We start from the raw sequence: 60,948 nt of genomic DNA, 5'->3' as shown, positions 1-60,948 counted from the left end.
GACATAGTAATATTACTGCTAATTTATTATGTTATGTGGATGATGTGTAGTTTAAAGATTTTTAAATAAAATTATTCATAAATATAATATTTTTTATTTGTAATTTATTTTTTTAAAAGAGGGATCTTTATGTTTTTAATTTTAAAATATTTAATCTCCTAGTAATGACTAATAATTTATTTAAACAAGCCATGTTACCACTAATAATTTAGGATTCATTTAGATAATGAAAATATTTTATCTCATCTCATTATTATAAATTTTTTAAAATTCTGTATAAAATATAATAAATAATTTAAAATTTTTAAATCTCAAAATAATAATAATATTAAAAATATCATTAGAATAATATTTTATTTAATTTTTAATTTTCATTTCAACTTATCTCGTTTTAATTCAAAATCAAATTACGTGAAAGTCAGGCCTCGGTGTCAACTTGGGTCTATCCAGGCTACACATGGATTGCGCCTTGGTCATGCAATTATGTGAATATCGAAATGAGTAATGCTAGAGAGAAGTCATTGTAGCAGTGCACATTTTATACTCATTACATGGCTACTTTTAATTTTCTATTTTTTTTATTTTAGATTTAGGAGATGTGTAGTCTAAATGATGCCACATCATGTGTGCAAAATGGTTGCTCCTAACAGTGACTTCTATCTATATTTATTCTATTGAAATATATTTCAAATTTTTTTCAAGAATTCTAACAATGCCCTTTCATTTTCACCTAATAGCCAAAGAATAAATATAGATAGAAGTTATTATTGAGAGCATCTATTTTATACACATGATGTGGCATCATCTAGATCACACATCTCTCTAAATGAGTATTAGTAATAATTAACTAAAAGTAACCATATAATGAGTATAAAGTATGCACTGCTACAATAACTTCTCTCTAAGATTACTCTAAAACCAAGGAGCTAAATGGATATTATATTATAGAATATATCCAATGAGAAGTCCTTCATATCTGCTCCTCCGCTGAAGGAAGCTCCTAATCAATGGCTTCCCAAATGGCCATTTTCACTCGAGCCCGTACTCTCATCAAGACCACCACCACCACCACCACCGTTATCGACTCCAGCCCCTTCTTCAAGACCATCTCGACCTTCACATTCCTCTCCCAGGAGCCCCAGCTCGCCGAGGCAACTCACTCCCAGCCAGCTGCAGCCTCAACTCCTCTGCCTCCCAACCCAGCCTCCGTAAGTCCTCTCTACAATGAGAACTGGCGGAACCCGATTCCCAATTCGTCCCTGACTCAGTCACCGATCCCCCTGGGGTTTCTCCATCAATCCCCGAGCTCTCGCTTCCAGGCCCTTTTCCAAATCCACGATGTCCAGAGCTTGATGAACGTCTTTAATGATTGGATGACCTCCCAGCGCTGGGACGACATGAAGCAACTCTTCGAGTTCTGGCTTCGGGCTCTCGACAAGGCCGGCAAGCCCAACAAGCCTGATGTCAATCTCTACAACCATTATTTGAGGTCCAACTTGATGACCGACGCCACGGCCGCCGAGTTGCTCGACCTCGTCGCCCAGATGGAGGACTATGCGGTCCTTCCCAACACGGCGTCTTTCAACTTGGTCCTCAAAGCCATGTACAAGGCCAAGGAGACTGTGGCCGCCACCAAATTGCTCGAACGGTTAGCCATTTACTCTTTCTTCTTCTTATTCTTCTTCTTCATAAATGTAGGACATGTTTGGAAGCTTTCTGTAGCATGTATGCTTATTTGGATGCATATTACTTTGAAAATGCTATGGCTTGTAGTGCTATTAAGCTGATAGGATTGCTCTTGTGCTTAAAAATGGAATACTGAGTCGTTCTGCTTCTATATGAAGTTCAAGTTTTAGTTTTTCATTTCCTTTTTCATTTTTACCCAATAAACAAATTCTCGACAACTGAATAAACATGGTTTTAAATCTTGGTTTTACTCTTCGGATTACATCACTGAAAAAGACCCATACTTCTACATAAATGGATCAAATTGCGAGCTTTGCAATTTCTATAATTGAATGTTCAGCTGCAGTCAATTCTGGATTAGGCGAGAAGGAAGAAGAAGAAACCATTCGTACTTACAAAAAAAAAAAAAGAGAAGAAGAAGAAATAAGAGAAAACACGCCTAGAACTCTTAGGAAATACTTCATTACTCTGGACCCAACTCAACCATGGAAATTCCCTGCAAATTTAAAAATGTTAAGTTTTAGCTTTTAGATGGGTTTGGTAATTTTATTCCATTGCGAATGATAATGATGCATCCGCTTAATATAAGTATATGAATACATTTAAAACGCAAGAGGGGTGGTGAAATACTAGTAAAATACTTCAAATCGTGCAAGACCTCCACTGAAGTTGCATGAAGGCATCATAGTACAAGTAAACAGCAGCAACACCATTTTGCTTTGAAAAAATCTATTCATTATCCATTTTCTCATCATCCCATGATCTGGCATTAGATGATAGGTTCACTAGTGAAATATAATAAATAGTCTCCAATTATCTAATGCCATATTATGGGATGATGAGAATTAGGATGACGAGTAGCATTACTCACTTGCTTTACACATTCAACAAGTAAAGGAACTAGTCATTATATTTTATGGAACTATTGGGCAACATATTTGGTTTTTGGGAAGAATCTTCAAGCTAAAATATTGCAGTAAGATCTTTTTTCTTTACAGTTGCCTGTTTGTGCATAATATCATGAGGAAATGCTTAGGTTTTTGTAGGCGTGTATGCATTAAATTTTTAATGGAGTACTTTGCTTATTGTTATTAGGATGATGCAGACAGGGAAAGATTCCCTGCCTGATGATGAGTCATATGACTTGGTTATTGGCATGCTGTTTTCGACGGATGAAATTGATGCTGCCTTGAAATATTTAGATGTGGCTTTAAAATCTGGCTATATGTTATCAATGAAGGTGTTTACAGAATGTGTGCGGAGCTGTGTTAATAAGAGCAGGCTTGATACGTTGGTTTCAATTATTGAGAGGTGCAAGGTACATGACTGAATGGATTACTACCTCAAATATTCTCTGTGTGGAGTTTCACTTTTCTCTTAGGTATCGTTTGGATTCGAAGATGAGTTGAGATGAGTTGAGATGGGTTGTAAATAGTAGTGAGATGAGTTGTGAATAATAATGAGATTTGTGAGTTAAAGTTGATGAATAATAATGAATAGTAGTAAGATGAGTTGAGATGAGTTGAGATGACTTGCGAATACAAACCAGGCCTTAATCTTTCTAATGTGTGGCTATTTCTATTGGTGTTTCCAGACAATGGATCAGAACAAAGCTCTTTGTCCTACCTGGAACTTGTGCAACTATATTTCAGAAATTGCCATGCAAGGAGATAATAGCAAGTTAGCATACTATGCACTGGAATTTATGGCCAAATGGATTGCTCGGGGTGAGAAAGTGAGGCCAGCTGTTCTGCTTTCTGTAGATGAAGGATTAGTTTTGTCGGCACTGGGAACTGCTGCTAGAACCTACAGCTCTTCTCTCCTGGATGCATCATGGGCAATCCTACGACGCTCTTTGTGTGAAATGAAGGCCCCTAACCCGGAATCTTACCTTGGGAAGATATATGCTCTCACATCACTGGGAAATCTGCAGAGGGCTTTTGGTACTCTAAATGAATTTGAGTCAACTTATGGTAATTCCAATAAAGAAGCAGAACAAGAAATGTTCTCTCCCTTTACCTCTCTACATCCATTGGTCGTGGCATGCTCAAAAAAGGGTTTTGAGACTTTGGACTCAGTATGTCTTTCTATCTGTGAAAGTTATCAAATAGCGATCTCCAATTATATATTGCTGGTCATGGACTGTTTATTAGTTTAAATTTTATTTACTAGCGGAATCCGGTTTCTATAAATCTAAATTTTTGTACCATTCTGAAGCTTATGCAAATTAAAGAACAAACCAATATGGTTGTTTTCTTTTCATCTAAAACCCTAGCAACACTAATGAGTCAAAAAAAAAAAAAAATGTACATATCCTCTCAACTTCCCTTCCTCTATATGCTTGTATGTTCGTTGTTATTTGCTTACATGAAATGAAACAAACTTTTTCTTGCCAAATATTTTTCACATGAGAAGAACATAAAGTGCTTGTATGCATAGCATCTTAATTATAGTCTTTCTCAGATATTTTCAGGTGTTCTGCTAGGTATGCATTGGTTCTAGTAAGGGGGTGTAAACAGGATGAACTTTGTGCTTCTCAGGCTTGGCTCAACTGGATTTCTAGCAGGCTTGAGCTTGGCTTGTGGAAAAATTTCAAAGCTCTAGCTCTGCTTGGCTCAACTTGATTAGGATAAGGTAGCCCAAGTAGAGCTTAAGCTCAAAATACTAATTTATGCTGCAGGGGGCATAAATTACTAATTGTGTTTCTGTAACATCAATTATGGACTTTCTCTTATATGCATCTTGTGTACTTGGACTATGCCTCTTTCTAAGTTTTAATAATTGTTTTTTACTTGTAAAAAAATCAGTTGTGGACAAAAAAAGGATGTAAATTAATATAGCTTCAAATTGTTATTTACAGTGGTTTAAGTTTGTTTTGCCTTGACTCTAATTCATTTTTCAATTTGTCAATATAATGCACATTCAAATTGTTATCTAGGATCATGCCATTGCACGCCAGGATTGATGCATCATCAGAATAGAATAGATCTCGTGTGCTTCCCCACTGGTGTTTATAGAATGCACATGTGGTTCATATTGACTAGGTATTAGGAGCTGAATCTTCTAGTTTGCTTAACTTATTCATTTGCAGCTTCTTTTTTATCTGTATTATTATATTCCACAGGTATATTTTCAACTGGAGAATTTGAGCCGTGGACATCCTCCCTACAAGTCTGTTGCTGCTTTAAATTGCATAATTTTAGGTTGTGCAAATATATGGGACCTTGATCGTGCCTACCAAACTTTTGAGGCAATCGGTTCTTCTTTTGGATTGACCCCTGATATTCATTCATACAACACTCTGATGTATGCATTTGGGAGACTCAAGAAGGTTGGATATTTGGAGGACTATGCCTCTCTCTCTCTCTCTCTCTCTCTCTCTCTCTCTCTCTCTCTCTCATACACACGCACAAATACCCGCTTTGCAACTGGTGCATCATACTCTTAACACTCCCCTCTTCATCTGCCTCCACCTAGTTTTGAGTCCATGGGTGAGGACATAGTAGCTAGTTGATCCAGGAGAAATTTGATGAGCATTTATGGTACTCATGCTATTCACTTCGGGTATTGGGGCTGATTAAGGGACTGGCCTAAACTTATATGTCCTTGGGGTCCATGTTTATGCACATCCATTGTAGATGGGCAACACACACATACAAGAACAAACTCCTTGCTGAGTAAATTTTCTAGTTCTTTTGCAGACATTCGAAGCCTCTAGAGTTTTTGAGCACTTGGTAAGTTTGGGTGTTCAACCAAATGCAATGTCATATTCATTGCTTGTTGATGCTCATCTCATCAACCGAGATCCAAAGGCTGCTCTCTCTGGGATCGACGAGATGGTACTGCATTTTTTTATTTGGTTTACGATCCAGTTTTTGTTTAAGTAATTTGGTCTGTCATCTCTGGAAAGAATTTAATGCTGTGTAATGAACCTATTGGGCAGGTAACTGCTGGATTTGTACCATCAAAAGAAATGCTTAAAAAGGTTAGAAGGAGATGTATTCGTGAGATGGACTATGAGAGTGATGACCAAGTGGATTCCCTGGCTAGAAAGTTCAAGATTCGAATGGGTACAGAGAATCGCAGGGACATGCTGTTCAATCTTGAGTACAACACCAATTTTTCCAGATAGGTAAATGGACGCAATTTGGGAGTACATACACTAAAGAATGGAAAGTAGTTATTCTTGTTTCCCAAACCAGTTCTGCTGACAAAGCTGGGTTGTTTATCATTTAGGCATTTCTTAAATATATGGTTTAAAGTGAGGCATAGAAATCAGATGGTCTGATATTGTGACAAGTTCGACTGTTCAGAAGATCATATCTGATACTGAAATTGTCTGGCACTTTCAATTCAGTTTTAAAGTTTGCCCTTGACCAATAATTGTCTTGAATCTATTCCATCTTGGCATAAAAGATAGTTGCTACTCGCTCTTCATCTCTAACATATGCTTGGAACATTAAATGCATATTAAACATTGGCAATGCATATGCTCATTAGTGATTATTTTCTTCTTGCAGGCCTGGCTCTCTTTGGTCCAGGAAATCTCACTCCTGAAAATTAGATCACCAGATTCACAAGTATTTTTTCTAGCTTCTCTCAGAGAGATTTCATCCTCTGTAAATTATCAGATAGGACTCAAAAATTTGAGTCCTGGCTGGATGCGTTAGAATCAGAGCCTCCTAAAGGCGTATTTATACTTCTTTCACCTTATTCCTGTATTCTCTCCATGCTTTCTGAGGAAAACTAGAGGGCAATGACTTTCTAAGCGAGAAAAGGTTGGAATCAAGAATTCTAGGGGAAACCCAGTTATTCAAGATATCTAGAGTGTAGGCTTTTCCATTTCCCTGTCAATACTCTGGCTTTTTATGTCATTGGAGTGCAATAACTGAGTGATAATAACTTGCTTGATTGTTGGGACTGACTTCTGTTATCCTATGTCCAGAAATAAAAGAGTAATGCTAGATACAGTCCTAGTCATACAAATTGTGCGCACTCCATATGAAAAAAGTGGGATTCGTAATTAAAAATAATAATTTTATCACATGGGTCTCAAATTTTTTTATTTTTATCAAAGGGAGTATGCGAGATTTATACATCCTAGAGTGCAAATATTATTTTTCATATATATATATATTTATATATAGACAGTTTTTAGCAGCCGTCTGTGTGGGAGACTACTGTATTTTGTATGTATTTTGTATGAGGTAAAGGGTTTAGGATACCCAAAAAGAATTAAACAGTTTTTCGAATTTGTGATCAAAATATAGAAAATGATATATAAAATCCACTTTCCTTCTTCGTATATTATTTTTTTTCGATTTATAAAAATCTAAAATATATAAAAGTTTCAAAAATTATATCAAAAAAGAAAAAAAAATTACAAAGTGGGCTCCCCCTTTTTGATTTTTGTCTCCTCAATAAAGCATTAATAGTAATGCCATGCCGTTAAAGCATTATTAGTTCGTCTCCTTGTCGCTCTCGTCATCATCTGGTGCGTCCCTACTATAAATTGGATGATGTTTGGTGTATTTTTCCTCCTTTTTTCGACATCATTCATGCCTCAACTCAAAGAAAGGTAACCAACGGTACAACCTTGTCCATGATTCCTTCTCCACTCGCCAAAAGGTGTTTTTCCTTTCCTTATATTCCTTACTATTAAGGTTTGGTTTTCAAATTTTAAAATAAAAATAATATTATAAATTTATATTATAATAATATTTTATTCAATTTTTAACAAAATATATAATCTCATCTCATCTGAACTGCGTAACCAAACGAGATGTGATTTGTCAAAATAAAAATAATATAAAAAAATATATTCCTGACACTTTAACTGTAAGAGTATGGTTTTATTATTTTCTAATTTGATATGACTTGTGTCTTTGAGTATTTTAAATTTAAGGCCAATGGTTCTATATGTAAATAAATGATAAAAAAAAACATTGATATGGATTGATGTTTGGTGCTCCCGCTTCGTCGGTCGAGAGTCCCACTACTTCCACGCCACGCAACATCACGATATGGGACTTACGGCGGTTGGAGTAGAGTAGTCTATCCATTATTAGTTTAGTAAAAATAAAACAAAAAAAATAAAAATAAAAATAAAAAATTTTAAAAAATAAAAATAAACGTTTTGTATAGGATAATGAGTAGTAAAATTCTATTTTAATGTAGATATTAATGTGGAAAGATAAATATTCAGTTTTTTTTTTATCATTTATTTGATAGAAAGGATCATAGGTTTCGAATTTAGCATACCCAAAAAGTGCAAAATAAAAATAACACTAGTTTTAGTTTATGCGTTATGGGCCATGAACTCAAACGTGAACTTTTGGCCCATTACGGGCCCATGCAAAGTCCATCAGCCCATTATGTCCGCCCAAGACCAACCACATTGCCAGCGCGAGTTCGTTCTCCGCATCGGAATCCCGTTGGATCAAACGCCGAAACCCTAACGAAGAAAGACCTGAACAAAATGCTTTCGTTTTCTGGTTAATCCAAAAAGTATCGGAAGCATTATCCCCTCAACAAGACCGTTGCTTTTTCTGAGTGTGCGTATATATATATATATACACATATATAAATGGACATGGACAGTGGAGGCAAAGGAAGAGACGAGGAACAAGACGGCATGTCCGTTCATTCTCCTTGCAAAGCTCCCCTTTCCTCTGCTTCTTCTCTCCCCAAGGCATTTATCTCTCTATCTCGATCGATATGTATGTATATGTATATGCGCTGCAAATTGGATGTGATTTTAATTAACTTTATCCTTAATTAGGAGGAATCACAGGTCGAGTTGGAGCTTAGATTGTTGGAAGCGCTGGAAATTTATCCCCCGGTTAAACTACAAGGCAGGTTTATCAATCCTTTCGAATTTTCAATTTTTGTATTATTTATACCCCTTTCTCTGTGTATTTTCATTTCCAGCTGAATGGTTATTTGTTTTTCAGCTCCTCCATTTAGAAACGAATTGCGCTGTGCTTGACAATGGCATAAAATAAGAACGCACATACATATATATGTATGTATGTATTTTGCATGATGTGGTTTTGAGTACAATGACGTGAATGAAAACATTCCGTGACCATCTCACATTACTTGAGATAGTTAAAGAATTCAACTGTATAACGAACTTTGCATACACTGAAATGTCCTTCGCAACTAATGCACGTTATCTGCTTGTACTTTGTGTTACTCTGATAGTGAGGATTCTGGTGGTCTCCATTGAGTTCCGAGCCAAAATCATAGTATACTTTTAATTTTTAATTTATGGCAAAAAAAAGTTTGCCGTTACTGAAAAATAAAATTTTCACGTTCAACCTTTCAGCAGCTTGAATATTTCCATGGTGATGGGTTTAACTTATAAAAAAAGTAATATTTTTTATATGTATGTGATACTTCCCTATAGAAACCAGAGAATGAGGGGTATGTATATAAGGCTTCCTAACCCCTAGGTGTTGATTCAAGTGGTAAAGGCTTTGGGCTTGGGGGTATGCTCCCCCTAGGTCCAAGGTTCAAATCCCCTTGGGTGCAAACAATCTCTAGGGGCCATTGGACTAGGGGATTTTTCCCTTGAATTACCCGAGGTGCACTTGTGGGAAACTCCTTGCCGAGAGCCTGTGCACCCCCGGGATTAGTCGGGATGCTGTTCTGGACACCCGGTGCCAATAAAATATATATATATATATATATATATATATATATAAGGCTTCCTGTGAGAAACGAGGGAATGATTGAAAAACATTGTTTTCCAGTTCAAAATTTCATCAATCTTGCTGTCTCCATGTATTGCAGATTTCTCTGATATAAATAGATTGAAGCTTGACATGTAGAAAATCAACAATTTTTTGTACGACACTGAGAATTTCATATTGTATCAAATGCTCAAGCAGTAAATTTTCCTCCTTTGCTGAGCTGCAGCTTTTGTAAATGATAATAAAGAAAAAGAGAGATCATAATTACAAGTATTGGATTCCACTTTTTTTGGAATTACATCATGAGTACCCACAAACTGTCAGTAGAGCCTGGTATATATAGTCTGATCACTTAAGTCAATTGAAGAGGAACTATAATAAGCATTACTTTCATATTGTAGAGAAAATATGTTTGTTTATCGAGCAAAACAATTATTGTAATTAAAATTTGACTATAGCATTTAGTTATTATTTTGAGATGGATGAGCACTCAACAAATTGTTCCCATGCAGGAATACATCGCCACTTTGTCCTCTATGGTTTGATGGAATTTCTTCAGAAAAGGTTTGTTCCATTGAATAAATTTCTTTTGTTCGTTTCTATCCCAAGGTTTTGGAGCATAGATTTTGGTAAACCTTCATTTTCTGGTACATTCTCTTACAATATGTACATTAATGTGACAGCTTTGACCGACGCTTTTCTTCTGATGAGGTGCTGCAGTTGCTGGATCGCTTTTACAACTTAGAAATGCTGGTATTTAAGTAGTTTAAGTGATACATATCTTTTTCTTTCCCTCTACTCGAATCAAATGCCATAGGCCCACATAGCTCATCTCTATGTGCTATAATAAATTGAGGAATCTTTCTCAATTTTTAAGTTTCTGTTCCATTCTTCTTTTTCTGTTTGAATTTCTGTAATTTCTACGATTGAATATAGGAAGATGATGAATGGGATCCCATATTGCTTGGGAGGGAAAAGTTTTTGCCTGTTATAATAATTCCAAGGGGCTCCAATTGTAACTTTGACTGGTCCTTTTTGTAGTATAGGCCCAAATGTGGCTTGGGCCTTCTTTGGAATGTTACAATTTCTAAGCCTCATGTAAATTGAAAACTGTTTCATTTGTTTAATCAAGTTTTATAGCTCACTTGTTGCATATATTAAAATTCCTTTATTTTTTGGTTTAATGGGATTTTGGGTATCTGTGAATTTGTGCATTGCAATGCCTGATGACCAAAGTGATGTTTCATAAAATAAAGTGTAGCTCAGCCGAGGGTGTACGCATACATAAGCAAAGGTTCAGAATAGTAAGATGCTAGATGAAAACATCGAAATGATAGAGTTTCACCCCGCCCCCTTTTCTTCTATCTGAAAGTGAAAAAACAAAAACCAAAGGGAGACAAGTTTGATGTGTGTTTCTGCTGCTTACGCCTTGGACATCATGCATGTTTTTTTTCCTTTTGAGAGCTGATTTATTTTGACATGCTGATCTTCCTGTGTGTGCGTTTTTCAATTTCAGAAACCAGATGACGAGGAGATGGAAATCCTGAATCACGAGGAAGATTTTTGCTTGCCCCAAAGTTTTTTCATCAAGGAAGAATCATAACTGCCAATTTTGGTATATGTACATGTTTTGTTTAAACTTGTTTGTTTAGCATATGGTGGTACATGATCGCTGTATCCTTTACCCCTCCCTTCTTTTGGGGGGCTAGATTGTGTAGTGGTTGCTTTCTCTAACTTCCATTTCCATCTCTCTCTCGTTATCTTTAGGCGCAGACTTGATGGGAGATCGATGTTGCTTTTAGAAGGTTTAATGTGATATATTCCTTTTGAGTTGCCTCTCGAAGTATGGTTTTTGTAAACTTTTCCAACATCTAAATTAGGCAAAAGAGTATATATTCCTCAAATGAAACTATAGTTGGTTTAAAATGTAGACGACTTGATTTCGTCCTTCTGATGCGTTGTGCAGTCGCATTTTGTCCTCACGAATTATCCCAAATTTCAAAATACAAATTCCTTGGTTAGTGATCCCTGATTGCGCATCTTTCCATTTTTATTTTTATTTTTTGTTTAAATTACTTTCTACAATTTAAAGAGAGAGATAATCTTTTAGACTCTTGAGCGCCACTAAATATTGCAATTTGGTAATTTGGGCCTAAAAAGAAATACAATAGGTGTATAATGCTGGATCTTCTCTAATTGTAATTCAAATCGTAAAAAGTGTCGGAGTATGAAAATGTAGAGATTTTAAATCAAAATAAAACGATAAAGAAATAAAAAACTTGGAAACCAACTGCTATCCTGACATGTGATTGGTATTGGGCCATGAGAAACAATTCCACAAGGCTCAAGCAGTCAATACCGGCGAGATCTCAAGGACTGACCTTATTGGAAGTTTCAAGTTTCATCCCGGTCCGAGCATTGACACCTCGAACACGGTGTAGAAATTTCCGACGAGAGGACCGGCGGCATTGCAAGACTCGGAATCAATTTTGTGGGTTCAAATCACATTTTCGAGTTTTTTATATTCATTATCATTCGACTAATATAAATGCTTGCTTAAAAAACAGGAGAGAATGAGTAAAAGAAGGAAGATTTTCAAAAGAAAGAAAAGCACAGAAAAATAAAAATAAAAATAAATATCCATTGCTTAAATAACACGCCTCGATGAAAAGCCAAAATAAGAGGAAAGATAAAAAAGAAAATTAATTGAAAAATAAAAAAGTCGGAGAACTGATTGATCTTTATGGCTTTGATTGTGGCCAAAAAGATCAACAAAATTTATAATATGTCCAAATTGCATAGTCCAATCCTCTTGCGAGAAAACCAAAGAAGCCGCCACCCTTACGAAGCAGAATGATTGATATATTATCCAGCTACTATGTCTCTCTCAGGTGCCTTCCACCCCGTCAATGCTGCAAAATAGTTTAAACCAGAGTTTTTTAGTAACAGCAATGGCAATCAGTATTTTGGTTAAAAGTTGTGTATATACAAGGAATCATGCAACCACTTGCCTCAGCTTCAGTAGGTTTGGACTCTTCGCCTTTGAGGTTGTCTTCACCTGCATGAGAGCATTTACAAGTTAAAATTTAAACATGAGAGAGTTTCATGCATTTTGCTAATGGGTGGGTCTATTATACCTCCATCTTCAGGCAAATCAGAGGTCCAAAGAGTGAGGTTGTCTCTCAACAACTGCATGATTAGGGTACTGTCCTTGTATGATTCCTCACTCAAGGTGTCCAGCTCTGCAATTGCCTCATCAAAAGCTTGCTTGGCCAAATGGCAGGCCCTGCAAGTTTCAGTAACAACATCGATCATGACTTAACTAGCATGTAAATCTTTCGAATTCACGGAACAGATGACCAAGGAAAAAACATGATACCTCTCAGGAGAATTCATTATCTCATAGTAGAAGACAGAGAAATTGAGAGCAAGGCCAAGACGAATTGGATGGGTTGATGGAAGATCGGTGTTTGCAGTGGCTGAAGCAGCCTAACAAACATATGGCAGGGGGGAAGATCAAGTTACCAGAAATAAAGAATAATACATGAAAGTTTATTGATTGGCCATTGGTAGAAATGTAAGTTATGTCAAATGAACATGCCTCGTATCCCTTCAATGACTCTTCAGCTGCCTCTTTTCTTTCCTGGTCAGTCTTGAACTCGGCAAGATAGCGATAATAGTCACCTTTCCTGCATTCATGCATACACATCAAACAAAAAACAATTTAACATTAAAAAAGCATAGATAATGGGAAGAATTTATAAATTACTTCATTCCATGACTCAGCCACATCTTTGACCACTGGAATAGAGGATGAATCAGAATCTACATGATTTCATGTAGACCACCACAATGGAGGAAGAAACAGTCACATATAATCTTATCACACAACTATTCTCCTGGTGGTAATCCTTTGGAAGACATTCTCTTATAATCACATCGAATAAATATATAAAGACTATCAATAAAGTAAAATGAATGAGCATAAAACTAAATAATTTCTTGAATTTCTACATGAGTTTTTTTATCAAGCAAGTGGCAAAATGAAGGAACATACCCTAAAAGTAACGTGACTCACATTTTGTAGTAAAAAACCGTGGCTTCTCCTGAAGTGGAAGAGGGAATCAGGTGCTTGTCAATGATAGCAAGAATGTCGCTGCAAATCTTGCAGAGCTCCTCCTCAACCTTCTGGCGGTAACTCTTAATAAGTTTAACGTTGTGCTCATTTCCCTTCGACTCCTCCTTTTGCTCGATGGATGACATAATGCGCCACGAAGCACGGCGAGCACCAATGACATTTTTGTATCCCACAGATAGGAGATTCCTCTCCTCCACAGTCAGCTCGAGATCAAGTTTTGCAACCTTTTTCATACACTCGACCATTTCTGTGCCATCATCCAAATATGAAATTTCAGACAGAGATCACTCCTGTAATGTAACTGGAGAACAGTTTCCAATTTTAAATATCCCTTCCAATTGAATAAGGAAATACCTTTTAATGTTCTACCTATCATGGTGATGTACATAGTACTAAATCTGGCAGTATCCAAAATTTTGACAAAGAATAAGTAGAATGAGCCAGAAGAACAAAGGCAGGTGAATTTCATTTTAAGTGTATTACATAACAGCTACCAAACATTCGAAAGGAAGCTATACACTTATTAAAAGCCACAGGATAAACCTAATTATTTCATCAAAAATATATTAAAATAAGCAGCCGCATTATGTATACAGACCTTAATTAACCCGATCTTTACTCATTTACATGTCATTATGGCCAAGTACGTGTATTGTCAACCGCATCAGATATGAAAAAAGTATTGTGATCAGAATTTATATATCTATACATATAAGGGAGTTAAATGCCCAAAATTAGTTTAGATTTTGATGGGCTTAATGTTCATGATTTCCTTGTATCTATTTCTCCTTCCTAGCTAGATATTTTCTCTTGTATAGATCCAGTGTAGTTGGCTAAACCTATTGATAATAATAAATTTTTACTTATAAAAAAAAGGTGGTTTGCTTCTTCTTTAAGCATTATTGTTCTTTTTGCCTTTCCCCCTTCCTTTCTTGTATGAAGAATGGTGGGCACTGAGAGAAAGGTATACCAGGAACCAAATACTTTTGTTGTCTTCGTCTTCCCGGATAACTGACCAAAACAATTAGTGCAAGAATAATACGGTAACAATGTCAATCAATAGTGTCGGTTTTTGGCACTGCGGAAAAACACAAGAAACTTCGACTAATGTGCCAATTTTCTCCTAACCGACCAATCTGATACGGTGACATCACCACGGATTCTATGGGGTCTCAAATCAACAAAACACGACAAAAAAAAATTTAATTCTTCCATCGACAAACCGATCTGATGAATTGCAGTAATGTAAAACAGCAGAAAACAAAACACAACACTTGGGTTCATCGCCAGCATCTCCAGACATATTTCCAAACAGTCAAGACATTCTCGCATTACTATATAGAAAAAAGAAATCCCGTTTCCACGGGCACACAGATAATTTTATACCATTAAGAAGGCGAATCATAATGCCGATGCATTACACAAATGGATCCAGAGAAACAAATAAATGAACAAGTAAAGAAATATATATATATATATATTTTTTAAATAGAAGTTGAATAGAAAGAGAGAGAGAGAGAAAAGAGAACCTTCATAACGCTCGGCCTGTTCGGCGAGCTTGGCCAAATAAACCTGGGTCTCTCTCTCCTTTTCCGTAGACATTTTTGCTCTTCTCGGAGAGAGATCAAAGCAAGATGAAAGCAAAGAAAGCAGAAAGCGAGAAGCAGCGGAGGTTTCGGCTCAGGGAAAATGAGAGTCAAGAGAAAATAACGAAATGAGAAGCTCCGACTGGGAGGGGGGAGGGGGCTTATATAGTGAGGAAGTTAAGGTAGATGTTAAAGATCGAGCAAGTTTTGGGGTAGGAAGACCGGATCCGGACCGTTAGTTGGGCGGAGGGCAGGACTCTAGGGATTTTGAAAGAGGAAGCGCGCGACTCGTGAGATTTTGTTGGGTGTGTAACTGCTGTTCGACTTCATTCTAATAAAAATTCTATTTTTAAGATTTATATATTTTAAAAGAAAAAATTTATACGTCATCCTTACGTCACACATTATATATAATTTTTTTCTTCTCTTAGAGCATTCTCATTGAATTAGTTAAAAGCTAAATCCAAAGAAAATTTAGCTATTAAGTCATAAAATGGATCACATTGGAATAACTATATTCTAAATATTTAGAATATAGCTACAGTAACATTTAAATTAATTTCCAAATTTGAAACATACTATTCATTCATCAAATCCCTTTTATATTATTTATTTCTCTCTCCCGAAGTCTCCATCACACTACGATGGCCTCGAGTTCCCTTTCCCACGGTTTTCTTCATTCCCTCGCAAAACCGAGACACCCTTCGCCTAGACCCCGAGTATTTCATCTTCGACCATAGAGATCCACCACCACACCACGTCTCGTCGGCAACAACGGCACAGCACCACTGCGCCACCGCATTTCTACTCTCGACAGAAACGACCAAAACCCTTATTTCTCTTGCCGATCTGCTTTGCCGAAGCTAAGGTAACCTCTTTCCATGTATAAGATTCGATTCTCTTAATGATCCCTACCTTTATTCCGCACCTCGTCGTCCCTCGCATTCCTCTTTTCCAAACCCTAATCTTTGATTGTGGATGGATTTAGCTGTTTGTATATTTTGAATTCTGTCTCTGTTTATGATTGAGGGGTTGGATGTAAATTTGTTTCCATGAAGATTACACATCTGTTTGTGTATTGCGAGAAAAATAAAAAATTTATAGAAATCTGTTTGTGTAAAACTTCGCTACTCTGTTTCCGTTTGTGTATACAAAGAAAAAGCAAAAATTTTTATAGAATTTTAAATGTGTATATTTCTCTACTCTGTTTTCGTGAGGATTGCACAAAATTTATACAAGACCTGTTGTAATAGAATAGCAACAATTTAAATTTCAAGTTTATATTTGAATAAACTACAACTACGATAGTTTCTCTATTTTGAAATTTGAAGTTTGTGGTATTTCTTTACGGTAAACTTGCTTGTTTGGTTGCTATTGCATTGCATAGCATGCTACCTCTAGGTTAGAAGAAGAAGAAAAGAAGAAAAAAAAAAAAAAAAAGACCAGATTCTTCCATCCATTGTGCTGATTTTAGTGTAAATGGATGGAGGAATATTTGATAGATTACACATGCAACTACTAGTTTGATAGATTATGAAAATAGAATATTTCCTTGTTGACTACCAATTGTTAGTGCATGTTGACTACTTTCAAACACTTCAAAAGGAAGTTTATAAAGAAATGAAGAATAGATCTATATCCACATCCACATCTCTCTCCACACCTTTTGGAGGAAAGTAACTCATGTTGTTGGTATCTTTTTTTGTGTGCTGATTTTAGTGTAAATGTAGAAGAAGGTAGTAGACCTTTATTGTGCTGATTTTAGTGGTTGTCTAGTCACATATGCTGAAAATATGTTACAGGGCAGCCACTATGTGACTGGACAGCCACATAGTAGATGACTCTTTTGTGCTCCTTTTGCGGATGATTGACATAGATGTATTTTGTGGAAATACAAAGTCCTACCAATGTATTTTGTAGATAAGACCTAAATGTATTTTGTTAGAATGTGAATAAGACCTGAATATATTTTGTGGGAATGTAGTTAAGACCTGAATGTATTTTGTGTTTTGTGGATGAAGCTGTATTTAATATTTGAAGTTGTACAGATAAAGAGATCTTCTATACTTTGCTCGAAATGAAGAAGTTGTACAAACATGAAAGGAAAAAAAAAACCAAAAGAATAAAAATAAAAAACCATTATTTCTTTTCTACAAACCTGAAAATTAAAAATTAAAAAATTTAAAGAAAAAAAAAATCGGACAGAAGCTCTACAAACCTAATCAAAGAGTACTGATACATCTAATAAACACAGCTTAGAAAATAGAGTAGATATGGTTGTTTGATAGAAGAAAGTTTGGTAAGAGAAGATGGTTGGATGAAAAATTTAATACATATGATTATTAGATAGAAGAAAGTTTGGTAAAAAACTATATGGTAGAATAGAATTTGGTAAAAAAAAAATATAGTTGGATGAGAAATATTGGATTGGTTTGTAAATTAAGACATTTATATAGAATTTTAGATAAGTTTAATTAGACGTTTGTGGTTATAGCATTAAATGACAATTGAAAAAATATAATTTTTTTAACCCATAATTTAATTAGAATATGATTACTAATTAATATATAATATTATGAATAATAAAATATGATAAAATAAAATATTTTCATAATTAAAAAAATTAAAATATTTTTGAAATTATTAATTACTCATGAATAAATGGCTATTACAATGTAGAGATTTCATGTGAATAGCCAAAGCCAAATTTATCTTTTATTATTTTATTATCATATAATGAAAAAATGGCTATTCCAATGTGGAGACTTATGTGAATAGAATAGCTAAAAGCTAAATTCATCTTACATTCATAAAAAAATGTACTTTAACTTTAACTAATCCAATGAGAGTGCTCTTACCAATGTATAAAAATGCTAGAGTCACTGAATGTTGGGTCCCGACAATTTTTTTTTTTTTTTTTTTTACTTAGTGATTAAAGAAGTATTTTTTAGTGATGTTGTGATTTTTTTTAAAATATGTTTAAGAATATAAAAAGAAATGAATGAAAAAAATAAAAATAAAATAAAAAATATTTTTGTTCTTATCGGGATGGCTCTTGTGCTACATCATAGTATATGGATGATAAGTAGAAAAATTCAATTAGTTTAGGAACAATAAAACTAAAAAAAAAAATTAAAAAAATGTGTTGTATGGTGTAAGGATGATGAATAATAAAATTTAATTTAAAATTATTTTTTCAGACGTATTAAAAGTGTTACTACAAGATTAATTAATAATTATTTAATTAGAAAAAAAAAAGTAATTTGATTACAAGAGATAAATAATTCGACTTGCTCAATTATCTATCATGGGCTTCATTTGCTTTTGTAGATAAAATGAGATGAGTTGAGATAAAAGTTGAAAGTTAAATAAAATATTGTTAGAATATATTTTTTTAATATTATTTTTGTTTTAAGATTTGAAAAAGTTGAATTATTTATTTTATTTTGTGTGAAAATTTAAAAAAATTGTAATAATTAGATAAAATGAGATAAAAATTTTATAAAAGGGAACGATAGCTTAATGTTTTGAATTCATAGTATGCAGAAGATATTATATTTGCTAATTCAAATTGAAGGGTGGGTTCGAAGAAGGTGTACGAGAAGAAGACAAGGATTTATTCAATTACATAATGGATGTTTGTTTTTTTTTTTTTTTTTTGTCAAATCGAATTGTTTGCTTCATTGGTATGGGAGCTAACGCAGTAAAGGGACTCGGAATTGTTGTCTTTCTTTCTTCTTTACCATTGTGCGGGGATGGGGAGATGTAGGGACTTAGGGGGTGCACAGAGACAAATCTTGTGCCCAAAGAAGTTATAGACAGTTGCTTGGCCTATGTATAAAGTTACAAAACAGTGAAAGAAATGCAAACTAATATCCAAGAGAAATTATATTTGTAACTGTAGATCGAAAAAAAAAATTAATTTTTTAACTGTAAATCCTACTCTTTTTTAAAATGAATGAATAATGTTTACACAAACCATGATTGTATGTAGTATTAATCAATCTCCAAAGAAAAGCTCTTCAACTTGAAACTCTCTCCTAGCAGAAAGTTTAAGCTTTAACTTTGATGGTGTTGTGTTTCAATATTCTAAAATGGGGGGAGAGGGTGCTATGTTGTGCAACAATAAAGGAAGGTTATAATGGCAAATGAGTAAAACATGGAAGGTCATATTGAGGCTTTGGAGTTGCAAATGATTTGTAATTTAGGGATAAATGGAATGATCCTAGAGGGACTCTCCTTGACCACCATAGAACCCATCGCTTCTAGTTCATATTTGCCTTGTTTTTTATTTCTCAGGCAGAAGTTTCAATTAGAGCTGAAAATTGATGTATTCGGTGCGGTTTCAGTCCAAAACTGATGTCGCACCGACAGTGTTTGTAGAGCTTCAGAACCGGCCAATTAGGAGGAAGAAAACTGACGTTTTTAGTGTCGGTACGGTTCGTCAATCTGTCATCAATGTCACGGTGAATGAGGAGGTGAGCGGCATGCTGTGCTGGCAGTGTGAAGAAGTTGCAATTGCAGAGGGAAGAAGAAGAAGAAGTGGGATTTATTAAAAGAACAATGCTACATACAATCCCCATTTTGGAGACTGCATTGCAAGCCTAGTTAATTCTGTCTTTAAATTTTTTTCAAAATTACAATAATATCCATATCATAATGGTACTTTTTTCCATTTACTGAAGGGCTTGCACATGCAGTCCCCATTTGGGGATTGTAAATAAAATTTTTCTTATTAAAATTACGTGAAACAACGTCGTTTTGCTTATTTAAGTGAAACGTCATTTTATATACATATAATATATATATAATCGGTCGGTTCAACGGTTTAGGTTTGGATCAGACAGAAATTGAACCGGCCAACGTCGATTTTCTTAATTTTATACCGCCGGTGGACCAATTCTCTACCTGTTTCAACTGGTTCCAAACTCCGACAACTGGTCTGCATCGACCAGTCCCATCAGTTTCCGTACAGCCCTAGTTCCAATAACATACTATAATTAGGGGTGAAAAAAACCAGCTCTAAATCAGTGGATTCGGTTTGGTTTGGTCATGTATCAGTTTTATTTTTCTTAAAACCGATTTCGATTTTTCTTTTTCTAACACCGGACTAGTTCATATATATATATATTAATTTTTTATATTATATAAAATATTTTTATATGATTTTTATATATAATATATAAAATAATTTTGTATTATATGCTAAATTACTAATTAATATAACATTAAATTTTAAAATCATATATAAATAACTATATATTATCACTTTAGTCTATAGTATTAATAGTTAGTATTAGTAGTTATACTAATACAATATCATTATATATTATAATATACCACTATATTATATCACTGTAGTCTAAAATACAATTATAATATATTGCAATATATTATCACTATATTATTATATGCTACAATATGAACCGTAAAACCGAAAATACCAATTTAGAGGTGTAGCTGGTGCGGTATCAATTTTTCAAATATCAAAACCGGTGTATACTAGCTCGATTCTAAAATATGTTCAAAATTGGACGGACACAGCTGCACCACTAACTATAATGACCAGGGTAGAAGAGAAAGTTGCTACACATATAACTCTTACATTTTGTGGCCAATCAAAATTCTTTGGACAACAATGGCGATCGTAAACTAGGAAATAAAGTATCCAAAATCAATTAATGAAGGAATAAAAAACTAAAAACAAAAACAAAAATGAAAATGAAAATAAAATGCTAAAAAATATTAAATGAATGAATTGCTACAAACACTCGACAATTGGGGGATAAAAAAGAAGAAAAAACTGATTTGCAGCTACTTTGTGTGGCAAACGTCTTTAATGTACAGCCTCCACATCTTGATCGGTGGTGGACAAGGTCGAATCCATCAGTCTCGGAGCACATCTTACATATATTTGCTATCAAAACATTTCATAGCCCTGACAATAATAACATGAGATTATTGTGAAGCTAACACACATAAAAATCATTCAAGAACCTCACTTAAAATGTGCTATAAACATTGAACACGCTCAAATAGTTGTTTTAGTTGCTTCCTCTGTTATTGTGCAATGAACTGCTTTCAACAGGGAAGTAACCAAAATAGCAATTGTGTTTCATTCAGTAGTGCAAAGGCAAAGATGGACCTTCCAAAGCCTAGACCAGTTTTAAGTCAGCCACAGCTGACGCAAACCTCACAATTTTTTTTTTTCCTGGTTTTAAATTTACTTTTCCAACTCTTGTAGGGTGTATGGCTGACTCTACAACAGGAACATCAGGTCAGTATTGACTGAATACTATATCCACCTGAACGTTTCCTAATTTCCTGGCAGATTTAAAGAATTACCAGAGCAAAGATGTGTACACGTTTACAGAGGTGAGACCTCTAGATGCTGAATCTATCATTTCTTGATGAATTGTTTCTGGCAAACAAGCAGCCGTTGGTCACTGCCGTTCTGAAGGTCAATCACCCTTGCTTCCCACCGTATTTGTGTAGCAAGCATGCGTGCCATCTCTATAGCTCCTACGTTATCAGAAAGAACAACCCATCCCTGAAAACCATTCAGAATTTCATATTACATATTATGAACTTCCATCATATAGCAGTGGATATCCAAGCAACTGGCAACTATTGCATCAGAAACACCATGGACACAACTTATAGAGAGAGCACATCATATGTACCTAGTAGCAAAGAAAAGGAATTGGAGGTTGAATGAAATTGAATTGGAGGTTGAATGAAATTAACTTAAAATATGAAGGATCCATCTTAGGCAGTTGCTTAGAGAAAGTCAGATTAGGAACAAGGAAAAAGGAGAAAAAGGGGCATAATTCAACTCCCTCCTACTTAAGTTTCTAGCATCTAAGGATTATAAGACAAAGAAAGGTGCCAAAAGCAATTTTGAATTTGCATTAAAATTTCCATAAATCCATTTTGTATGAAACTTTCCAGCCGAGAAAAGCCAGATCAGGAACATGAAAGAGGGTGGAAAGGGAGCATAACTCGTGTCTGCTTCCTCCCTATAAGAGTATAACACAAGGACAGGTCTCGAAGGCAATCTTCTAATTTGAATTTCAAAATAATTAATTCACATTCCACCACATTATCCAGCATAAGCAATAAAGAATTGAGTTGCAATACAAATACCTCAGGTCGCAACATCCGGTCCATCTCCAAGAACAAGTCTATTGCACTGCAGCTCTCTGAACTGAGATGTGAAAGGAGCCCATTTGCATGAAGCATGTCATATGTCCTGGGGTATGTTGGGAAAGGTTCACACCTGTGTACCAATATGGATTGTTACATCTATTAAGCGCAAAGGAACCTATTTCTAACAAAGTGTTATTTACTAATTTTGAAGGAAAAAAACATATTATATAGTCAATGGACCCAAGAAATGAGGCATGCTTTTTCTTTAGAAGCGAAGGTCATGAATGTTTTCCCAAACCAGAAAAGTGAAGTATATGTATACTACGTCTAAAACTTCCAGTTCAATCCCCCAAAGAGAGATGAAATTGGGAGTTTTCTTTTCTTCTGCTCTTTTGCTTATGAGCTAGTTGATTCGTAAGTTGTGATATATATCTCCAGCAGGCAAGGGGTGCATCATAGATCCAATCCAGCAAGTCTTATGTCTTAGAAGGTTTTTAATTAGAACATCACTTGACATCTCGAAGAATAAGATTTCCCACAATTATAATTTTTTATAAGCAGATTTGCCATTAGTTGTTATTAGAAAAATTAGGTAAGGGAGATTTAAGTAAAGATCAACACTAAGCCCCGGTTTAGATTGGAAACTCATCTCATCTAATCATTACAACTTTTCCAAATTTTCACATAAAATATAATAAACAATTCAACTTTTTCAAATCTAAAAACAATAATAATATTAAAAAATAATATTCTAACAATATTTTATTCAACTCGTCTAAAACCATCTCAACTCATCACTAAATCCAAACGGGCCTAAATATTCTACTTAGAAGAATAATTTTTAGAAAGAACAGAAATTAATGACTTACCAGTCATGCAAAATCCCAGTAAAGCCTTGATCAAGTATAAGAGGAAGTGTATTACGAGCTCTAATCGGTACAACATTCATCACCCATACCGATTTTTTTTCCTCCAAAAATGCAGCATTTAAACCCCCATAATGGGCATTCATGTCCATCACATTGCGTATCATGTTAAATGGGGGCAATGGGTCCTCATTGCCTGGCCTCTTTGGATGGTCTGAGAAAATTAAGGGCGTAAGCAGAGACCAGTAGTTTTTCAGAGCTGATCTCCAAACCCGTAAGTCTTCAAAGAAATTATCGGGCAGAACTCCTGCAAAGATACAAGCTGATTAATAGACTATCCAGACAACTGGAACACCAAAAAAGTAAAATTAAGAATGGTTAAAAACACTTTTCACCCTTAGATTTACCATGTATTTTACACTTTTCAACTTAAACTATTAAAATTGACACATTGCACCCTCAAGCTACCAAGAACTGACAAGTAACGCCTTTAGTCCAAGTTTCACCACTAAGATCATGATATATAGTAAAGTAGCACAATCTTGTTGGATCCTAACAGAGCTATTTGACACCTGGCTGCAGTAGGAGGGTGCAATTGTCAGTGTATCAGTTTTATTAGTTTGTGTTACAAAATGTAAAATACTTAATAGTTTAGGAGTGAAAAGTGTATTTAACCTTACAAATCATAATAAAAGAATACTTTCCATGAACTTCAAGCTCACTTGCACTCAATTGCGAACCAGCAGATCTATTCTGGATTGGAATCCAGCGTTTGCTAGAGGTCCCACTTATACACGATACAAGGGGCTGATAATATGACTGAACATCATGCCCTTCTTTACAAAGTGGTATAGCACTCTGCTTGCTACAAATAAGAACAAAATGAAGTATTAATAAAGCTGTGAGTTCAAGAGAAAAACATGGCAGGTCCAAACTACTTCAATGGAGCAAGGAAAAATCAAATCTAAAACTGTAGTTTCTTGATCTCAGAAGTCGCAAAGTATGTTATGGAAAACAGTGCATCATTTAACATATCCTAACCGAGAGGCATAACAATCAGAATCCACAGTTTTCTGCCAGATGAAAGTTTCATCTTGCTGCGCTAGAAGACTCCAACAGATTTCTTGGGTCATTTCTTCCATTGGAGTTAACACATTTCTCTTCCTTTTACCCACTGCTGTTCCATGTAGCTTGCCTGAAGGTGAGGTTAACACGAAGTAACCTCCAGGCTTGAGCACCCGGTCAACTTCAATGAGTAAAATCCCATCTGTTCAATGAAGCCATCATTAGACAGCAAAGACATGCTTTTTACAGCCGCAAACAATAATCAACCCCATAATCTATAGATCCACAATAAAAAAATAAAAAATAAAAGAACAAAAATTAGAAACTTTAAAATATCAATGATGGTGCTATGAAGCCCTGTCACTCTAGGTCAGAACTATGTATATCTATTACTCTATTTTTTTTCTGCAAAGGGTATCCAAGGCTATTTCCCCCAACTAATTCCTCAGACACGTTCAGTTCCCCCATCCCACTATTACTGCATTCAAACAATGGAGAATCCGTGACAAAAACAAAAGGGCAAGAAGATATCAAGAAAGCAATAAAAGTACAAGTGACATGAATCAAGCACCAAGAAGCTTTGCAACACTAAAAAGAAAGCATGTCATCTATAAGGGGTATGAAACCATGCCTAATCTAACTCTGAAAGTACCTTTTTTGTCCCAAACAATACCACACTGAGCACAATGAACCATGTCAAATGACAAGGACGGATATGGAAGCTGTCTTGAAATGAAGCTTCCAATTATTGCTGGAAGACCTCTCTCAAGTGCCAATTGGACCTGACTGCCAGTTGCCTCGTAAGCCGCAATACAAACAGCCATTAACTTCAGTGAGACTAAATGAGCTCCAAAGCTACCAAATCCACAACCAATATCGAGTACAGTACGCACCTGTAATTAACATCATTAAATGAAAAAATGTACCACAACTGATATTCTACTGCTCTTCACCAGAATGGAGAAAGAAAGTAGCACACAAAGAAACAAAAAGCAGACTCTATGGCATTATTACTTCAAAAAGTTAATTGTTAAACATCATGAGGACAATAAAGAATTGCATTCAACAAATTCCAGACTTCTAAAAACCCAGTGGTGTCCAAAGGGTAACAACTAGAAACATGCCTAAAAGATATAAAAAAAAATCTTACACCAGCTTGAAGAAAATCAGAGTCACTTCCTAACCCTATCATCTCAGCAATTTGGCGAGAATAATCTTTAACACCATCAAAGATCAATCCATCCTCAGAGTGAAAGGCAATTTGATTTTCTTCAAGTAACATCAACCTATCACAACAAATTGTAAATAGTATAAACAATCAACTCATAAATTGCCCACAAGCTCAAGAAAAAAACATGTAAAAAACAATATATGTGTGAAAGTAGTGAGTTAAAAAGGCTCTTGCCTATTCTTACTCTCAATAAAATTTTGTTTACCCATTTAAAAAAAAAAAAAAAAAGGCTCCGACCCTTTTGTAGTTATAGGTAATTTCACAAACTCCAACTGTTAGCTCGAACTGACAAGTACCTTTTGGTCATGCTTCCAGATGAAAGAAATTGGTCTTTGGTTATCTTCACATTTCCACTCCATATCACATCCCTACCAGCAGGCCACCTCAGGGGGCTCTTATAGTCCTTGGGAGAGCGAACCAAACACCGGTTTCGATCTCTCAGAACTTCACAATGCCGATCAAACTCCTCCCCGTCTTTAAACCCAGCTAACAAATTTGCTGAAACGTTGTAGCAAGGCACGTAATTCTCTCTTTCTTTGCCACAAAGGCCAAGCTCTCTTTGCCTACTAGCTCCAAGTGAGAGAGACCTCAACTCCAAATAATCAACCGCTGCTTGCTCTTTTAGCCTTCTATAGTTTAAATAAATGTCCGGTACGGGTGTAGGAGTTACAGAGTCGAAGGCATTAGAAGAAGATGATCCTAAAACTGCAATTAGTGCGAGCAAGCTAACAAGGCACAAGAGTAACCAGCTGACCGGTGGTCTAGGGCCAAAAATGACAGAGAGTTTATTGAACCAAAAGCTTCTCATGTCCAAATTGTGCAACCCAATCCAAGAATCAAGTTAAGAAAACCCACTAAATAAATAACTCCTCGAATCCATATATCAAAGAACGGGAAAAACCACCTATCATAACATACGAGCTTCTATACATATTATCATGAATCTGAACTATTGCCACAGACATTGAAACAACAACCCTTCACATGTCATAAATAAGGCAGCTATATCTCTTCCCACTTGATTTTACCATCGGACGCACGTAATTCTGGTAAGATACAGTGAAAACTAATAGATATCAACCATAAACAAATGTGAGATACAAAATTCAGATCCCCAAGTTTCAATGTCCACCAATGGATCAACTATCCAATTAAAAAAACACAAAAAAGAGAAAAATCTAGAAGTATTCTTCCAAATAATGCCCGATTCCAGGCTATAAACCAACTGATCACGACTGAGTAATGCCAATTCTGACAGACCAATCCTCTCAATCTACTAGATCAACCTGCAAAGAAGTGGAATAATGGGTCACTGACAGTACTGTTCTGTAGCTGAGCAAAATAACCGAATCTCATGACAGATAACATATACTCATGAGAGCCCAAAATTTTCTTTCCTTTTGCCAAGGTTCCCAACAACCAAAAAGCATAAAGTGCAAAAATATTAAAAAAAATGCATCACTTTTCCATTATCATAATCCAGTGAGCGAAACCCAGATCTTGAAAAGGACAGACATGAACACAGATCCAATCCAACCATATTCCAAACCACTATCCACCCAGATACAAACACACTGACCAATGGACATTGATCTAAAATCAGCGTGAACGAACATAACAAAATGCGGGAAGTAGGGTTTTGGGGGCGTACCCTTTCCGGTCGTTGAAGAATCAAGACACAGATTCAGAGCCAATTCCAGAGAGAGAGAGAGAGAGAGAGAGATTGGAAATTACTACAGGGATGAGTCCAAATTTATCGGATTCGAATTCTTGGGACGTGTTCTTTTTTTGTTGGGTCATTTTTTTTCATAACATTTTAGAGACGACGGAAAAATGATTACATCCATAAAGCGGGCAGATTGGACCCGTTTGGGTAAAAGTGTATCTCTTCTTATTTAATTTTAATTAATAATTTTATTATTATTTATAAATTATCTCGACTCCTTTTACATCATCTTATTGTCTAAAAGACGATTAACCCTGGATAATTTTTTTATTAGACAAAACAAACAGCGAAAATTAGATCATTTTTTTTTTAATTTCTTTTAATTTACCATTGCGTGGACAGAGACTTATGTTGAAGTTATTTTATGTTGTCTTGATTAGACTTTCACTTTCCGAATTGAAAAAAACAAAATTTATGTAATTAAGGCTATTAATAGCACGAGCCTTGTGTTTGCCAAAACAGATTTGATTAATAACGTCAATCCAAACCAAGGAAAAGCAAGTGCAGCACTTAAAGCCATCAAAGAAGCCGAAAGATTAAAGCCGGAGAAAATAGTCTTTGAAAGAGATTCAAATGTGACAATCCAAACAATCTCAAATTCTTCCTATGTTTAAAAATAAATTTTAAGCCCATCATAATGACATTAAATATCATTTAAATTCATTCAAAAAATAGACAGTAAAAAAAATTCATCGATCAAAAAATCAATGCAGGCACAGCCTAGTGCAATGGGTAGTAGCAACGCAAGTATTTGACAATATCCTTTTAATCCAAATTCCAGCATCCTTACTGTAATTCTATAGTAAAAAAGACTCACATTTATCTTTTTAATTGTTTTAATTTTCTGGACTTCCATCTATGTATTCCACTGTTTATGTTTAATATATCACTAGCAACTTGCGAAGAAAAAAAAAAAAAAAAAGCACGAATCTTGCTACTATAACGGGTCATGGGTTTATATCTATGCCAAAATATTTGATTCACAAATAGATTTTATTAAAATAAAATTTATAAATTGATGTAATTTGTGGTGATATATCAAATTTTAAAATCATTTTAATCTAATATATCATATTTAGTCACTATGAATTTATTTTTATAAATTTTTTTTATGAACTTAAGACTTCTCTATCTAATATTATAAAGGCCACCACTTCCGTTGGAGCTACCTTTAGTTATATCATCATTTTTTTTTTCTTACATATCTTTTTTAACACTTTAAATATTTAAAAAAATAAAAATCATATTATTATTAAAATATATTTTCTTAATCATTAAGTAAAAAAAATAAAAAAATTACAGCAATAACTTCAAACAATAAGAATAAGCAGTGAGAGTAACATTTTTCTATTATAAAATGTTAAGTAACCATTACTTGATTAGAAATGTTTGGTTTGTCTAACAAGTGTAAATAAATTATTTAAAAATTGACTTGATTGATGGGTTATTTTAGATTTAAAAAATCCTATTATTATAAAATAGATAATTCATTTTGTCATAATCGATTGTACTTTCTCAAATGATATATTTTAAATGATTGCTAATTTAAATGTCTGTCATATAAAATTATTTATAATACGTCATATAAACAGTGTGAGAGCATCATTTTTCTTTTTAATATAACTCCTTTTGTAATTTCAATAATTTTAAATTTTTCTTATAAATCATTTCCTCTTGTCATATATCATAAATTGAAGTGTTATAATCACAAATAAATTTTATAAAAATAAATTTATAAATTGATATAATTTTAAATGATACCTCAAATATACTTTATAATAAAAATTATTTTATAATCTAATATATTATATAAAGTTATTTTAATTTATAAATTAATATTTTTTATAATTAACACATTTAATATCGAAGAATACGGATAATGAACTAACGAGACATTGATTTTCTGAAAGATAGTTGCTTCGTTGAAAAGAAAAGAAAAAACTTAAGAAGTAAAAGAAGCCAACCTTAATTAAAGTGGTTGATTTATGAGGAGTTGCCAAATGGAAGATAGACAGCCACGCTGTCTGATGCATATCCGACACTGACCTATCGGGACACAGCTATGTTCAATTATTCCACCTGTAACTGTTGCCTTCTCCGCACGTCAAATCCCTGTTTACTGTAACCGAATTGTATTATGGCTAGTGATATATTACTCATTTCTTACTTATAATATTTTTATTTTTTTATTATTTTATTATAAATATTTTTTTAACATCCCTAATCATTAAATATATATATATATATATATAAACTTACTAGTAGTCATTTTCTTAATTATTAAGTAAAATAAAAAATAAAAAAATTAAATATAAAAAGAATAGTAAATAAGTAGTAAGAGGGTAGTAATTTTCTCATTTTTCTTGTATTATATATGGCTCACGACAAGAACAAAGGGACATTCAAGGGAATTCTATTATTTATAGTTCTTTTTTTCAATATTTTAAATTATTTTTTAACATTTTTAAAGATTAAGAAATAATTAAAAAAATATACAATTTTATCAATAATCATTTTCTTAACTATTAAGTAAAAAAATAAAATTAATAAAATTAAAATACTCGAGCAATAACTTTAAACGATAACATTGAGGGGCTAAATAGCATTTTCATTATTTATATGGGTACTATTAGGGTGCCGCCAAGCAGTGGAGGTAGTAAAGGCTAGGTGTGCCAAACTAAATCTAACTTTTTTATTTTTTTCATATATTTTTTTTAAATATCTTTAAATATTTTTAAAAAATAAAAAATATATATCAATACATTAATAATTATATCTTTAATCATTAAAATAAAATAAAATATATAAGCAGTCAAAATAAAAGAACAAAATGACTCATTCTGTTGCAATAAAAACTTAATAGTTTGGGGTGCTCAAGTAGGCCTTAGCCATATGACACTAGTTGACAAAGATCGCTCTATGTTAGAGAACTGTTACAAGATCAAACGAAAATTACAATGAAAAGAAAAGAAAAACAAATTAAAAAGGAAAAGGAATAAAGAGTTCATGGGGTTCAAAGATATAATTTGAATTCAATAAAGCCATCCGGGATAGAATAGATGAGAATGCTTTTGGTGGTGTTCCAAGCAGCCCATTTTGTAATATTGTATGCAATAAAATTGACATTAAAGTCTACCTGTCATGTCCATCTTTCACTCAGTTGCGGAGAATCTCCATCCTTTATAAACACAGGAATAATTTCTTGATGGATAATGTGACATCAATACAATAAACTGACGAGAGAAATAAAAATGCAGCATATAGCATTTTCCAAAGTGTAATACAAATCCTATGAAAAACCAGCGCATCCATATGTGTTCGTTCGTAGAAGAACTCAAAGTCTCACATAACCTAGAAAAACAAATTACTTGATTTTTGTTACTTTTCACGTCAAAAATCAATGGCAATCTTCTTAATACATAAACATGATACTCGAAATTATATTCTTCAAGCAGTTCCTAGTTCCCTGTTTAAGTAATCCACAAACATCCTCTTGGCACTATCTGCATCAGAAGGCGGCGGCGGCCCGCTTAAACTCGTCTGTCCAGTCAGTTTAATAAAAGTTCGTCGCAGCCTACGTAGTTCTGGCAACCCAACTGATCTTGAAACGTTGATGGTTGGTAATCCATAGCCAAGAGAAACCCCATTTAGAGGCCCTCCAAGTGCCTGGGATTGTGCTTCTACAATAGCATTAGTGACTTCCTGCGTTGCTCTATCCAACTCGTATAGAGAATTTGCCTCTGAAAATCGTGCATTTTGTGTTGCAATTGTTGGCTGCAGAACCTTTACATCGTGTGTTTTTGAGTCCACCTTCTTTGTCAAATATGAAACTGCATCCAATATGGCAGAAGCAGATTTCTCTATTCCATCTTTATATGGCCATAACTCAAACAAAGGGGAATCCCATCGATTTCTCTTATCCGGTTTCTCGAACCTTCTTACCAAATCTTCGAATATCACCTCATTGTAAGAAGCTTCTCCCTTTTCCATTCGTTCTTCATTCCATTTTCTACAATGGGTTTCTTCCACATCACAATATAGCACACAGTATCTTATTCCTGAAGCACGAGCCAAACACCACAACTCATACCTGTAACCCTTTATGCTATTCAAAGAATCTACAATTATAATGTTATCTTTTGAGACTGATCTATCAACTTCAGACCTAAGCACTCCTCTTAAGTTCTTCTCAGCAGTCATATTGGCATAACTCTGATTGCGATCAAGATGAAGAGAAGTTTCATCAATGATCCTAACTGTCAGCTTTGATTCTGTATCTTTGAGAGCTTCAGATAGGAATAGGGCAGCTGTGGACTTCCCACTGCACGGTTGCCCACAGATTACAACCAACGCCATTTGACAAAAAATTGAACTTTTATGCTTCTTGCCAGAGAACTATTTACTGCATGAAAATCAATGAACACATCAATAAAGATCCTTGTCTCTAATTATCTAAAATATGTATTTTCATCTACCCCTTTGTCCCCATCTAAGCGTCTTGGTTTAAAACAACAAGAATAACATGATATTTAATGACACAATGTATACTATAAGGCGTGCTTGATTTGTTCCTTGATTACTGAGTAATATGAAAATGCTTCCAACTTCTTAAAATCAGACCCTCATTCGGGGACATCAAGAAAAGAAAGCAATACACTCAATAGGGGCATATAATTCAGCCCTATGTACAGAGCCATGTGATCAAATAAGATGTGTCTTGATTGGTTCCATGATTACTGATGGTAATATGGAAAGATATACCTTGACTATTTGAAAGCAGATGCTCATTTGTGGATATAAAAAAGAAAAAAGATAAAAAAGAATGTGACACTCAATACGGGACAGAGGGTGTATTATTCTGCCCTATGAATGAAGCCATGCAATAAAAAAGTTCTGAAATTAAGAAGCCTTTAAATAAACCGTTGTGGTATTAAAAAAAAAAACTTCAAAGTAATTTGTAGAATACAGCTATAGCACATGCTGGAACAACAAAATATCAAGTTTATAGAACCAGTAGAAAATGCACACTTTGATTGTCCATTCTTACAGTCTCAAAATCGTTATAATACAAACCCATAATAACTCTTTTAAATTAGAGTGGAGGTAAACCTCGCAAGTAGCCCTTCATTCCTAAAACTCTTCATTTTAATGCACTCAAAAGACTTGCAAAATAACTTCATCGTACATAAAAAGATCCTAAGAACAAACATAGTGTAATAAAGATTTTTTTTTGTGCATTTTCTTTCGTTAAAATACTGCATGGCATTCCTGTGAAGGGTTTCTCAGTAGGTAGAAAGGACTCAAGTCCAAGTGTCTGTTCTTCACTCTATTCCACAAAGAACCACTAAGGGTTTAAATCCTACTGATTTTGAAACTACAGATTTTATAGAAAAACAACTCAATATGAACTCATGGTTTACTTTGAACCAAAGGTAAAACCCTAGAGGTTATTATGTAATGCCCACAAAAAATAAACAACTTTTATAAGACGTGAATTAGCAATTTTGAAAGGGGAAATAAAAAAAAACAAAAAAAAAAAACTAGCTACTTAATTACAAGCAGGTAGTTAAATTCATGAAGCCATTACAAGCAGATACTTAAATTTGTGAAGCCACAGCAAATACCCTCTAGGCACCAAAGGAACTGGATTCTTTATCAATTATTACTAATAAATTGCAAAAGAAATTATAAGCATGAAATATAAATATACTTCTTCGCTAAACCTCATAGAATGAGTATGGGTCAAGGCTTTATATGCAACTGAGTAAATCTGTTAAATTTTGTTGTCAATGGTTCTATCTTATTTCTCTCTTAAAACCACAAAAGATCACTATATCGATCGCAATTAATTGCAAGAAAACACACAGTATCTAGGAAACCTTCGTGTTATTATATATTGTACAAAGAACCTTATAAAAAAAAAAAAAGAGATATTATGCATAAGTAAGAAAGATTACTACTTGCTAAAAGGGAAAACAGAAGAGACATGCTCATGTTCTTGAACTCTGCTCTACCACTGCCTCTTAGCAACAAAATATTAACAAATAAGCACAACAATAACAATTCATACAGCATCTAAATAACCCAAAGGACCGAAAGTTAAAAAATTATTGAGAGAAAACCAAAAAAAGAAAAGAAAAGAATGAATTGAATAGAACTAATGGAAAGCCAAACACGGTTTGGATAAAACATGTGTAAGTTCCAATCAGCCGGACCGGTAAAATATGATTCCGGAAGAACTTAATTAAAGGAAAAAAAGTAGCCCTAATCACCCAAAGGTTACGATCTGAGATATGAAAAAGATACCTTTAAAGTGGAGACGCAAGCGAGAGAGGTAGCTCAGCGTAAAGAGGGGAGTGAGGAAGGAGATGGGAGAAACACAGAGAAGGAAGCGTTTTATCTCCTCCCCGAAAGTTGAATCGAGAGGGTCAACCTTGTAGCTCCAGGCTCCGGTGAGAAATTCGATATTTTGGCCGCCGAATTGAAAGTTGGCACAACCGGAAGAGGAAAGTGATGGATGACCCAAGGGCAAAGGTTAGTGGGAAGGCGGCGAGTGCAGAAAAGAGCACGTTTACATGGGTGCTGCACACTACAATTTTTTTAAATTTTTAAATGTTTTAAATATTTTTTAAATATTTTTTGAGTTTATTTTTTTTAAATTCATTCAATTTTTTTATTCATTATTTATATATTTAATATTTAATAAAAAAATATAATAAAAATTAAAAAATATACTGTACAGAGGTTGCGTGAATAATGTTGGATAGATTTTTTCTTTTTCTTAACCCACAGACTCCGCATCAGCGGCTGTGAAATATCGATTTTACCCTCGTTTAAAATAAAAGCCTTCCTTTACCCAGAGGCTTTTACCCACATAAAATCGACTCCTTTTATCAGAGATTCAGAAACAAATCTCCTCTTTTTTCTAGGAAAACAAACGCAAGTGAATTGACAAAATCCGCACCCACCATAAGCGGAATCCCACATAAACAAAACCCAAAATAGCCAAAAGCATTGAGCAATAAAACTTATCTGCTTCCGTCGCTATCAACAAATTTACTGGAAACCAAACACCAGATAGATAGATATATCTATATAGAGAGAGAGAGAGAGAGAGAGAGAGAGAGAGAGAGAGATTACATTGAGGGAGTGAACGAGAGGCGCCGGAGACGATGCAGAGGAAGTCATTGAAGAGTAGATCGAAATTGCCAGTGGGAGCTGTAGAGGTGACCGAAATTCCATCCACAGAAAGCCACGAATTTGGGTCTCAAAAATGTCCCAAAAAAATATTAACAGAGAAAAGAAACTGATGCATAGAAAGCACTTCGGTCTCATCTAGGTGGGGAAGAACGACAAACACTTCTGTAATAGCTAGGTAGTAAGTGTACTTCTATGTACGTATATCTAAGAACAGGCTGCCAATCATGTTAGCCATGCATTAATTCGTTTTTCGATGCATGTACGTACGCCAACTAACAATGAATAAAAATCAAGACAGGAGTACTTGTGTTGATTATCAAAAGAATCCTTGATAAACCAAAACTGTGTTTTATCCCAGTTTTAAACACAAGTTACGATTTACTAAAACTGTATTAAATTAACCCTTTTAATTTTAGAATGGGTTGTATAAAATATTATTAAAATATTATTTTTTAATAATATTATTATTTTAAAATTTAAAAAAGTTAAATTATTTATTATATATTGTGTAAAAATTTAGATAAACTATAATAATGAAATGAGATGAGTTGAAGTGAGTTTTCAATTCAATTCGGAGTTAAATGATAATGCTAGGTTGCCGTCCAGCAATGACGGTTGGGTATACCATCTAGGCAAAATCATGCTTCTTATTTTTTTAATCTTTTCTTTTCATTTTTTTTAACATTTTTAAATATTTTTAAAAAATAAAAATATATATCAATACATTAATAGTCACTTCCTTAATCAATAAGTAAAAAAAAAATTAAATACATGAACAGTCAAAATGATGGAATAAATTGAGTAGGCAAAGTAGCATTATTCTAAATTAAAAATGAGGTGAAATGTAGAGTTTGAATTCGAACTCAAAACTTCTATTATGATAACATGTACTAATAAAAATAAGTAGGTTTAAGTATTTAAATTATATTTTAACAAGCTAAATAATGCTCGATCGATTTTGATACTCGACACGATTCTTGACTTGATCTTCATGCAATATTGGTGCTCCAACATTTCCAATGACAAAAGAGGAGAGATTGACAAAACATACACGTTTGTTTTAACTTGTCGGACGTCAAAACCAAATTAAGGAAGATGCCGCCCGCCCACCAAATGGCGGGTATGTATGTTTGCATTGCTTCCAAGTTTAAGCTTGAATGAGTACGTAATATTACACGAACAAATTAAAGGAGTTTGTTTCATTTCATCAACTCTCTTTTGATCATCATCATCAACATCACGTACTTTTCTTATCATGAAGAACACTAATTATTTCTATATATAATTGGATTTGCGTAGAATTCTTCCTTACTAATGATATATAGTAGTTAATTTGTTTGATTGTTTAGATCTCTCATTTTATTATCTTTTCTGAAAGTCAATCAAAAGGACACTTTGTATATTCAATCTATCATATATATAAGTGGATAGTGATCATGATGTTTGCCAACAATATTAATTATGCGGCTCATACTTTTTGGTACTGGATCAAATTTAAATTTACTTTTTTTTTTTTTTTTATCAACAAATTTAATTTACTTAATTGTTCACATTGTTCATGTAATGGTCATAATTATTGCAGAGGTCGGCGTGGAGAGTAGTACTATTTTCTTTTTGTGAAAATTAGGTGAGGTTTGAACATAGTAGAGTTGAGATAAGATGAGTTGATATGAAATATTAAAAGTTAAATAAAATATTATTAGAATATTAATATTTTTTAATATTATTATTGTTTTAAAATTTAAAAAAATTTAATTGTTTATTATATTTTGTATAGAAATTTAATAAAATTATAATGATTAAATAAGATGAGTTGAGATTATCAACTCTCAATCCAAACGGCCTTAGTGTAATTTAAAAAGATATTTCTGTACATTTGTGAGTTAAGGCCGCAAGAAAAACACTGTTATTTTTTTATTTAATTCTTATTATTTTCAGTTATAGTAGTTCATGTTGCTTCAAAAAATTGTAGTAGTTCATCTTATCTGTCACATGATATGATTCTTTAAGAGTTATCATTTGAAATCTAGATCTAGAATGATCGAGAAATATTTAATTTCTTGGGGGCCGCAATGCGTGGGTTTTCCATGAGAGTTGTTTTTAGATTTTCTTATATTTTATTTAAAAAAAAAAGTAATATTTTTTATATAAGTATAGGACGTACAAGTTTTATACATTTCCTTTAAAATAAGTGAGACACATCATAAGAAAATATATTTTTATCAATAGATACTACTTTTCTTTAAAGGGAATGCACAAATCGATCATTTTTCAAATTATATACATTTAAATATTATTATGTAATTAACAGTGACATCGGATATAATAAAAATCATTCTGATAGCTAGTTAATCAACAGAAATCAAGAATTGAGATTGAAAAAAATATAAAATAGAGAGAAAACTTTGAGATTAGACTTTATTTATAGAAGTCGAAAACTGGTTCTGAAACCCATAAGCCAAGCTTAAATATTGTCTACAATATTTAAAAGTTATGACGAAAATATAGATGCATGCACAATATTATCCAAATTTGAGAAGTCTCACATTTATTTTGCCACATTTGTATTGACCTGTCTTTTCGAGTTAGTCTAACGCTATCAACGTAAAATTTGCCAACGACTCAGCATCTTCAGATCCGGATACTCCGCATCAAATAGTTAGAAATACCATAATTAACAAATTTTTTTTTTTATTTTTTTAGCTATAAAGAAAGAAAAAGACAGTGACAAATGAATTACAGTAGTAGTACCACCATGTATATTCATTTTCTACAAGAAAGCGAAGTATAGATGAGAGTTATTACACTGCGAGGCATATGCATTGATCGTGAGAGAAGTATGGTCTTGGGTATCAGAAAAACCCAACAGCAACGCGCGAAAAAAAGCTCATTTCTAGATGCAACTTTCGATGCGCAGAGCATGACCACTGTTCCAGAACCCTATACGTTTCCCACTCACACAAGTAGCGTTGAAAATATGAAACATAAAAGAATATATATGCAACCCCAATAACTTCTCAATCTCACAACAGAATGAAAAAAAAAAGAAGAAAAGAACATATACTCGTGAATGAAATTAAGCGAAGCAAAAGAGCAACAAAAAGCAATCCCATGGATCTATGGTTGGTGCAAAACGAAAGCGTGTGAACTGAGGACTTTGAGCTCACGACCGACACCAGCGCCCCCCAGCACCCCCGGCCCCCAAAACCAAAACCCCACCATCTTTTGTAGCCACGCCCACTTACGCCCATACATTATATATGCACCACTACTCAGCCAGCGCCACCATTGTTTTTAGCTTTTACTCAACAACCCATTTTACGTTTTCTCACTTCTCGGATTGTTGTCTCTTCCATCTCTTCCTTTCTTGTTCCTATTAATACATCCAAATTAACTAGTAGCTAGTATTATGTTCTTCATGAACATTACGATCGAGTTTAAATGTTCCATCTTTTTCTTCCTGTAAATCCAAACCAGTCTTAGTCTCAGGTCATCGATCGTTACAGAATATTAATCACTTCCCTTCTCTCTCAACTCGATTTTCCATTGGGTTGCTACGATGCTGAGGATGATAAGAGGCAGCAATATTACTTTGGTGATACTCGTGGTGGTTTGTGGGATGATCAATATCCAGACATGTCTGTCACAGATTACCAGAGGAAGCTTTCCAAAGGGTTTTGTTTTTGGGACTGCCTCTTCTGCTTTCCAGGTTGGTATTGTTCCCATTAAGTATCATTAATTCAAAAAAAAAAAAAAAAAAAAATTTATCAGATATATTATTTTCTTTCTCCTTTTCACGGTTTCACCAACATGATAACATGCAACCAGCTTGTGTTCACGGAGAAGGTAAAAAGAGTGTTAATCAATTAACCTTTATTTCTTTTGGCCGATCGAATCCGATGCCTTGTTAATGAGTGGTTTACACGTGATGCTCTGCTTTTTATTCATTCACATTTCACAAGTGTACTGCAGTCACTGTAATCGTGACAAGATAGAGAACAGATCAAAGATAAATAGTTCTGGAATTAAACGACGATTTTGTTTAATCCTATAGAAATCCTTTTGATTCTTGCATGCTCAGATCGATGCAATCTGCAAAGGAATTAATCTTTAAGATATGAGATTTTTCTTCTTCATAAACCAATACGAAGCAGTGAGTGGCGGGTATAGGCTGCAACGTCCTGCGCTGTAGGGATACCGTTAACGCCGTATTGTTTCATCTATCCTTATAATTTTTTTAAATTTTTATATAAAATATAATAAATAATTCAATTTTTTTAAATTTTAAAATAAAAATAATATTAATAAATAATATTTTAACAATATTTTTTTTTAATTTTAATCTAAAACTATCTCATCTCATTTCAGAATTCAAACCAACCATGACTCTCTCTTCACACTTTTTTTTTTTTTTTTTTTTTTTTTAATTTGTCAGACTGACGAACCAACTCGTGAACTTAATTGGTTGACATTTCAAGGTTCGGTGGAGCAAGCAGCCTTTCCTTGGTCTGGTAGCCAAACGACAAAGGTAGCCATACCGTTTAGGACAGTCATGCATGGGGTGGCTAACCGTTCCCATGAACAATGAATGATCAGTTTCAGGAGAGTTGGATTTCATAATTTGTTGGTTAATTCTAAGATCGTACGTAACATCAAACGGGGATTTTAATTCGAAGCTATATGCATGAAAAGATTGTTTTAAGCCTGGTTTGGATAGTAAGATGAGATGATCTTATCTGTGAATAATAGTGAATGAAATTATTTGAGTTAAAATATTTTATAAAATTTTGAGAAATGAAACTAAAAAAATTGAATAAAAATATTATAATTTAGTTAATATATTGTTAAAATATAATTTTTAATATTATAATATTTTTGTTTTGAGATTTGAAAAAATTGAATTATTTTTTATGTTTTGTTTAAAAGTTTGGAAAAGTTATAATGATTCAGTAACGATTAGTTGAAAAAATTGAAAATTGAAAAGTGTTTGTGTTTGTAAAGTTTGAATACTGAGATGAGATAGAATGAGATGACGTAAGATAAGATGAGATGATAGGCTCTTGCTATCCAAACCAAGCTAAGAGATTTTGCTTTGCAGTCAATCCATTGATAGATCGATGTTTTCTAAAATATGCTACATTATGATCCATATTGAAATTTGTTAATGGTGTTTCTCTTTAATGATTTTTTTTATGTAGAAAAAAAAAAAAAGATTGAAGGGACTTAAGAAAGTATATAAACATAGCAAATTATCAACCAAATTTAAGACACTTTTTTTCTCTCATGGTATGTCTCTTTTGCATTCAATGTCTCTTTATGGTTTAATTGTATGGTTATTTTTATGTTACCTAGCATTAACATTGCTTGATGGGTCCTTATACAAAGCTAGGATTGTTTGCAAAGCCAAAAAGTCAGCAAATGCATTTGGTAATTTGGACTTCATTCGATCGGTCCAGTGTTTTCTATGGATCATTGAACTTACAATTTATGCTGTCTCTGAGTTCCCATTTTTACAGTATGAAGGAGCAGTGAAAGAAGATGGGAGGGGCCCGACTGTTTGGGACACTTTTTCTCATACTTTTGGTAAGTATACTATCAATTATAATCAAGTTTTCCCCTGCCCTACCAGCTTAAAATCAACCACCACATACTGACATACATCTTGTGTGCATGCCTCTAGCTATGTATATGCCTTGGTGTTTAGTTCAGGCTTGTTATGGCTGTAGTAGTTTTGGGCCTTTGGCCACTGTACGTCATGACTAGCTCAAATTATTTTTCTTGATTTCCTAAATTGTTAGAATATTATTTATTATTATTATTTTTATTTTGGGATTTAAAAAGGTTAAATTGTTTATTGTATTTTGTGTGAAAGTTTGAAAAAATTGTAATAATTAAATGAGATGAGTTGGAAGTTTCTCTCAATCCAAACAACCCTTAATGTTTTGGCATTCAAAATTTCAATTTTTAGAAGCCAATTTGATTGATTAATTATTGTGCATGGTGCCATCATGTTAGGCTTGGGTATTAAGAATATATCACTACTATTCATTATTTTATTATTACTTTTTACCTACTTTTTATTACTATTCACTACTATTTTATATTCTATTAGTACTTTTTCATTACTTTTTCACTACTTCTATCGGACAAGACTCGAGTCTGTCAAGTGTCAAACACGTGTCTCTATGGGACACGTGTCCCACATCTAACTAGTCCTTAGATTGGAATTGGACCCAAGTCAAACCCGTTGAAGTCAACAGCTCTTAATATGTACTCATCATAATTCGTGAAAGGATTACTAGTTCAATTCATGCTTGAATATTCTCTGCTGTATTAAGTCACTACTTTATGTCCCTGTATATAAATTACAAGACGGATCTGCGTGCCAGTCAACTATGTGAAAGAATCCAGTTTCCTAAGGAAGGTTCTGATTATTGTTTTACCATGCATTCTGTAACAGGCAAAATATCTGATTTCAGTAATGCAGATGTTGCTGTGGATCAGTACCACCGTTACAATGTAAAAATATCGAATTGCTGTTTCCATGATTCTTATTTGTGAAAAGTCGTCCATTTTGTTTTGATTTTTGTATTCTTTTTTGTGCAAACAGGAAGATGTACAACTAATGAAGGACATGGGAATGGATGCCTATAGGTTTTCGATTGCTTGGTCTCGGATTTTTCCTAGTAAGTTTTCTTTAGAGTTAGTATCTATGCTCATCTAGCACAATTGCAGCAAGCTAGTAAAGCCTTCAATCAACAGTTGTAGTGCTTAAACCAAAATGATTTTGGAATATGGATAGTTCAAGGATAGATTTGCTTACTGGAAATGCAGGCCACATGTGTCAAATATGTTGGGGCGGTTTCAACGCGCTTTGTGTATTTGTTGTGTGATAGTTATTCAAGATCTTGTGTATTTTTCAATACTACTTATTAGGGGAGAATCAAAGATGAAGTTTTCACTGTTGGGTCCTTTCTATCAGATGGAAGTGGTGAAATCAATCAGGCAGGAGTTGATCATTATAATAACCTCATCAATGCTTTACTAGCCAAAGGTATGTTTACTTATCTGTAAATCAGGCTGGCATTGATCTATACCATTAACTCAAACTAAAATCCCCATTTCTAAGGGTCATGATCCTGTGTCAAGACCATTATAATGGTTGTCGATAACCGTCAGATTGTTGATGAGTACTTTGATGCATCTCTCAAAGGAATTAAACCAATACATCATTATCTGGCACATATCCTTAAGATATCACTAAGGAGCTATGCTTATATGAAGATAACATGTGCAGGCATTGAACCATATGTGACCCTCTACCATTGGGACCTTCCTCAAGCACTGGAAGACAAATACAATGGATGGTTGAACCCTCAAATCATGTAAATGACCATTATTTTGTACTTCTCTTTCCATTAGAAAATACTTCTGCAGTCAAAATAACTTGTATCATATCTGTTACAGAGAGGACTTTGCAAAATATGCCGAGACATGCTTTCAGAAATTTGGTGACAGGGTGAAACACTGGATCACATTCAATGAGCCCCATACATTTGCCACCCAAGGGTATGATGTGGGTCTTCAGGCACCGGGACGGTGCACCATTCTACTTCGTCTTTTTTGTAGGGCAGGAAACTCTGCAACCGAGCCTTACATTGTTGCTCACAATGTTATCCTCTCTCATGCAAAGGTGGCACAAATATACAGAAAAAACTACAAGGTAAGATGACAGTTACTAAATCAAATCACCTAATGATTTCTGTTTTGGGTGATGACACTGATGAGGAATATATGTCAAGGTACAGTGGAAGAAGAAACAAATAAAAAAGGAGATCTGCTTTGACTAAATCGGAAGTAGGAACTAGTTCTGTTGGAAATTGAACTTGAAACCTTAGGTGAAACCAGTGGTTGGTATTTTGGGTACATATAGCCTGTGCATGCATATTAGCATTTCTCGGCAGAACTTAAGGCTATCTACATTTAAACAACACCAGCTAATTCCTAATGTTCCAAGTCATTGTGCAGTCAAAACAGCTTGGATCCGTTGGGATATCTTTTGATGTAATTTGGTTTGAACCAGCTACAAACTCCACAGAAGACATTGCAGCAGCTCAAAGAGCCCAAGATTTTCAGCTTGGCTGGTAACGTTTACTGATCTACACACATTGTTAAGTCAAAGAAATCAAGGAATTGTCAAAATAACCGCTGCAGTCATTAGAGAATTGTGTTGTGAGATGAAAAGTAGAGTACAGTTATGCAGTTACTTACTGAAATTGTAATGTTTTAATTGCAGGTTTCTTGAGCCTATAATCTTTGGGGATTATCCAAGCTCGATGAGAAGCAGAGTAGGAAGCCGGCTGCCTGCATTTTCTAAATCTGAGGCGGCTCTTGTCAAGGGTTCCTTGGACTTTGTTGGCATTAATTACTACACTACATTCTATGCAAAAAATAATTCAACTAATCTCATTGGTGTACTACTTAACGACTCCATTGCAGACTCTGGTGTCATTACCCTGCGTAAGTAAACAGTGATCCCTTTACAACAGGATGAAAATAAGTTTACAAGCTGATGTGGCTTAATGTAATACGTCAGATCTATTTTACAAGAAAAAATGCTTTATATTCTAAGACATCATATCAAGCCACATAAGTTTATACGTTTTTTTTTTTTCATGTAAAGTCTCTTTGTAGACCTAGTATTTCTCTTATTACATCATTTAGTTTAATGTATTCGGCTTTTGTTGTGTTGGTTTGTGTTCTTGCTTTCAGCATTCAAAGATGGGAAAGCCATTGGAGGCAAGGTATTGTTATTATTATTAAACCCATCTAAAATGACAGATGAATGGATAGTTTTTAGTAGAGATGAGTGGCATAATGGAATGATTTTTCCTGGTTGAATTTCAATTTTTCCATCCCCTTTATATGACTTGCTTGAATTTGGTGAGAGTAGAAAATATAATCTGTATTTTACGGTTCAATTTGTCTAGCTACCTAACCATATACTTTCCATGATAAATTGCAGGCAAATTCCATATGGTTGTACATAGTACCTCATGGGATCAGAAGCTTAATGAATTACGTCAAGCAAAAGTATGGGAACCCTCTGGTTATTATCACTGAAAATGGTAATCCTTTAACACTTGAATCATTAGTATCTATCTATAACTCATCATTAGTGCATCACATGTAACAAAAAACACAGCTTATTTTCTTTGTCATGGTTGAACAGGGATGGATGATGGAAACAGCCCTTTTACCCCAATCAAAAATGCACTGAAGGATGAGAAAAGGATCAAATATCACACTGATCATCTAACGAACTTGCTTGCTTCAATCAAGTATGCTGTAATGCCTGTTTATACTTAAAAACAATGATGATGTGAAAACCTTCCATTTTATAACTTTCTTGTCCATCTACAAGTGGTATATTTACACACCGACTTAAGCACGACAGAATTCATTCAACTGTCTCGTATGTTGATAGGATTTGACATGGTTTGCTTTTGATGATGATGCAGGGAAGATGGATGCAATGTAAAAGGGTATTTTGTATGGTCTTTACTGGACAACTGGGAGTGGGCAGCTGGATACAGTTCAAGATTTGGTCTCTATTTTGTTGATTACAAGGACAATCTCAAGAGATATCCCAAGGACTCTGTTCAATGGTTTAAGAACTTCTTGGCAGCTTGATTTCTACTTAAAAGATGGAGAGAAAACTGAAGGAAGATGTAGAAAAGTGAAGGTGCAGCAACTTTACATTTCCAAACAAAGGCATGTGAAATGTACATGCAGCAGTCCCCTGAATGCATTTATTATTATTGTTGTTGTTGTTGTACGTTGTTATTGTTGTTTATCTGTTTTTATGGGCCAATATTTCATTAAATTAAAAAGTGAAATAAAAAAGGAGGGGTAAGGTACACATTTGTTTAGTTTATTAGAGCATTATTTTCTTTTTTAATATAAGCAAACATTTCATTAAATTAAAAATAAATACAAAAGGAGGATGTGAGGGACCTCGATACATATCATTTTACATTATATATATATATATATCATTTTACAAGAGTCTGATAGCCTTAAAGCATATAGTCCGGTTCTTCAAATGAAAAACCTGGGATCAAACCCCCACTCGCCTTATAAAAAAAGAAAAAAGAAAAAAGAGGGTTACGATACCAATTTTAGGCCTATATTCCTCACTTATAAAATTACATAAAAGATTATTTTTGGTACCATCTCATTGGGAGACAAAAGTCGCAATGGTGGTGATGCATTGGACTGCATACTTTCCTTTGCTTAATTGCCACACTAACAATCATTTTTATAATTCTTTATACATTTATTTTAAAATATAATTGTATAAACAATCATAAAAATGATTGTTTGTATCATCACTCTTCCTATAAGGGCTGAGGAGGAGGAAGAGGATTGGACTTCGGTTTTAATAATGGAAAGTGTGAAGATTTATATAAAAGATTTACAAAAATAAATTTATATAATATTTAGTTTGATGTGATATGTTAGATTTATTTTATAATAACAATATATTTTATAATTTGATACACAACATCAAACCATGTCAATTTATAAGTTTGATTTTCTAAGATGTCTACGTTGACCAAAAATTTATCTATAATTTGATTTTTTGTATTAAAAGAAATACCTGATGATCAAATTGTTATTAATGAATGATAAAGGAAATGTTGAATAAAAATAATGGGCTTTCTCGTCAATTAAGGCTTTCCTGGATTCATAATCCATAAACGCTCTCCAGGTACTGGTAAGCGTAGCTGGGAGAAGCAGCTAGGGCTGGAAGGATTTTAGCTTTCAACACCAACCCACGAAAACTAGAGCGAGAGTTGTTGCCCTGCCGTAATCGCTCAACTCCAGCCGGTAAAACGATGCAAAAATTTCTCTAATTCAACATCTTTTTGGTTTCCTATGGAACTTCAAGAAATGGAATCATTTTTTTCTCGGCATATCTGAAATGGGATTTATTGTTCCTTCGAATTCAATATACAGATTTTCTCCTTTATTTTGCTGAAAATTGCAATCTTTACGTGGGTTTATCCGATTGGTCCGAAGGCAAGGACTTGGCAACTTAAATGATGTTGATTTCAAATCAAATGATTCTTGCTTTGCTGCTGCCATATTTCAAGGGAGCTTAGTCGGGTCTTCCTTCAAGTTCGCTTATCGGTCGATTCCTTATGTTCTAATTTACAAGAATCAAAGATGGAGAGAAAATTGAAGGAAGATGGAAAAAAATTAAGTTTCAGCAACTTTACATTTCCAAACAGAGGCATGTGGAATGTACATGTTGCAGTCCCTGATGGAAAAAAAGTAAGGTGCATCAACTTTACATTTCCAAGCAAAGGCATGTAGAATGTACATGTTGTAGTCCCCTGAATGCATTATTTGTTCTCAATTCTTATATGCATTACATTTTCCTCCGAACCTCTCTCCCTCCCCCACCCATCATCTGCACGTAAGCTTCTCTCAAAGAAAAAACAAAAACCCTCTCTCTCGTTCTGTACTTTTTTTTTTCTCATTCTCTTGCTTTTTTTTTTTTTGTTGCAGAAGCCTTGGTTCTTCCTCCAACCTCGTTTGCATTTTTCTTTTGTGCTTTAAACCATAAACACCTCTGTACTTTCTCCAAATCAGCCAAATTTTTATTTACTCTTCGTTGGAATCATTCACAAAGACGGAACAAGAAGCCGGCGTTATTATTTTGTGAAGAAAAAAGTTGGAATATTTAGATTTGTGAATTTCTCGTTACGAAAAAACTAAATATAGTGGTGTGAAAATCTCCAACTTCCTAGTTCCTTAAGTTTCTCATCGGATTTGTGGGTTTATCCGCATTAGACTTTTTTGTTTGAATTTTGAGTTTTATTACGTATCTGCTAATACTATATCCGAGTTTATAGACCTAAAAGAACTCAAAGAAAGAGGGTTTTTATTTTTTCTTTGAGAGAAGCTTGTGTGCAGATGATGGGTGGGGGAGGGAGAGATTCGGAGGAAAAGATGAGGATCGGATGGACACGGGTTTAGCTGGTGTTTTTCTAGAATGTCTACTCGGCACATTACTATTGGCTAGTGCGAAAGCCACTTTTAAACCCATCTAGTCCCAAGCTTTTCTCAAAAAGAGAAAAACTTTGAATCGGATGGGTTTAAAAGAGATTTTTGCACCAACCAATAATAATGTGCCCCGTAGGCATTTTATAAAAATATCAGCTGAATCCGCGTCCACCTAATTCCCTTTTTTTCCTCTGAATCTCTCTCCCTCACCCACCCATCATCTGCATGCAAGCTTCTCTCAAAGAAAAAACAAAAACCCTCTCTCTCGTTCTATACTTTTTTTTTTCCTCTTTCTCTTGCATTTGCTTTTTTTTTTTTTTTTTTTTTTTTGTTTATTTTCTACAGAAGCCTTGGTTCTTTCTCCAATCTCGAAAATCTCTTGCGTTTGCTTTTTTCTTTTATGCTTTAAACCATAAACACTTCTATACTTTCTTCGAATCAGTCAGATTTCTATTTACATTTTGCTGGATTCATTCACGGAGCTGGAACAAGAAGCCAGCGTTATTATTTTGTGGAGAACGAAGTTGGAACATTAGATCTGTGAATTTCTCGTTACAAAAAAACAGAATATAGTGCTGTGAAAATCTCCAACTTCCGAGTTCCTTGTGTTTCTCATCGGATTTGTGGGTTTATCCGCATCAGACTTTTTTGTTTGAATTTTGAGTTTCATTACGTATCGGCTAATACTATATCTGAGTTTATAGACCTAAAAGAACTCAAAGAAATAGGGTTTTTATTTTTTTCTGAGAGAAGCTTGCGTGTAGATGATGGAGTAGGGTGGGAGAGAGAGAGATTCGGAGGAAAAGATGAGGATCGGGTGGACACGGGTTCAGTTGGTGTTTTTCTGGAATGTCTATGCGGTACATTATTATTGGCTGGTGTGAAAACCACTTTTAAACCCATGTGTTTTATAAAAACATCAGCTGAATCCTCGTCCACCTAATTCCCCTCTTTTCCTCCGAATCTCCCTCCCTCCCTCCCCCATCCATCATCTGCACGAAACTTCTCTCAAACAAAATTCCTCTCTCTCGTTCTGTATTTTTGTTCCTCTTTCTCTTGATTTGCTTTTTTTTTTTTTTTTTTTTTATTGTAGAAACCTTGGTTCTTCCTCCAACCTCGAAATTCTTTTGCGTTTGCTTTTTTCTTTTATACCTTAAACCATAAACACTTCTGTATTTTCTCCAAATCAGTCGGATTTTTATTTACTTTTCGTTGGAATCATTCACGGAGCTGAAACAAGAAGCCGTTGTTATTATTTGTGGATAACAAAGTTGGAACATTTAGATTTGTGAATTTCTTGTTACGAAAAAACTGAATATAATGGTGTGAAAATCTTCAACTTCCTAGTTCCTTATGTTTCTCGTCAAATTTGTGGGTTTATCTGTTTAGTTTGAATTTTGAGTTTCATTACATATCGGCTAATACAAAAAGAAAGATGATTTTTTTTTCTCTGAGAGAAAGTTGTTTGCAGATATTGGGGTGGGGTAGGGTGGGGTGGGGTTGAGGAGGGAGAGATTCAGAGGAAAAGATGAGGATCGAGTGGACACAAGTTCAGCTGGTGGTTTTTTGGAATGTGTACGCGGCACATTACTATTGGCTAGTGCGAAAACTATTTTTAAACACATCAAGCCCCAAGCTTTTCTCTTTTGTTTTTTCTCTAAGAGAAACTTGCGTCCAGATGATGGGGTGGAGTGGAGAGAGATTCGGAGGAAAAGATAAGGATCGGGGGGACACAAGTTCAGCTGGTGGTTTTCTCGAATGTGTACGCGTCACATTAATATTGGCTGGTGCGAAAATCACTTGTAAACCCATCCGGCCTTAAGCTTTTCTCGGAAAGAGAAAAACTTTAAGCCGGATGGGTTTAAAAGAGGTTTTTGCACCAACCAATTATATTGTGCCACGTATGCATTTTATAAAAAGATCAGTTGAATTCACATCCACCCGATTCCCCTATTTTCTTCCAAATCTCTCTCCCTCCCCCACCCATCATCTGCATGCAAGCTTCTCTCAAAGAAAAAACAAAAACCCTCTTTCTCGTTCTGTACTTTTTTTTTCCTCTTTCTCTTTCGTTTGCTTTATTTTTTATTTTATTTTATTTTTCTACAGAAGCCTTGGTTCTTCCTCCAACCTCAAAAATCTCTTGCGTTTGCTTTTTTCTTTTATACTTTAAACCATAAACACCTCTGTATTTTCTCCAAATCAATCAGATTTTTATTTAATTTTCGTTAGAATCATTCATGGAGCTGGAACAAGAAGCCGGCGTTATTATTTTGTGGAGAACGAAGTTGAAACATTTAGATATGTGAATTCCTTGTTACAAAAAAACTGAATATAGTGGTGTGAAAATCTCCAACTTTCTAGTTCCTTATGTTTCTCATCGGATTTTTGAGTTTCATTACGTATCGGCTAATACTATATTAGAGTTTATAGACCTAAAAGAACTCAAAGAAAGATGGTTTTTTTTTTTCTCTGAGAGAAGCTTGCGTGCAGATGATGGGGTGGGGAGACATTCCGAGAAAAAGATGAGGGTCGGGTGGACACGGGTTCAGCTGGTGTTTTTCTGGAATGTCTACGTGACACTTTCCTACTGGCTGGAGTGAAAACTACTTTTAAACCAACATAGCCACAAGCTTTTCTTGAAAAGAGAAAAACTTTGAGTTGGATGAGTTTAGAAAAGATTTTTGCACCAACCAATAATATTGTGCCATATAGGCATTTTATAAAAGTATCAATTTAATTCTCATCCACCTGATTCTCCTATTTTCCTTCGAATCGCTCTCCCTCCCCTACCCATAATCTGCACGCAAGCTTCTCTCAAAGAAAAAACAAAAACCATCTCTCTCGTTCTGTACTTTTTTTTCCTCTTTCTCTTGCGTTTGCTTTATTTATTTATTTATTTTATTTTCTGTTGAAGCCTTGGTTCTTCCTCCAACCTCGAAAACCACTTTTAAACCCATCCGGCCACAGACTTTTCTTGAAAAGAAAAAAACTTTTGAGTCGGATGGGTTTAGAAGATATTTTTACACCAACCAATGATATTGTGCCGCGTAGGCATTTTATAAAAACATCAGCTGAGTTCGTGTCGACCCGATTCCCCTCTTTTCCTCCAAATCTCTCTCATTCCCGCACTCATCATCTGCACGCAAGCTTCTCTCAAAGAAAAAACAAAAACCCTCTATTTCGTTCTCTACTTTTGTTTTCCTATTTCTCTTGCGTTTTTTTTTTTTTTTTTTTTCCTGGAGAAGCCTTGGTTCTTCCTCCAACCTCAAAAATCTCTTGCGTTTGCTTTTTTCTTTTATACTTTAAACCATAAACACCTCTGTATTTTCTTCAAATATGTCAAATTTTTAATTACTTTTCGCTGGAATCATTCACGGAGCTGGAACAAGAAGCCGATATTATTATTTTGTGGAGAACGAAATTGGAACATTTAGATCTGTGAATTTCTCGTTACAAAAAAACAGAATATAGTGGTGTGAAAATCTCCAACTTCCTAGTTCCTTATGTTTTTCGTCGTATTTGTGGGTTTATCCGCATCAAACATTTTTGTTTGAATTTTGAATTTCATTACGTATCGGCTAATACAAAAAGAAAGAGTGTTTTTATTTTTTCTCTGAGAGAAGCATGTGTGCAGATATTGGGGTGGGGTAGGGTGGGGTAGGGTTGAGGAATGAGAGATTCGGAGGAAAAGATGAGGATCTGGTGGACACAAGTTCAGCTGGTGGTTTTCTGGAATGTGTACGCAGCACATTACTATTGGTTAGTGCCAAAACCACTTTTAAACCCATCAAGTCCCAAGCTTTTCTCTTTTGTTTTTTCTCTAAGAGAAGCTTGCGTGCAGATGATGTGGTGGGGTGGGGTGGGGTGGGGAGCGATTCGGAGGAAAAGATAAGGATCGGGTGGACACAAGTTCAGCTGGTGGTTTTCTTGAATGTGTACGTGGCACATTACTATTGGCTGGTGCGAAAACCACTTGTAAACCCATCCGGCCCTAAGCTTTTCTCGGAAAGAGAAAAACTTTGAGCCGGATGGGTTTAAAAGAGGTTTTTGCACCAACCAATTATATTGTGCCACGTAGGTATTTTAAAAAAGGATCAATTGAATTCACATCCACCCGATTCCCCTATTTTTCTCCGAATCTCTCTCCCTCCCCCACCCATCATCTACATGCAAGATTCTCTCAAAGAAAAAACAAAAGCCCCCTCTCTCGTTCTGTACTTTTTTTTTTCCTCTTTCTCTTGCGTTTGCTTTTTTTGTTTTCTTTTTTTATGCAGAAGTCTTGGTTCTTCCTCCAACCTAAAAAATCTCTTACGTTTGCTTTTTTCTTTTATATTTTAAACCATAAACACTTCTGTATTTTCTCCAAATCAATCAGACTTTTATTTAATTTTTGCTGGAATCATTCATGGAGCTGGAACAAGAAGCTGGCGTTATTATTTTGTGGAGAACGAAGTTGGAACATTTAGATATGTGAATTCCTCGTTATAAAAAAACTGAATATAGTGGTGTGAAAATCTCTAACTTCCTAGTTCCTTATGTTTCTCCTTGGGTTTATCCGCATCAAACTTTTTTGTTTGAATTTTAAGTTTCATTACGTATCGGCTAATACTATATCTGAGTTTATAAACCTAAAAGAACTCATAGATAGATGATTTTTATTTTTTCTTTGAGAGAAGCTTGCGTGTAGATGATGGGATGGGGTGGGGTGGGTAGGGGAGGGAGAGATTCGGAGGAAAAGATGAGAATTGGTTGGACACGGGTTCAGTTGGTGCTTTTCTGGAATGTTCTACGCGACACATTACTATTGGCTGGTGTGAAAACCACTTTTAATATTGTGCCACATAGGCATTTAATAAAAATATCAACTGAATTCGCGTCCACCCGATTCCTCTATTTTCCTCCGAATCTCTCTCTCTCCCCCATCATCTGCACGATGCTTCTCTCAAACAAAAAATAAAAACCCTCTCTCTCGTTCTGTACTTTTGTTTTCCTCTTTCTCTTGCGTTTGTTTTTTTTTTTTTTTCATTTTTGTTTATTTTCTGCAGAAGCCTTGGTTCTTCCTCCAACCTCAAAAATCTCTTGCGTTTACTTTTTTCTTTTATACTTTAAACCATAAACACCTCTGTATTTTTTTAAATTAGTCCGATTTTTATTTACTTTTCACTGGAATCATTCATGGAGTTGGAACAAGAAGCCGGCGTTATTATTTTGTGGAGAACGAAGTTGGAACATTTAGATATGTGAATTTCTCGTTACAAAAAAACTGAATATATTGGTGTGAAAATCTCCAACTTCCTAGTTCCTTATGTTTCTTGTCGTATTTGTGGGTTTATCCGCATCAGACTTTTTTGTTTGAATTTTGAGTTTCATTACGTATCGGCTAATACTATATCTGAATTTATAGACCTAAAAGAACTCATAGAAAGAGGGTTTTTATTTTTTCTCTGAGAGAAGCTTGTGTGCAGAGGGTGGGGTGGGGTGGGGTGGAGTAGGGGAGGGAGAGATTCAGAGGAAAATATGAGGGTCGGGTCGACACGGGTTCAGCTAGTACTTTTCTGGAATGTCTACGCGACATATTAGTATTAGCTGGTGCGAAAACCACTTTTAAACCCTTCCGGCCCTAAGTTTTTTCTCAGAAAGAGAAAAACTTTAAGCCGGATAGGTTTAAAAGAGGTTTTTATACCAACCAATAATATTGTGCCACGTAGGCATTTTATAAAAATATTAGCTGAATTCGCGTCCACCCGATTCCCCTATTTTCCTCCGAATCTCTCTCCCTCCTCACCCATCATCTGCACAAAGCTTTTCTCAAACAAAAAACAAAAACACTCTCTCTCATTTTGTACTTTTTTTTTCCTCTTTCTCTTGCGTTTGTTTTTTTTTTTTTTTTTTTTTTTTTGTTTATTTTCTGCAGAAGCCTTGGTTCTTCCTCCAACCTCAAAGTTCTCTCGCGTTTGCTTTTTTCCTTTATACTTTAAACCATAAACACCTCTGTATTTTCTCAAAATCAATTAGATTTTTATTTAATTTTCGCTGGAATCATTCACGGAGTTGGAACAAGAAGCCGACGTTATTATTTTGTGGAGAACGAAGTTGGAACATTTAGATATGTGAATTTCTCGTTACGAAAAAACTGAATATAGTGGTGTGTAAATTTTCAACTTCCTAGTTACTTATGTTTCTCGTTGGATTTGTGGGTTTATCCGCATCAGACTTTTTTGTTTGAATTTTGAGTTTTATTACGTATTGACTAATACTATATCCGAGTTTATAGACCTAAAAGAACTCAAAAAAAGAGGGTTTTTATTTTTTCTTTGAGAGAAACTTGTGTGCAGATGATGTGGTTGGGGAGGGAGAAATTCAGCGGAAAAGATGAGACTCGGATGGAGACGGGTTTAACTGGTTTTTTTTGGAATGTCTATGTGCACATTACTATTGGCCGGTGCGAAAACCACTTTTAAACCCATCCGGCCCCAAGTTTTTCTCGAAAAGAGAAAAATTTTGAGTCGGATGAGTTTAAAAGAGATTTTTGCACCAGTCAATAGTAATGTGCCCCATAGGCATTTTATAAAAACATCAACTAAATCCGCATCTACTCGATTCCCTTATTTTCCTTTGAATCTCTCTCATTCCCCCACCCATTATCTGTACGCAAGCTTCTCTCAAAGAAAAAACAAAAACCCTCTCGTTCGTTCTATACTTTTTTTTCTTCTTTCTCTTGTGTTTGCTTTTTTTTTTTTTTTTGTTTATTTTCTGCAGAAGCCTTGGTTCTTTCTCCAACCTCGAAAATCTTTCGTGTTTGCTTTTTTCTTTTATGCTTTAAACCATAAACATCTCTATACTTTCTCCAAATCAGTCGGATATCTATTTACTTTTCGCTGTAATCATTCACGGAGCTGGAACAAGAAGCCGGTGTTATTATTTTGTGGAGAACGAAGTTGGAACATTTAGATATGTGAATTTCTCGTTACAAAAAAACAGAATATAGTGCTGTGAAAATCTCCAACTTCATAGTTCCTTATGTTTCTCATCGGATTTGTGGGTTTATCCGCATCAGACTTTTTTGATTGAATTTTGAGTTTCATTACGTATCGGCTAATACTATATCCGAGTTTATAGACCTAAAAAAATTCGAAGAAATAGAGTTTTTATTTTTTCTCTGAGATAAGCTTGCGTATAGATGATGGAGTAAGGTGGGGGAGGTAGAGATTCGGGGGAAATGATGAGGATCAGGTGGACACAGGTTCATCTGGTGTTTTTCTGGAATGTCTATGTGGCACATTACCATTGGTTGGTTTGAAAATCACTTTTAAACCCATCCGACCTCAAGCTGTTCTCTTACGAAAATGGTGTAACTGGGTACCAAAGTTTTACAGGTTTATTTAATAAACTTACCCATCGTCGTGGCCTCATTCACTTTTACAAAACCTTTCATCTCAACTCATCTAATCATTACAATTTTATCAAATTTTCACGCAAAATAAAATAAACAATTCAATTTTTTCAAATCTCAAAACAAAAATAATATTAAAAATATATATTCTAACAATATTTTATTAAATTTTTAACTTTTATCTTAACTCATCTTATCTCATATGTGAAAACAAGTGAATTCCCAGTTTTTAGGGTTAAACTAAACAAAAATCTTCCAAACCCCCGATTTCAAATCTCTCTCTCTCTCTCTCTCTCGCCGATCGCTGCCTTCCTCTTGAAATTGGATTCAGAAACCCTATCTCTCTCTTACTCGTCTTCTCACTCCATCGTCGTCATTTTCTCCTCTCTCTCTCTCTCTTGCCAAAATCCTAACCTTCTGTCACTCTTCATCTGTTGATTAAGAGCCTGTTTGTTTTCGGAGATGAGATGAGATGAGTTGAGATTAAAGTTAAAAAGTTGAATAAAATATTGTTAGAATATTTTTTTTAATATTATTTTTGTTTTGGGATTTGAAAAAGTTAAATTGTTTATTTATTTTGTATTGGAAGTTGAGAAAGTTGTAATGATTAGATGAGATGAGATGAGATAAGATAAGATGTTTTCTGAAAACAAACGAGGCCTAAAGCTCTATTCCTTGTGGTCGTTGACTTCTACAACCTAAAGTCAGTTTTTCTCCATTTCACACACTCTCTCTGTGTTGGTGCTATTATTTCGATTTGGGTTGTGAGAAAACATTGCGTTTGAAATGAGTTATACTACTTTATTGATTTGTATACCATAATGTCGATTTATTATTATATATTAGTATAAGCTAGATGAATCAAGAGGCAATTAATTTTTTTTATATTGATAGTTTCCTTCTCTGATTGATGAATCAAGATTTCTTAGATTGTTGTTACTACAACTCTCCACCTGATGAAACCAAAGTCTACTGCCAAACTCAGAGGACCATGACCAAAACGATGTCTCCAAAATCAAAATAATTCATATATTGTAATTTTTTATTTTATAACATGTTGTATAAATACAAAATAATTTAGTGAATTGCATTTTTGTTGTATGCATTTTTACATGATGAATATTGTATGTATTTTCTTTTGCATGCATCTAGTTAAAATGTAAATTAGTTTCTAACTTTAGTTATTTTTACATAAAATTTAGTTTTTCATTTTGATATATTATTATTATTATGGACAATGTTCAATGCATCAGTATTATGTTTTTTAACTTGATTTTTTGAAATATAGGCTTTTAGATTAAAAAGAAAAATATTATGCTTTTCAATGTTACTTTTTTTTTGACAAAAAATTAATAACATATAGACTTTTCTTTTAAAAAAAATTAAAGAAAGAAAGCCGAGTATAGGGTAGAACCTGGATTTTCGGGTTTTGAAAACCCAGATTCATCCGGGTCTTGGCTCAAGTCATAATCTGGGCCGTATATAGCCGGATACCCAGTCCAAAACCCGGATGAACAGTCTTAGGTAACATTACTCTAATTTGATACACGACATCAAATTATATCAATTTGTAAGTTTAATTTTCTAAAATATCTAGGACGTAGGTTGACTAAAAATTTATCTTGAATTGATGTTTTGTATTAAAAGAAAGGAAAACACTAAATTCATCGACAGTGGGTCTCGATAGGTGTTTTTATTTATTTATTGATTAAAAAAATAGTTTTTAATGATGTTGTATTTTTTTAAAAATATTTAAGAGTATAAAAAAATGTATACTGGATGATCAAATTGTTATTAATGAATGATAAAGGAAATGTTGAATAAAAATAATAGGCTTTCTTGTCAATTCAGGCCTTCCCGGATCCATAATCCATAAACCCTCTCCAGGTACTGGTAAGCGTAGCTGGGAGAAGCAACTAGGGTTGGAAGGGTTTTAGCTTTCAATACTGATCCAAGAAAACCAAAGCGAGTAGGGGTGTAAAAAAACCCGGAAACCAGTTCGGACTGGTCCGGAACCGGTTTTTTGTAATAGGAAAACCGGCCTGAATCAGTCCGGTTTTGGTTCTAGGCTTTTTTTAGGCTAGGACCAGACCAGATCCATTTAATATGTATTTTAAATTATTTATTTAAGTATTATATATAACATTTATATATATAATATATATAATAATATAAATTATAATTATATATAAGATAATATTATTATAATGTATAAAATCAAAATTTAATCTTAAATATGAAAATTTAATTGATCATATGCTTTAAACATAAAATATATATATTAATAACATTTTATCATAAATTAATTTAAAAATAAACTGAAATTATAAAACTTTAAACTAAAATTGATAAATCACATCAATATTTTTTTATCACGTAAAATCAATTTAAAATTGAAAAACAAATCCTAAATATCAAAGATTTGATATTTATAATATACCAAAGTTGTAAATAAGATCACGAAAATATTATTTATCAAAACAGAAAGAAAATCACTCAAATATAATTACCAAATTTTTATGGCCTAATAAATTATCAATATATTCTTTTGATAAGTACATAATACACTAGTAAATTACTACTTTAAGTCTATATATAAATTAGGATATAGTAATACTAATAATTTAGTATTAGTATACTAATACCATCACTATAGTCTACCAATAATGTAGTTATAATAAATTAAACTCACTACAACAAATACTAATATATAGTTATTCTAATACTAATAGTCTAATATAGACTATAGTTATACTGATACTAATATAGTTATATTAAATCAATATAATTAATACTAATATATAGCTATATTAATAGTCTAATATTAATACTATTATATAATATATTAGATTATAGTATTTGACTATTAATAATAATTTTGATAAATACGTTATTGTATTAGGAAACGGCCCCGTTTCCTCTCCAGTATCCCAAATTCCCAATTGAAAAAACCCCAAGTCCAAAACCCCCCCCCCCCCCCCCCCCCCCCCCCCCCCCCCCCCCCCCTCTTCCTCACTCTCTCACTCTGCCTCGCAGTCCTCTCACGAGGCCACGGCCCACGCCGTTGCACTGTGCACATCTCGCCGTCGACCCCTCAGCCTGAGTCCCCTTCCTCTCGCCGTCGCCCCCTCAGAAACACAGACCCGCTCTCTCGCCGTTGCACCTCCCCTCACGGCCTCACGTCTCGAGCCGTTCCCATCGCACATACAGCCCCTCGGCCCCTCTCTCAACGCTGCGCTGCCCTCTCTGTCTCTCACCGTCTCACTTTCACGAAGCCCTCCCATCTCTCACGCAGCCGGCAGCCCCTCTCTCACGTCTCTCTGTCTTCGACAGTAATTTTTCACGCTTATTTTTTTTTTTTTTTTCGTTTCACTTATTTAAGTTATTTGAAATTACTTTGAAATCTGGTATGAATCATATGAACAAGCCTTGGAACAATCTCGGATGTGTATATCTCTTAACATAATCAGACTTTATATATAGCTAGTGATCTGTAATATCTGTATATGTATGTATGTGTATATATATTTATATATATATATTTATATGTAAGTGTTAGTTGTTTTTCATGAACTTGGATGCAACTTTTTATAAATGTTTGTGTTAATCCGATGTAGTTTGCATGGTAGCCCTTCGAATTTTCAGATTGCAGGCTGCCTATATTTAGTTATAGAGGTAAGTTATTTTGCTATAACTCTTTTTACAACCCTGTTCCAAATGGAGGGTAGTTATGTAAAATTTGAATTTAAATAAATTTGAATTTGAATTTTTTAATGAAATGAAAGTATCACATTAAGTTGTAAAATAATTATATGAATATTATTCTTGTTACTTATAATATGTTAGTAGCAATGCACAACATTTTGAGGTTGCTCGGAATTAATTTCTACAAGTTCTAAGGTTCAAGTAGCAAATGTTAAACCATAAACATGAATGTTGGATTTAGTTTACTGATAGAGAGAAGATCTATGTACAGCACAGATTACAACATAACACTCATTCCGTTCCCTCCATCCATTTCCATACACAACATAGGCCCTCAACAGTCTCAACAAGTCTTGGTCTTCAAACCAATTCATAGAGAGGATCTAGCTAACGTGTTTTATTGCACAGAGAGGATCTATTCATTTGGATTTATCAGGATAAGCACATCTATTCCCCTAACAATTAAAACCTGCAGCTTGCTTATATATATATATATATATATATATCTATGTATGTGTGTATGTTTAGACAACATATGATATATAAGATTTGACTTTTTGTACTGATCATGCATTTATATTGCAATTCTTTTTTTGTCATTTATATTGCAATCTTCTGAGTTCTTTTAAACATCAATCTTATGAGTTTTTTGTACTGATCAGATTTTGGAATAAAACAGATTTTTTTAAAGCAGTTTTTTTTTTTTTTTTTTTTTTTTTTTTAATAAACAGATTTTTTTAAAAAATTTGCATTTGATTAAAACCGGAAAACCGGAAGTACTGGTTTAGGGGGTAACCGGTGCGTAATCGGTTTTTGAAAATGCAAAACCGGTACATATCAGTTCGGTCCTAAATTTTATCAAAAACCGGACCCATTACACCCCTAAGAGCGAGAGTTGTTGCCAGTAATCGCTCAATTTCCGCCGGTAATACGATGCAAAAATTTCTCTAATTCAACATCTTTTTGGTTTCCTATGGAACTTCAAGAAATGAAATCATTTTTTTTCCGGCATATCTGAAATGGGAATTTATTGAATTTTTAATCGTTCCTTTGAATTCAATATGCAGATTTCTCCTTTATTTTGCTGAAAAATGCAATCTTTACGTCGGTGTATCCGATTGGTCCGGAGGCAAGGACTTGGCAGCTTAAACAACGTTGATTTCAAATCAAGTGGTTCTTGCTTTGCTGCTGCCAAATTTCATGGGAGCTTAGTCGGGTCTTCCTCCAAGTTCGCTTATCGGCTGGCTCTCGCATATGTTTGTTTCTGGTTCCTTATGCTCTATTTGACAAGAATCAAAGTTATATGCTTAATTAATTGAGAAAATGGTGAATAGGTTGTCTTTGTAGCAAACTTCAATTTGTTGGATGTTTAAGTCTGTGTCATTTATTATAATTCCTTATCTGGTCTGGGCATTTTTGTGCAGACTGATTATGTCTTTGATGCAGTTTTAATTGCCGAGGTGTAAATATTTGTGAATTTGTCCCAACAGCTCGTTCGAATGCCATACGCTGTTGAGTAACTATGAATCATCTGTTACTAAGCCGGATCGCCCATAATGGGTTCTTTTTCCACGCTATGTGACTAGCCGACGATGATGGGACTAGTAGACGCAGGAGACTGAACTTGTCTCATGAAATAGTTCTTCTTGAAAATCCATTTATTGTAGGTTAGATTCAGAAAGGCATTCCGCATTCTGTAATCAAAGAAACAGAGGGAACCTCTCCTTTCAGTTGAGCTCTACTTCAGTCCCCTCTCCCTACGGTCGAGCTAGCTATCGGAGGTCAACTTTAATCATATGCCTGCTCATTGCGGAACTCTTTCTGGATTTCAATCTGGAAGAGGACGACCACTAGGATTGATACGTTGAAGAAAGGGATGGTTGGGAGGGGATCGGATTTGTGGGATGAAAGGCCTACGCGTCTTGGGATATTCGTGCGGATCCAATGTTGTTAGACGTGGACTTGTGCTCAAGTCAAGAGAGTAGGAACCATAGGAGATAAATCGATCAATGGGAGTGTGGATTTTCTGAGATTTGGAGAAGGAGATAATGGGCCCTGTGTTTTTGTATGTATATTGGAATTAGCCAATTTTGTTTGACTATTGTGATTGATTGGACTTTATAATCTTAGATCAAGGTTGATTATGGGTAAATTTTGTAAAATATAGGCTGGCACATAGAGTTTTGAAACAGCATTATGCTGTGCTTCTCCGTTCCTTTCAGTTCTTGAATGTTCTTAATATTTGAGATATGCACGGAAAATGTTTCTTTGTTCGTTATGGTATGAGCCATTAGTGCTCTTCAGATAATGGCTTATTATAAAGGCTTGTGCTGGACATCTCAAATGACATTTTATTGGCTAATTTAATGAATAGAGCTTGATGGGTGGAATCATAAAGGTAGATGTCACCAATCCTCTGAGGTCTATCCAATATGTAGATTTTCCATAGCCGGGATAAAATGATTGGTTATTTTAAGATATATAGCATCTCTATCTTGGGTTAAAGAGCCAAATATTTTGGCTCTTTGACACAATAGAGAGATTTACCATTGACAGTTGCCCACAAAACTGACTGATAAAGGATGGTTTTGTTGTTGTCATTTCTGTAGATTTGCAAAGTTGTATTCATTGGTTATCTACCTTCTACTCCACCTCTCCCACTTTAACATCTAGAGAAATGATGTCAGCATAGCTTCTTACATGTTAGTCTTGCATATGGTTACTGAAATGAGAGAGTATTAACTTTGAACCAGTGAGCCTTGTCTGTTTCATATTCTGAATTATGAAGGTTCAGGGCCATAAAACATTCGATGTTTATGCTTTTCTTATATTCATTTAAAAGGAAATTTTTTCCCCTAGTTTGATTATTAGGTATCATTTTCACTCAAAATGACTATATTTATAATATGTTTACAAAATTATTCTAGCAGACAAGAATTCGCTCCCAAGCTGAGAAATCAACACCACCTAATAATGGTATGCCGTTGGTATCAACATCATGCATAAGTTCTCGGCTGGGTTTGTATCAATCAGGAGGTTTGATACCTTCTTTCCGTAGCCGGTGCATTTCAACCGTTGAAAATCTTGTGGAATCGGCTTCACAAGATTCTGCGTCTGTCTCCGATGCAGCTCCCCGCATCAAATTTAAAAGGCTCGACAAGACTGCCAAGCACATAATGCAGGCATGCATCTTTGCTTTGGTATTATATGTTTAAGTAATAGCTACTTTTGTCATTTTGAATGTAGTCATTATTTTACTTCTCAGATTCTAGATAAGGAAGCTGTAGAAGAAGTGAGGTCAAAGAAAGAAATGCCTGATATAAAACCTGGCTACATCGTCCAACTCAAAGTGGTATGACAAGTTCTTTGGAAGGGGATGCGATTTATGTAGTTATATTGGTTACAGATGAGAGGCTTCTGAATGAAATTAT

The 60,948-nt window shown here is 34.4% G+C and overlaps 7 protein-coding genes across 19 annotated transcripts in view; 4 read left to right on the top strand and 3 right to left on the bottom strand.

Annotated features, from left to right (window-relative positions):
• The first annotated feature begins 916 nt into the window (after window positions 1–916).
• On the top strand, window positions 917–6,628 carry LOC121258285 (pentatricopeptide repeat-containing protein At1g26460, mitochondrial-like). The gene is made up of 7 exons (XM_041159748.1): window positions 917–1,648; window positions 2,782–3,004; window positions 3,281–3,763; window positions 4,811–5,017; window positions 5,388–5,525; window positions 5,630–5,818; window positions 6,207–6,628. Exons 1-6 carry the CDS (start codon window positions 1,008–1,010, stop codon window positions 5,816–5,818), a joined length of 1,881 nt encoding a protein of 626 aa, XP_041015682.1. The 5' UTR covers window positions 917–1,007; the 3' UTR covers window positions 6,207–6,628.
• Window positions 6,629–8,114: 1,486 nt separating this feature from the next.
• On the top strand, window positions 8,115–11,284 carry LOC121256896. Of its 2 annotated transcripts, none has more exons than XM_041157688.1 (6): window positions 8,115–8,377; window positions 8,468–8,540; window positions 9,896–9,947; window positions 10,067–10,094; window positions 10,900–10,998; window positions 11,151–11,284. In XM_041157688.1, the coding sequence occupies exons 1-5, from the start codon at window positions 8,273–8,275 to the stop codon at window positions 10,984–10,986; spliced, it is 345 nt and encodes a 114-aa protein (XP_041013622.1). In that variant the 5' UTR covers window positions 8,115–8,272; the 3' UTR covers window positions 10,987–10,998; window positions 11,151–11,284. The 2 variants fall into 2 exon arrangements, with proteins under 2 accessions (XP_041013622.1, XP_041013621.1); XM_041157687.1 differs by having other exon boundaries at window positions 10,067–10,136.
• Window positions 11,285–12,248: 964 nt separating this feature from the next.
• LOC121258767 (14-3-3-like protein GF14 iota) lies at window positions 12,249–15,176 on the bottom strand. The gene is made up of 7 exons (XM_041160304.1): window positions 15,051–15,176; window positions 13,462–13,768; window positions 12,985–13,072; window positions 12,763–12,872; window positions 12,521–12,669; window positions 12,391–12,441; window positions 12,249–12,295 (listed from the first exon to the last, which is right to left on the bottom strand). The coding sequence occupies exons 1-7, from the start codon at window positions 15,121–15,123 to the stop codon at window positions 12,249–12,251; spliced, it is 825 nt and encodes a 274-aa protein (XP_041016238.1). The 5' UTR covers window positions 15,124–15,176.
• A 5,735-nt stretch (window positions 15,177–20,911) lies between these two features.
• LOC121257998 (probable methyltransferase PMT5) lies at window positions 20,912–27,206 on the bottom strand. Of its 7 annotated transcripts, none has more exons than XR_005939311.1 (10): window positions 27,070–27,206; window positions 25,715–26,704; window positions 25,338–25,473; window positions 24,840–25,080; window positions 24,164–24,389; window positions 23,827–23,987; window positions 23,126–23,429; window positions 22,254–22,386; window positions 21,453–21,657; window positions 20,912–21,045 (listed from the first exon to the last, which is right to left on the bottom strand). XR_005939311.1 is itself a non-coding variant. In XM_041159310.1 (9 exons), the coding sequence occupies exons 2-9, from the start codon at window positions 26,224–26,226 to the stop codon at window positions 21,508–21,510; spliced, it is 1,845 nt and encodes a 614-aa protein (XP_041015244.1). In that variant the 5' UTR covers window positions 26,227–26,704; window positions 27,070–27,206; the 3' UTR covers window positions 21,326–21,507. The 7 variants fall into 7 exon arrangements, 5 of the variants coding, with proteins under 5 accessions (XP_041015244.1, XP_041015243.1, XP_041015246.1 ...); XR_005939312.1 differs by lacking the exon at window positions 20,912–21,045 and adding an exon at window positions 21,253–21,366; XM_041159310.1 differs by lacking the exon at window positions 20,912–21,045 and having other exon boundaries at window positions 21,326–21,657; window positions 23,845–23,987.
• A 3,177-nt stretch (window positions 27,207–30,383) lies between these two features.
• On the bottom strand, window positions 30,384–34,501 carry LOC121258214 (protein KTI12 homolog). 2 transcript variants are annotated; one of them, XM_041159620.1, is made up of 2 exons: window positions 34,285–34,501; window positions 30,384–31,546 (listed from the first exon to the last, which is right to left on the bottom strand). In XM_041159620.1, exon 2 carries the CDS (start codon window positions 31,498–31,500, stop codon window positions 30,592–30,594), a length of 909 nt encoding a protein of 302 aa, XP_041015554.1. In that variant the 5' UTR covers window positions 31,501–31,546; window positions 34,285–34,501; the 3' UTR covers window positions 30,384–30,591. The 2 variants fall into 2 exon arrangements, with proteins under 2 accessions (XP_041015554.1, XP_041015553.1); XM_041159619.1 differs by lacking the exon at window positions 34,285–34,501 and adding an exon at window positions 33,451–33,758.
• Window positions 34,502–37,374: 2,873 nt separating this feature from the next.
• On the top strand, window positions 37,375–45,679 carry LOC121258453 (beta-glucosidase 40-like). Of its 2 annotated transcripts, XM_041159960.1 has the most exons (14): window positions 37,377–38,053; window positions 39,861–39,927; window positions 40,805–40,863; window positions 40,955–41,030; window positions 41,327–41,398; window positions 41,642–41,729; window positions 41,812–42,067; window positions 42,373–42,488; window positions 42,641–42,864; window positions 43,117–43,148; window positions 43,370–43,472; window positions 43,577–43,685; window positions 43,866–44,051; window positions 45,577–45,679. In XM_041159960.1, the coding sequence occupies exons 1-13, from the start codon at window positions 37,904–37,906 to the stop codon at window positions 44,035–44,037; spliced, it is 1,524 nt and encodes a 507-aa protein (XP_041015894.1). In that variant the 5' UTR covers window positions 37,377–37,903; the 3' UTR covers window positions 44,038–44,051; window positions 45,577–45,679. The 2 variants fall into 2 exon arrangements, with proteins under 2 accessions (XP_041015893.1, XP_041015894.1); XM_041159959.1 differs by lacking the exon at window positions 45,577–45,679 and having other exon boundaries at window positions 37,375–38,053; window positions 43,866–44,170.
• An 11,142-nt stretch (window positions 45,680–56,821) lies between these two features.
• Window positions 56,822–60,948, top strand: part of LOC121258227 (50S ribosomal protein L19-2, chloroplastic-like) — a 5,358-nt gene continuing 1,231 nt past the window's right edge. The window contains exons 1-5 of one of the 4 annotated variants that reach the window (XM_041159655.1): window positions 56,822–57,144; window positions 57,430–57,487; window positions 58,585–58,773; window positions 60,448–60,699; window positions 60,783–60,869. In XM_041159655.1, the coding sequence (XP_041015589.1) occupies window positions 58,609–58,773; window positions 60,448–60,699; window positions 60,783–60,869 (504 nt within the window). In that variant the 5' untranslated portion in view covers window positions 56,822–57,144; window positions 57,430–57,487; window positions 58,585–58,608. Of the gene's footprint in view, window positions 57,145–57,429; window positions 57,488–58,584; window positions 58,774–60,444; window positions 60,700–60,782; window positions 60,870–60,948 lie in introns of all 4 variants that reach the window. The other 3 variants (XM_041159653.1, XM_041159654.1, XM_041159652.1) reach the window with 3 other exon arrangements.

This window comes from Juglans microcarpa x Juglans regia, chromosome 3S (assembly GCF_004785595.1).
Source record: "Juglans microcarpa x Juglans regia isolate MS1-56 chromosome 3S, Jm3101_v1.0, whole genome shotgun sequence".
NCBI lineage: Eukaryota > Viridiplantae > Streptophyta > Magnoliopsida > Fagales > Juglandaceae > Juglans > Juglans microcarpa x Juglans regia.
Note: the sequence above shows the minus strand (reverse complement) of the source record. Positions and strands in the feature narration are given on the sequence as shown.

Excerpts from the sequence above, each read along its gene's own strand:
- LOC121256896 (XM_041157687.1), top strand. The coding sequence starts at position 8,273 with ATGGACATGGACAGTGGAGGCAAAGGAAGAGACGAGGAACAAGACGGC. Across the intron at positions 9,948-10,066 it reads ATGGAATTTCTTCAGAAAAG|CTTTGACCGACGCTTTTCTT; the intron begins GTTTGTTCCATT and ends TTAATGTGACAG. Across the intron at positions 10,137-10,899 it reads TTTACAACTTAGAAATGCTG|AAACCAGATGACGAGGAGAT; the intron begins GTATTTAAGTAG and ends TTTCAATTTCAG.
- LOC121258285 (XM_041159748.1), top strand. The coding sequence starts at position 1,008 with ATGGCTTCCCAAATGGCCATTTTCACTCGAGCCCGTACTCTCATCAAG. Across the intron at positions 3,005-3,280 it reads CAATTATTGAGAGGTGCAAG|ACAATGGATCAGAACAAAGC; the intron begins GTACATGACTGA and ends TGGTGTTTCCAG. Across the intron at positions 3,764-4,810 it reads GTTTTGAGACTTTGGACTCA|GTATATTTTCAACTGGAGAA; the intron begins GTATGTCTTTCT and ends TATATTCCACAG.
- LOC121258214 (XM_041159620.1), bottom strand. The coding sequence starts at position 31,500 with ATGGCGTTGGTTGTAATCTGTGGGCAACCGTGCAGTGGGAAGTCCACA.
- LOC121258453 (XM_041159960.1), top strand. The coding sequence starts at position 37,904 with ATGCTGAGGATGATAAGAGGCAGCAATATTACTTTGGTGATACTCGTG. Across the intron at positions 38,054-39,860 it reads CTGCCTCTTCTGCTTTCCAG|TATGAAGGAGCAGTGAAAGA; the intron begins GTTGGTATTGTT and ends CCATTTTTACAG. Across the intron at positions 39,928-40,804 it reads CACTTTTTCTCATACTTTTG|GCAAAATATCTGATTTCAGT; the intron begins GTAAGTATACTA and ends ATTCTGTAACAG.
- LOC121258767 (XM_041160304.1), bottom strand. The coding sequence starts at position 15,123 with ATGTCTACGGAAAAGGAGAGAGAGACCCAGGTTTATTTGGCCAAGCTC. Across the intron at positions 12,442-12,520 it reads TGATTTGCCTGAAGATGGAG|GTGAAGACAACCTCAAAGGC; the intron begins GTATAATAGACC and ends GCTCTCATGCAG. Across the intron at positions 12,296-12,390 it reads ACCTACTGAAGCTGAGGCAA|CATTGACGGGGTGGAAGGCA; the intron begins GTGGTTGCATGA and ends ACTATTTTGCAG.
- LOC121257998 (XM_041159309.1), bottom strand. The coding sequence starts at position 26,226 with ATGAGAAGCTTTTGGTTCAATAAACTCTCTGTCATTTTTGGCCCTAGA. Across the intron at positions 23,988-24,163 it reads TCTGATTGTTATGCCTCTCG|CAAGCAGAGTGCTATACCAC; the intron begins GTTAGGATATGT and ends TCTTATTTGTAG. Across the intron at positions 22,387-23,125 it reads ACTGGGATTTTGCATGACTG|GTGTGAACCTTTCCCAACAT; the intron begins GTAAGTCATTAA and ends ATTGGTACACAG.